Genomic DNA, 52494 nt, shown 5'->3' on the forward strand with positions numbered 1-52494 from the left:
CTTTTCCCTCCTTTCCCTCCTCCTCCCCTCCTTCCCTTCCTCCCCCTCTCCTCCCCCTCCTCCTCCTCCTCCTTCTTCTTTTGTGCAAGAATGTTTCTAACTGCACTGTTCATACTAGCCCCAAACTGGTATGAGTCCCAATGTCTCTCCAAGGTAGAGTGGATAAGATAAGCTGTGGTAAAGTCACAAAGTAGAATGCCAGCATATAGAAATGAGTACAAATGAACCTATTGCTCTACACAGCAACGTGGATAAATCTCACAGACCCGCTGTTGAGCAAAAGAAGTCAGAACGCACACACAAAGGTCATCGCTGTGGGATTCTGTTTCCATAAAAAGTACAGAGATTAGCAAAAATGATCCATGGCTTTGAAAGACTGGTTACCTTTGGGAGGGACAGGGAGGGACATTCTAGGGGGCAGCCCTACCTCCTGATGTAGAAGTACAGCATGATTCCTGAATATGTTCGGCTCGTGTCCAGACTCCCTGCTGGAGATACAAAAATAAACCAAGATCACCCACACGAGAACACACGGAGGCTGTGCATTCAAAGCTTGCAAAAGAGTCAGCCACTATCACTTGCATTTGGCAGGAAGGGACTCCAAGGCAGGAAGGCGGAAAGTGTTCTGGTGGAAAAGAAAGGGAGCTCCAGGTGTGTTATGATTGGAGGTTGTTTGCCCCGGATGCTGGAGGCTGGTTAACTAGAAGGGGCGCCTCGGTGATTGGCTAGGGAGCATATTTGGCTTTCTCTGGTTGGTCCTGAGTTGCAGAAATCGGGACCGGGAAGAAGCTGGCAGACACGGAGTCCTGATTGTTCTGAGCCCACCGCTGCAGACGTTATGGTTTGGCTTCCCAGGCTGGTTACTGCAGAAGTTTGGGGTAAGAATGCTAGCGTCGTATATGTGTTGGCCACTGTCTGTTTGCATATTCAGTCTCTCAGGGAAGAGTATGGGCTCTGAGAGGGGCCTCTGCTGCTGGAACAGGAGGAGAGTGGGCACATGCACATTTCCTTCAGCTCCCTATCCCTCCTTGGGATAGCTGCTATTGGAAGCCTTCTTTGGTTAGACCCCTCTCATTTACTAGGCTTCCTAAGTTCCCATGGCTTGCCTCAAACCCTGCATTTAATTCCCATTTCCTTGCCTGTATTTTATTTTATTAAGTTTATTTACCTTGAGAGAGAGAGAGAGAGAGAGAGATGAGGGGCAGAGAGACAGGCAGAGAGAGAATCCGAAGGAGGTTCCGCATCGTCAGCGCAGAGCCCGACGCGGGGTTTGAACTCACGAACCGTGAGTTCATGACCTGAGCTGAAATACGAGTCGGACACTTAACTGACCGAGCCACCAGTCTCCCCTACTTGCCTGTGTTTTAAAAGCCCATACCGAATATCTTTTTTCTATATACTCAATGCTGTATCTATAAAACAAAGCAAAACAAAATAAAAACAGGGACTCCCAGGGAGCTCAGTCAGTTAAGCCTCTGACTCTTGATCTCAAGCTCAGGTCTTGATCTCATGGTTATGAGTACAAGCCCCACATCAGGTTCCACGCGGGGCGTGAAGTCTACTTAAAAACAACAACAACAACAGCACCCAAAATGCCTGCTCCCACCAAACACAGCTTTCTATTGAAGTAAAATATACCTAGTGGAAAGTGCACTCAGCAAGGAGGTAGGGGTCTGCGGCAGGAAGGCGGAAGTAGGCAGAGAAAGCCGGTGGGGTGTGAACAGCGGAGAAGGCGAGGAAGCTCTGGCTTATAGTTCTGGGTCCACAGCCAACTCCTGTCATCCCTTATCATTCTGCACCCACAGACGTTGAGGCTGGACCAAGTGATGTCAAATCCTTCCTCCTCCAAGCCTCAGCCCCGTCCGCCCTTGACTGTCCTTGGCACGGATGGCTGTATGGGCTTCCTCCCCCTCCTGTTTTCTCTTCCCCCATCCCCAGGTGCCATTCCATGCCATCTGAATCACTGATTTCCTAGCAATCAGACACTGTCTTCTATTTAATCAATTCACTTGTATTTAACATAAGAAGAAAGAAAAATCCTCTCATTATCACATGCAGCTGGAAATCGGCTTCTTGCAGGAGGCTGATCCAAAGGAATGGGGAAAGAGAGAAACTGGTAATTGTGGAAAGAATGACTTCTTCTCCTACTGGCTGTCACGACGTCCTTAGAGTTGTGAGTCCACGGACACTCGTTTGCAGTCATTCGGCTGTCATCACTGCTAGAACTTCAGATCCTTGGACATTTCCTGCATTCAACTTGCAGTTATGAGGGTCTACTGGGGCCAGATGTCTGCTTGTAGCAAGCTTACGGCAGTGAGCAGAAACAGAACTTTCAAGCTGGGGCGCTTGTCCAGGACCTCTCCCCCTCTTCCCTCCTGCCCTCGTTCTCAGTTTTCCACCCAGAGAGCGGCACCTCGGCTCTCAGGGGATGTGGCAGCCTGTTACCTCCTGGACTGGCTCTGCGGACTCCTTCCCATCCAGTCCAGCAGGGGTCAGTCTCCTCCCTGAATTTTCACCTTCTTTATAATCTAGTCTCTTTAAAACCTCTTTTGATTACACAGGTAATACGTGAAAATGTGCTTGCTGCAAAACATCAAAGCTCCCAGCCAAACAGAGTTACGTAGGCCAGAGTTTCTCAAACTTCCGTGTAGACACAACTAGTCTGGAGATCTTATTAAAGGCAGGTGTGACTCATGGAGTCACTGCATTTCTTTTTTTTTAATTTTTTTTTAACGTTTATTTATTTTTGAGACAGAGAGAGACACAGCATGAACGGGGGAGGGGCCGAGAGAGAGGGAGACACAGAATCGGAAGCAGGCTCCAGGCTCTGAGCCATCAGCCCAGAGCCCGACGCGGGGCTCGAACTCGAGGACCGCGAGATCGTGACCTGAGCTGAAGTCGGACGCTTAACCGACTGAGCCACTCAGGCGCCCTGAGTCATTGCATTTCTAAGGAGGCTTTGAGTAAAGACAAGGAACAGTAATTGAAAATGTCCTTCACTCCCCTACAAGTTTGAGAGACATCGTTCTTTGTCTATGTGCTGTGCCATTTGGTAATCCTAACTTAATCCCATCCTTGGTTTGAAAGTGAGGACTCTCTGAGGTCCTGTTCAGAGCAGTAGGGGTGCGGGGTGTTCTAGCCTCTAGCTTCTTCTGTAGTTCCTCGTAGCACCCCACAAAGTATCATTGCCAAGCTTACTATGTCTTTGTTGAATTGAATTTAGTTCATACAACAATCCAAACGGTTTGGTCCTTGTTTCAGTTGGTTGAGGTTCCTCAGGTTGTGGATTTTTTTTCCTCTCCGTGTGCGGGATGAGGCAAATCGCTGATGAAATGGAGAACAGGGCAAAGCCAGAGCGAAAGACCCACACAGTGCTACTCAAGACCATTGGCCAACTGCTGTCATCAGATGACCTCACTGTTACTCACTAAATCACGACTCTACTCTCCCTACAGTCATCCAGCATTAAGAGTATGTACAACGCAGTTCCAGTAGAGGTGTATCTGCTAATGAATGCTGGGTATAAGAAACGATGCCAAAATTGAGTCGCTTAAAACTTAAAAGTAGCTTTAAAAAATTTAGTTATTTCGTGGTTTCTGCGGGTTAAGATTTCAGGTGCAGGCCCTGTGGGTCATCTGGCTGAGGGTCTCACAGGAAGCTGCCATTGAGGTGTTGGCTGGGGGCTGCAGCCATCTTAGGGCTCAACCTGGAGACGATTCACTTGCAAACTCACTCATGTGGCTGTTGTAGGATTCAGTTCCTCGCTGAATTGTTGCTCTGTGGGCCTCACTTCCTTGCTGGCTGTTAGCCCCGAGGCTGCCCTCCACTCCCTGCTGCACAGGCCTCTCCATAAAGCAGCTCCCAACGCAGTAGCTTGCTTCATTCCGGCAAGCGGGAGAAAAGAGCTAGAGAAGAGTGAGAACAAAACAGAAGTCACCGTCTTTCAGAACTTAACATTGGAAGTGATACCTCATAAATTTTGTAGTCGCACTCAAGGGGCAATTTGCCAACACGTGGCGGACACTGGGAGCATTAATGTAGAATGTACATCAATGTACATTAATGTGCATTAATGAGCATTAATGAGCATTAATGTACTATAGGATGGGAAGTTAGCTCTGACCGGCAGCAGAGCATAAATATTAATATTTATGCTTAATTCTTAGACCCAGCATAAATATTAATATTATTCTTAGGCCCAGCAATCCCATTTCTAGAAATCTAAGCCAAAGATACACTGGCAAAAATAAACAAAGATGTATGTACAAGGCTAATTATTGTGGTACACTTTGTAAATGGCAAAGGACTGGAAGTAACCTAGGTGTCCGTTAATGGGACATTGGCTGAACGAACCATGGTATCAGTGCTCTGCAGCTGTACGTAAGGATAAGAAGTATCCATATGCTGCTGTGGCGTGAACTACAGGTTTAGTTAAACGAAAAAAAATAGTGGAGGGATGCCTGGCTGGCTTAGTCGGTAGAGCATCTGACTCTTGATCTCAGGGTCGTGAGTTCAAGCCCCATGTTGGGCATGGAGCCTACTTAAAAAAAAAAAAAAAAAAAAGGGAGGGGGTGGCACCTGGGTGGCTCAGTCGGCTAAGCATCTGACTCTTGGTTTCAGCTCAGGTCATGATCTCATGGTTCATGAGATGGAGCCCCACATGGGGCTCTATACTGACTGTGCAGAGCCTGCTTGGGATTCCCTTCCTCTCTGCCTCTCCCCAAATAAATAAATAAATATTTTTTAAAAATGGGGCACCTGGGTGGCTCATTTGGTTGAGCATCTGACTCTTGATTTTGGCTCAGATCATGATCTCACAGTCGTGAGCTCTAGTCTTGAACTGGGCTCTGTGCTGCATGTGGAGCCTGCTTAATATTCTCTCTTTGCCTCTCCTCACCTCAAGAAAAGTGAAAAAAAAAGAAGTATAATCTTTTATTTAAGAAAAAAACAAAGTTTTTAGTTAAGAGTTGAGGCTTGATGCCCCATGTGACCCTACTGGGAGAGGACTTTAAAATCTTGGGTCTGGGGGCTCCTGGGTGGCTCAGTTGGTTAGGCAACCAACTTCAGCTCAGATCTCACAGTTTGTGGGTTCGAGCCCCGCGTCGGGCTCTCTGCTGACAGCTCAGAGCCTGGAGCCTGCTTCGGATTCTGTGTCTCGCCCTCTCTCTGCCCCCTCCCCTGCTCCCACTCTGTGTCTCTTTGTCTCTCAATAGTAAATAAACGTTTAAAAAATTTTATTAAAAAAAAATCTTGGGTCTGGTTTCCTCTGGACTCTTCTCCACACAGTTTTCCCTTTGCTGATTTTGCTTTGCATCCTTTCCCTATAATAAATCTTAGCCATGAGTATTACCCAAACAAAAAGAATTTGGACTGGAATCTCTTGTCTATTTTCATGAAAGGGTAAACAAAAACTAATTGAAAAACTGGTTATCTGAGGTGCCTGGATGGCTCAGTCCGTTAAGTGTCTGGCTTTGGCTCAGGTCATGATCTTGTGGTTCGTGAGTTTGAGCCTATACCAGGCTCTCTGCTGTTGGCATAAAGCCTGCTTTGGATCATTTGTCACCCTCTCTCTCTGCCCCTCCCCTGCTCATTTTCTCTCTCTCTCTCTCTCAAAATAAATAAATAAACTTAAAAAAAAGGTTACTTATACAGAAAGGGCAGGAACAGAGAAGAAGGTTCAAGGATAGAAGCTAGACTTTTCTGGATGTACCTTGTTTTGTAGATTAGACTTTGGAACTATGTTACTATTTTACATAATTATATAACAAAGTTAAATTTAAATTTTTTTGTATTTCTAAAAATTGAATCAAAATGGGGAAAAAAATAACCCAATTGTGCATGGAATTGATGCCGAACCATACAGAGAGGAATTATTTCAACTTTAAAGCACAACAATTTGATGTTTCATCCCCAGTGCAATATATTCTAAGGACAAAAAGAACTGCAAAGAAATCTTTTTTTTTTTTTTCAAAAAATTTTTTTTAATGTTTATTTATTTTTTTTTTTTGAGAGAGACAGAGACAGGATGCAAGTGGGTTAGGGGCAGAGAGAGAGGGAGACACAGAATCCGAAGCAGGCTCCAGGCTCTGAGCTGTCAGCACAGGGCCCGATGCGGGGCTCGAACTCACGAGCTGTGAGATCATGACCTGAGCCAAAGTCGGATGCTCAACCGACTGAGCCACACAGGCGCCCCCTGCAAAGAAATCTTAAATAGTATTTAGTAATCACATTTTTGGTAATAATGTTGATATTTTTATCCTGAAATTATTATCTCTAATGATAAAGCAAATAAGTAGTGAATGTTGTTAAGAATTTAGATTTTCAGGGTAAGATAAAACCGAAGAAATTAAGAACTCGATAACCTTAAAAATGAATGGAAAAATATTAGTATAGATTTATGATATACTTTTCTCTTTAAAAATACATTTTCTAGCTCTATCTGCCAAAAGGGACTAGAAACAACGAACAACCCAGTAGCAATGTGCATGCCTAGTGTCCAAATTGTGGCCTCTAAACAACATTTCCCACTGATAGAAATAATTACTCCTTGGAGAAATGTCTGATTCAAGATCTGGGCAGGAAATTTACAGGGCTGAGGCTGGAATCTCCTGTCATAGCAGAGAACAAAGAAGTTATTTAAGACTACTAGAGCAGGGGCACCTGGGTGGCTTGGGCGGTTGTGCATTCTACTCTTGATTTCAGCTCAGGTCATGATCTAATGGTTTGTGAGATTGAGCCCTGCATAAGGCTCTATGCTGACAGCATGGCGCCTGCTTGGGATTTTCTCTCTCCCTGCTCTCTGACCCTCCTCTCTCCCTCTATCTCACTTTCTCTCTCTCTCTCTCTGTCTCAAAATAAATAAACTTAAAAAAACAAACAAAAAAACTACTAGAGTCATGTTTAAATGACTACAGAATGAATCTGAGGGGCTTCCATTGGCCAAATGTGGGACAATTTGAACATCAAAAAGAAGAGTGACTCCAATGGATTGAAATTCATCAAATGTTTTAAAAATGCCTGAGTTCATAATAATACTACAAAGAAAAAAAAGATGCTAGAAGACCAATTCATTCTGAAAACCGGTCAATAAAGAGAAAAAAATCAATCCTGCCTTAAAAAAAGAATGGGGTGGGGTGTGCCTGGCTGGCTCAGTCAGTACAGGGTATGACTCTTGATCTGAGGGTCATGAGTTTGAGTCCCATGTTGGGTGTGGAGCCTACTTAAAATTTAAAAAAATTTTTTTAATTAAAAAAAAGAATCAATCTTGCTTTTTCTATACAAGTCGTACTTTAGGATACCAAAGACTTGAAGGTTCTTTATAAGAGAATTCCAGTTAATTAAGTGCAGAAGAGAGAAAAGAATTAGAATATCACAATTTTGCAGCCTCTAATAAAATAGTGACTATCACCATTAGGCGGTATCATCAATAGTTGCTAAAACCAGTCGGTAAAAAGCTGATGGAGAACTTCATAATGGATGGACCAATCTGATGATCCCTGACCAAATGACCAATCTTAAAAGTCTTAATGCAAATAATTAGTTAATGTTAAGAAATAGGATTTTCCTGTTCTCCTGATTAAATGAATAGGAAGTAAATAGCACCACCTATGAGGAGTTATTTTAAATAATGCAAACCTGAATCTCATCAAGCCTTTAACCTACAAGGATGGAATCATCAAAATCTGGAATGTAGGCGTTCTTCAGGACAAACAACCTGGCTTCTTCAATAAACAAATGGCAAGAAAAATAAATGGAGAAAGAACTTATAGGTTAAAAAAGATTTAAGAGACAACGCAATGAAGTGCAATATGTTGACCTTGTTTGGAAAAATGAATTTGCCACAACCATTATAAGAGCAAGATTGACAATCAGGGAGATTTAAATAATGTGATGGCTCATGATACTTGAGTTTTGTACATTTTTTATTTTTCATAATCAGAAGTTAAGCCCACATCTTTCTTTTGTGTCCTGATAGCATGAGACTTCCCTAGGTGTCTTGCTGAAACTACAGAGCCATGGCACCCCCATCATCTCTTTGAGCTACCAGCTAGTAACTGCATCAACAAAGGAATAATAATAGCTGATAATTTGTTAAGCACTTACTACGTGCCAGAAACAATTCTAACCGCTCCACATATCTTGTTTAACTTTAACCCAAAGCCCATTACGCTTTTTTTAAATCTTTCTGTTAAAATAGACAATATATATTTTTTTCAGTGTATACTGTGGGAATCACTCCATTGCATCTCAAGATGTTACAATTCCTTTTGATGGCCGCATAGTGTTCCATTGTGTGGACCTGCCATTGGTTATTCAACTGAGGTTAGCTAGGTTAAGCAGCTTGCCCCAAATCCCTCAGCTGGTGCCTGTAGAATTAGAACCAAGGTCTGGCTGGGGTGCCTGGGTGGCTCAGTCGTGAAGCGTCTATCTGACTTTGGTTCAGGTCGTGATTTCATGGTTCACGAGTTCGAGTCCCACATTGGTTGAGCTCAAGCCCTGCTTCTCTCTCTCTCTCTCTCTCTCTCTCTCTCTGCCCCTTGTTCTCTCATGCCTTCTCTCTCAAACAAAACAAAACAAAACAAAACCAAAACAAGGTCTGACTCACTCCAAAGCCTGTATTCTAAACTCGTGCTTCCCAAACTTTAATACATACATGAATCACCTGGGGCTTTTGCTAAAATTGCAGATTTTAGGTGGGTCTGGAGTGCGGCCAGAGATTCTGCATTTCCTACAAACTACTAATTATGCCAAAGCAAGGCCAGCCTAGAAAACTCAGCCAGGGAATGAAAAACTACTGATGCCTGAGTCCCACCCCCAGAGAGGCCAACTAACTTCATTTGTCCGGGATGTGGCCTGGCTTTCTTTCCCCCCCCACCCCTGGCAAAGTTCCCCAGGTGATTCTTGGGTGTAGTCTGGACTGAGAACTACTGTCTCAGAAGCCTGTTTGTTTTGAGGAATTCTTCCACCATGACTAATCTGCAGCTTATCAAGCTGGCTCCTGGGCAGTTAACTGGCATCAGGTGCTTTAGAGCAGCCTGGTGCCGTTTTACAGCCTACTTCAGTGACCTTATCAGGAGTTCTTTTACATTTGATGGCCTGCTGTTTGCCAGCTACATATCTATTGGGTAGGGGAGACTATAGAAAAATGATAAAGTCATGGCTCCTTCTCTCAAGGTGTTTACAACCCAGCTGTTTTTACCTCTGGGTAAGCCCCAGAAACAGTAGAAAGAACAGAGAGCGTTGAAGTTTACGGGCCCAAAGGACCATACCTATCTGTGCTTCTCTGAGAGACAGCTAGGAGTCAGTGATCAAAAAAAACTTCAGAAGTTTTTAAACTTTTGAAGCTGGTTGGAGAATATGGTTTTAAGTCTGTAGCTAAGTGCTTTAAGCCTTGAATTTGATGGTCTTGTCTACCTGTTCATGGTGGTTCTGGATACTGCAGGCCTCCCCCCAGTCCCCACAAGGGTAGGCCCTTACGCGGTGGCAGATGGCAGACCAGAAAGCACACGCCCCACAAGCCCCCTGACACCCACAGGGGCGGGAATTAGGGCCCAGCCAAGCACGCTCGGTTCCTTGTTTCAAATTTACCAATCAGATAATGCATTCCTCTTCCTACGGGGAGGGAAGTGTCCTTACCTTGAACCGAACAGGCAGCTGCCTTCTCTGGCCACACTTAGGGCCAGCCCCAGTGCCACATGATAGTTGTGCACATGACAGGAGCTCGGTGGCTCTTTGGGTCTGTCAGGTTGATTCATTGGCTTCCCAGAACCCCAGCTGCTCCAATCTCTTCAGTCTCCAAGAGAGTTAGGTCACTACGCATACCTTGTCATTCCGTACTGATAGGGTGTTTTAGATTCCTTCGGGCTTATAGTTAAGGTTTCATTCATTGGGAGCCCTTTGATTTGAAGACATTTCAGGCAGGGAACAATATGATTTCTATTTTATTCAGACATATACTCAATCAAATATATTCATGAAGAGCCCTGTGCTAGGCCCTTTGGGCACAGTGACAAACCAATGACCCAGGGTCCCTGCATCATGCAATTGCAGTCCAGTGGAGAGATGGGTGTGAGAGGAGAAAACAAACAAGTATACAATAAAAAAGGTTTTGGACTTTGGTTCAGGTCATGATCTCGCGGTTTTTGTGAGTTCGAGCCCCGCGTTGGGCTCTGTGCTGACAGTTCAGAGTCTGGAGCCTGCTCTGGATTCTGTGTCTCCCTCTCCCTCTGTCTCTCCCCTGCTCACACTCTGTCTCTCTCTCTCTCTCTCTCAAAAATAAAATAAACATTAAAAAAATAATAAAAAGGGTTTGCGTCCCTTGAAGGGAACTATGGCAAAGAAGAAATGAAGGAAATTTTCTTACAAAGTTCAGCAAACATTTACCATTTGACCCATTCCTACAGATGAGATCATATGTCCCCAGAGAGACATGAACACACATTTCAGAGCAGTTTTATTCAAGATAGCCAACAAGTGTAAGTGACCCAAATGTCCACCAGCTGGTGAATGCATAAACAAAATAAGGTATTTCCATATCATGGAGCAGGAGTAAAAAAGAACAAACTCCTGAGACACCAACAGCCTGGATGAATCTCAAAAATGTCACGCTGAAAGAAGCCAGATTCAAAAGAATATGTACTAAACGATTCCATGTATATAAAACCCTGAAAAAGACTGTAGAGAGAGAAATCAGGTCAGTGGTTGCTTGGGACCCAGGGGTGGGGAATGCTAGGGAAGGGGCACAAGGGAACCTTTGGGGTGATGGGGGAGCCTTGATGTGGTGATGGTGCCCACATTTACCAAAACTCACCAAACTGTGTGCTTAAAATAGATGCATTATATTATATATAGTAAATTGTGCATCAATAAAAGTTGATTAAAATGTAACTGGAGTAGAGACAAAGGAAATAAAAAATAGAAATGGGGACGAGCAGGAAGGAGAAGGCACATGTATTTAGAGAAGGTGGGGTAGTGGGGGGCTCTTGGAGGGAGAGGACATTAAGCTGAGGCCTATGCGTGAAGAGGGCCAGAGGAGGGAAGCACGAAGATGGGTGGTGGGCTGGAGCGGGAGAAGCTCTCCAGGCAGTAGGAATGGCAGATACAAAGGCCCTGAGGTAGGAAGAGCCAAGGAAAATTGCTCTTGCTATGATAATTAATTGGACTGAGAAGACTGACCTGGAGATTTTTGGCCTACCTAAAAGTAACAAAGTACCTTTGAAGAATTTGAGTATCACCCCCCCCCCCAACCTGCAAACATTAACAACTAATAACGAGGCATCCTCTTCTATTCATTGGTACAGGACCCATAGTGACCTCTTGATGACACTTTATAAGCCATTCATTTAAGTTGATGTTCAAAAGGGGTGCCTGGGCAGCTCAGTCGGTTAAGCGTCCGACTTCGGCTCAGGTCATGATCTCACGGTTCATGGGTTCGAGCCCCGCATCAGGCTCTGTGCTGACAGCTCAGAGCCTGGAGCCTGCTTTGGATTCTGTGTCTCCCTCTCTCTCTGCCCCTCCCCCACTCATGCTCTGTCTCCCTCTGTCTCAAAAATAAATAAACATTAAAAAAAATTGAAGTTGACGTATGAGGGTATTGGTGAGTCATGCAAACAGTATTTCACTGAAATGCCTAATTTCACTTTAATATATACTGGTGTTCTCTTTCAGTGAATTTCACCAGTGACAGGGATTCTGAAAGGACAGCACAATAAAGTTCTATGGTAGCCTCCATCTGCCACAACGAGGTAGATGATTCTTCCTGTGTACATTTGTCTCTCCAGTTGCCTGAAATCTAATGATCCTTGAGAAATGGGCTCTGAGCCCTTTGGTGGGAAAGTTATAATTCAGGATATTGGATCATGGGAGAGGACAGGATGAGAGGCCTTGATAATCAGGGCTTGGTTTCCATCATTATTGTTTTAAGACTCTGGTTCCAAGTAAGAGAAGACAATGTCAGCTAGATTAAGAAAAAAAGGAGTGTTTTTCAAAAACATTTTTTAAATGTTTATTTATTTTTGAGGGGGGGAGGGGCAGAGAGAGAGGGAGACACAGAATCCAAAGCAGGCTCCAGACTCTGAGCTGTCAGCACAGAGCCCAAAGCAGGGCTCAAACCCATGAACCGCGAAATCATGACCAGAACTGAAGTCAGACACTTAACAGACTGAGCCATCCAGGCGCCCCATAAAAGGTTTTTTAAAATTTAAATGTTTATTTATTTTGAAAGAGACAGTGTGAGTGGGGGAGGGGCAGAGAGAGGGGGAGAGAGAGAATCCCAACCAGGCTCTGTAACATCAGCACAGAGCCCACTATGGGGCTCGAACTCACAAACCACAAGATCATGACCTGAGCTAGAATCAAGCGTCAGATGCTGGGGTGTCTGGGTGGCTCATTCAGTTAAGCGTCTGACTTCAGCTCAGGTCATGATCTCGTGGTCTGTGAGTTCAAGCCCCACATTGGGCTCTATGCTGACAGCTTCGAGCCTGGAGCCTGCTTCACACTCCGTCTCTCTCTTTCAAAAATAAATGAACATTAAAAAAAGAAAAAGAGTTGGACGCTTAACTGACTGAGCCCCCCCAGGGACACCAAGAAATGTATTTTAATGTTACAGGAAGGGACCCAAAGACAGGAAAGTAATCAGCCCAGGAAAGGATGGAAATGGGCAGGCCTGGAAGAACTGGAAAAGCACTCTCGTTTTCCTGTTTCGCTCAGTGCATCTGTTCATTCTTGGGTCTCTCTGCAGACCAGCTTTCTCGGTTCTTTTGCCTGCATGGGGGATGTGGCATCACACTTGGAGAAGTGACTCCCCATTCCAAGCTGGTGGTGTTATGCAGTATGAACAGAGTCGTTGGGGCCTAATCTATAGGTGGGTAGGGGGATTTCTGGGAGAAGAAGGAGTGGTTGTGAGGTGGCAGGTACCAAACATTATCTACGGCAAAGATTTTAGTATTTTAAAGGATCCTGAAATTGTTATTGCCACTGTAATCATTTGTTAACACATTGCGTGTGTATGTGTGTGTGTGTGTGTGTGTGTGTGTGTGTGTGTGTATTACACTGTGAAAGGCACTGTGGGGAATATGAAGATGCAAACTCTTATTCTAAGAGCTTTCGTAATTTAGTTGATATTATAAAACATGTACACCAAGGATGTGAAAGAAGTATGTGATACATGTCATTAAAGGTGACATATTATAAAAGATTGGAAGGTTCCTACCTAACTGTGGTCGTTAGTGAAGACTTTAAGGAGGAGGTTATCTTTTGGGCTAAACCGTGGAAGTTGGGTTGGATTTTGATAAGCAGAAATGTCGCGGGAAGGAAGTTTGTGTAGGGATGAAGGATGAGGCTTATAGCTGGGTAAGAGTCAAGTCTGTCTGGAGAACTAGGAGATTCGTTTTGCTAGAACATGCTACATAAGCATATGGGAAGTAATGAGGAAAAGTGGAAAGATGCTAAATGTGGGGCTTCTTGGATTTTTTTTTTTAAGTTTATTTGTTTATTTTGATAGAGAAAAAGTGTGAGTGGGGGAGGGGTAGAGAGAGAATCCCAAGCAGGGATTTGAACCCATAAGCTGCGAAATCATGACCTGAACTGAAGTCAGATGCTTAACCAACTGAGCCACCCAGGAGTCTCAGATATTCAGTGTTGTGGACTTTGTTCTGTAGGCCAAGAAGCTATCAAACCCTTTCATTTATTTTTTTTTTATTTAAAAAAAAATTTTTTTTTTTTTTTTTACATTTTATTTATTTTTGAGACAGAGAGAGACAGAGCTGAACGGGGGAGGGTCAGAGAGAAAGGGAGACACAGAATCTGAAACAGGCTCCAGGCTCTGAGCTGTCAGCACAGAGCCCGATGCGGGGCTCGAACTCACAGACTGAGAGATCATGACCTGAGCCAAAGTCAGACGCCCAACCGACTGAGCCATCCAGGCGCCTCTATCAAACCCTTTTAAACAGAAAGGAGATTGTATGAGAACAGTGGTTTAGTACAATTAACCTGGGAGCAGTGGGCCTGGAAAGTAAACCAGAAGCAGAACAAATCTTTAGGAGGCAACTGAACTGTTACTGAGTAGGGCTTTTAATGGGTCTAATTTGATAGCCACTAGACATTTGTGGCAATTGACCACTTTTTTTTTTTTTAGTTTAGTATTTCTGGGGGGCATCTGGGTGGCTCAGTCTGTTAAGTGTCTGACTTCAGTTCCAGTCATGATCTCGCAGTTCGTGGGTTTGAGCCCCACGTTGGGCTCTGTGCTGACAGCTCAGAGCCTGGAGCCTGCTTCAGATTCTGTGTCTCCCTCTCTCTCTGCTCCTTCCCTGCTCATGCTCACTCTCTCTCTCTCTCTTTCAAAAATAAATAAACATTAAAAAAAGATCCTTAAAAAGACAGTTTATTTTTTTAGTAATCGCTATACCCAATGTGGGGCTCGAACTCATGACCTAGAGATCAAGCATTGCCTGTTCTTCCAACTAAGCCAGCCAGGTGCCCCTACTGATTTTTTATGTAGGGCCACATGTGGCCACATGAGAAAAGAATGTTTTAGATATATTGGGTTAAATAAAATATACTAATAAAATTAATTTTACCCATTTATTTTTCCTTTTAAAAATGTGGCCAAATCCTATATATACAATGTTTTTCCTGTACATACACACCTATGACAAAGTTTCATTAAAAAAAATTTTTTTTTTAACGTTTATTTATTTTTGAGACAGAGAGAGACAGAGCATGAACGGGGGAGGGGCAGAGAGAGGGAGACACAGAATCTGAAACAGGCTCCAGGCTCTGAGCCATCAGCCCAGAGCCCGACGCGGGGCTCGAACTCACGGACCGTGAGATCGTGACCTGAGCTGAAGTCGGATGCTTAACCGACTGAGCCACCCAGGCACCCCAAAGTTTCATTTTTATTTTTTTTTATTTTATTTTTTATTTTTTATTTTTTTCAACATTTTTTATTTATTTTTGGGACAGAGAGAGACAGAGCATGAACGGGGGAGGGGCAGAGAGAGAGGGAGACACAGAATCGGAAACAGGCTCCAGGCTCCGAGCCATCAGCCCAGAGCCTGACGCGGGGCTCGAACTCACGGACCGCGAGATCGTGACCTGGCTGAAGTCGGACGCTTAACCGACTGCGCCACCCAGGCGCCCCAAAGTTTCATTTTTAAATTAGGCTCCGTAAGAGATTAATAACAATAAAAACAAAATAGAGCAATTGTAATAGTCTATTTAAAAAAATTTTTTTTAATGTCTATTTATTTCTGAGACAGAGAGAGACAGAGCATGCATGGGGGAGGGGCAGAGAGCAACAGGGAGACACAGAATCTGAAGCAGGCTCCAGGTTCTGAGCTGTCAGCACAGAGCCCGACACAGGGTTCGAACTCACAAACCGTGAGATCATGACCTGAGCCAAAGTTGGTCTCTCAACCTACTGAGCCACCCAGGTGCCCCAATAGTCTATTGTGATAAAAGTTATATGAATGTGGTCTTTCTCTCAAAATATTCTTTTTTAAATTAATTAATTAACTTATAGAGAGCGAGTGCGGGAGAGGGGCACAGGGAGAGAGAGAGAGCGTCTTAGGCTCCATGCTCAGCACTGGAGCCCGATGTGGGTCTTAATCCCACAACCCTGGAATCATGACCTGAGCCAAAATCCAGAGTCACCGTTCCACCAACTGAACCATCTAGGTACCCCTCAAAATATCTTACTGTACTGTACTCCCCCTTCTTCCTGTGATGATGTGAAATAATACGATACCAACGTGATGCGACGAACTGTGGTGAATGACGTAGGTATTGTTGTCAATATGTATTGACATAGCAGTTCGCTACTATTGACCTTCTGACAGTATTTCAGAAGAAGGATCATCTACTTCAAGACCGTGGCTGACTGCGAGTAACTGAAGCCCTAGAAAGTGAAGCTATAGATAAGGGGGGGGGACCTACTGTAGGTTTATTTGGGAACAAAGATAGTAACAGCCGTCAAACTCTTAAAACGGAAAGAACTAGATCTCCATTGCCTTTAATATAACAGAGATGTGGGGGCACCTGGGTGGCTCAGTTGGTTAACTGTCCCAACTTCAGCTCAGATCATGATCTCGTGAGTTCGAGCCCTAAATCAGGCTCCTTTGCTGGCAGTGCAGAGCCTGCTTGGGATTCTCATTCTCTCCTCTCTCTCTGCCCCTCCTCTGCTCACGGTTTCTCTCTCTCCCTTTCAAAACACAACACAATACAATACAATACAACAGAGATGTGACTTTTATATCTAAAAATGAATTTCCCAGTGTGTCTAAGGAAAAAATTCTGTGAAAAAAGGGTTCCATGGTCAATTACATTTGGAAGATAGCTACATACCTTAGCCTCCTCTTGGAGATTTATCATGCCCTTCAGAATATTAAAGCTTTAAGAAAATGACTTGTTTATCTTATATTTCCCAAACTTACTTGGGCACAGTGCTAAGCCATTAGTTGTTATCTGGTAATAGTATCCAAATCAGGGATATTTAGTTGAAGATAAGATAGGCCTTGGGGTACCTGGATGGCTCAGTTGGTTAAGCTTCTGACTTCGGCTCAGGTCATGATCTCGAAGTTTGTGAGTTCGAGCCCCATGTCGGGCTCTGTGCTGACCGCTTGGAGCCTGGATCCTGCTTTGGATTCTGTGTCTCCCTCTCTCTCTGCTCCCCCCCCCCCCGCTCATGCTCTATCTCTCTCAAAAATAAATAATAAAAAAAGATTTTTAAAGAGAGATAAGATAGGCCTTGAGGTTGAAAACAGAAAAAGTTTTCAATCCTTTCAATACTTGGGAAAGGATAGAATCTTCCATGTCTAGGAAACTGAGTTGTTCTAAACTCATTACATTTCATCTTCGATTTTCTATCTTTATCCTCCTGAGACAAGTTGAGCTTTATTTCTGAAAGCAGGTAATATTCATATTGCCTGTGAGCTCTGGTGAGACCACTAGAATGCCACATGCTAGCTATTGTGTGTGTGTGAATGTGCACATGCACATATAACACACATCTCTATCCCTCTTCAGCGCATTCTGGGCCAGGGGCCAGGCCTTGGAAGAATGTCTAGGGGCTTAACAACTTCATGTTCTTCATATTTTTGTCCTTTGGGAGAGATAATAGCCAAGGTTTTCCCAAATTTTCACCATTATACTCTGGAAAAAAAGACCTTGGACTTGACAGGGGCCTAATTCTATGCTTTTCATTTTCCTGGCACTAATACAGCCCAATGAAAGGAGAGAGAACTTGATCCATAAACCTCTGTGGCTTGGTGCTCTGGTGATCATACTTCTGGTTTTTTTCACTCCCCAGTTGCTCTACTTTAGCTGCAAGAGACCTCAAGGGAAACTCAGAGAGGGGTCTGTCCCCTGGCTCTTAGGAAGCAGTAAGAGATGAGAATGAAGCTTCTCGCATCCCCTGGGATCCAGAGGGCAGACTGTGGGCCCTAAGATGGCCTCCAATGACTCTCTTCTTCCTGGTATTGGTGTCCTTGTGTAGTATGAACCCACTTTGAAGAGGGCTGATCTGTGTAATAACAGGATATTGGATATTGCAATAGGGTGTTGCAGAAACGATGGAAGTATGACTTCCCAGGCTAGATCTTAAAAGATATTGTGACTTCTGCATGTTTTTCTTTGAATCACTAGCTTTGGGAGAAGCCAGCTGTCATGTTGTGAGGACATTCAAGCAACCGTATGAAGAGGCCCATGTTGTGGGAGCTGAGGCCTCTTGCCAACAGCCAGTACCAGCTTGCCAGTCATGTAAATAACCCATCTTGGAAGGGCACCCTCCAGCCCATATGCCCTCAACTGACTGCAACTTCATGAAAGGCCCGGAGCCAGAACCACCCAGGTAAATCACTCCCAAATGCTTGACCTACAAAAACTGAGATAACATATATTCATTACTGTTCTCAGCCACTAAGTTTTGGGGTTATTTCTGACCTAGCAGTAGGCACCTAATATGGTAGATGTGTATTCTATATGATGTTTTGTCACTGAAATGGCTCTATCATTAATGGCTCTATCAATGGCAAATCACTACTTTAGAATTTGGTTAGTTCCTCTGAAGCACTATGCTTACTATGACCTCTGTGCTTATTCTGATGTATATACCAGAAAACTGGTTTCTCCCCAAGGGTAAAGTAACTGAGACAAATGGTAAAAAACTTAATGATTCTGTCCCTCTAAATGATGCTGTGTGTTATAATAACCACAGAGAAAGGAAACCTTTTTTTTTTTTTAATTTTAAATGTTTTTTAATTTTATTTTTTGAGAGACAGAGTGCGAGCATGGGAGGGGCAGAGACAGAGGGGGAGACACAGAATCCAAAGCAGGTTCCAGGCTCTCAGCTGGAGCCTGACTTGGTGCTCGAACCCACAGACGGTGAGATCATGGCCTGAGCTAAAGTTGGACGCTTAACCGACTCAGCCACCCAGGTGCCCCAAAAAGGAAACCTCTTGTTACTTTCATTTGACTTTTTTTGGGAAAAAAAAAAAAATGTAAGCTTAATCATGGGCTTCCTTGGTCCAGGACAAATCTTCAATTTTTTAAAAAAATAAATGCCATATTTAAGTATAACACACATAAAGTGCACAAGTGAACATCTTGATGAAATATTGCAAAGTGAACACACCCACGTAACCATCACCTAGACCAAAGAAATTGAACCTTACCAGCCTTACAGAAGTCTAATCTGTTGCCCTCTCATGCCTACTCTCTTCCCTTCCCCCCCCCCCCAAACACCATTATCCTGACTTCTCACATCATTTATTAACGTTGAACTTCATGTAAATCATATGGTATGCATTCTTTAGTGTCTGGTTTCTTTTGTTCAGTTTATTTGCATTTTTACTTTTAGGATTATAAACATCTTGCCTAATTGTCATTAGTATATGCTTCACCTGTTATTTTGGATAAACTTTAATGATAGCCACACACTGTAAGCTTACACCAGGGAATGAAGAAACATATTTATTTAAGATGACAAAAAGCCTTCCACTAATTTATTGGAATTTTACTGAATCTGTGCCTTTTGGTAACTGTAACGCAGAGGGTAGCTGAACTTCTCAGGAATCCAGGCTCTATCATTTAAGCTGTGTGCCTCTGGTTAATTTGCCTCATTATCCAAGTGTTGCTAGATGAAATGACATGTAAGGGCATTACGTGCACTGCAAAACACACACACACACAACCCCCCCAAAAAACCTCTACACCTATTTTCGGTGTCATTTTGATATTGGGGTTCATCTTGGCAGCCTTAGGTGATGATTCTTGATTCTTCAGGATGATCTATCACAGCTCAACAGGCTTGGAGGAAAGCTCCCTCAGGTCAAGGAGGACCAGATTGGTGAGGTGTAGGCAGAAAGATAAGCAATACTGGGGACTGGGATTTTGAAGGCTAGCTACAGGTGTTCTTAGTTCTTGTAGGATCCATCTGGGATGGGTTCTTGCAGGAGCCGGGATTTCCAGAGTTTGGATACAGGGTTTCCAAGGTTATTCCTACAATGAGGGGGAACTAGTTTGGAGTGAGCCTGGGTAATTCTACTCAACAAGCAAGAGAGAAGCTTATCTTTCTCGTTCTGTGGGCTACTAGCAGTTATTACGGCAAAGGTAAAAAAAAAAAAATGAGGTCTATCACCCAAGGGACATTACAGTGTCCCGGGAGAGGCACTTAGGAATAATTAGTAAGAAAAACTAATAGTCCTGTTAAACTTGACGGACGGAGGGAGTGCCTTGAGGGTACAGAGCAAGGTGGGGTCATTCCAGGCTTGGATAATCTTTGGAGAAGGGATGGGTGGCAGGGCCTTAGATAGGTGTGAATGGTCAGTATCTCAGGGCTGGAGGTGACTGTGGTCTCGCCCCCCCAAAAAGGAATAAGATGATTAACGCTCGCGCGCGCGCACACACACACCCCTTACAACCCAGGTTCCAAGGCAGCCACCAAATCCTTCTATGTCCCCCTAGTGCACCGCACGGAAAGGAATCCACACTGTCCTTCAAAACGCAAACCCTACTCCCCGGCTCCCACACCCCCTCCTTCAGCACTGAAGGGTGGCGTAGGATTTATAACCCACCTCTTTCTTCCAGTTGCCATGGAGACCAGCCCCAGACCTTTCTTTCCTTCTGGTACCGGGTACGTTTCTCCAACGCAGGCGGAATGGAGGGGGCTTAGCCCAACCACGCCAGTGGCAGTGCTGGGGGAGAGGGTAAAAAAGAGCGCGGAGGGGCTGGTGGTCTCGACGGCAGTGGCGGAACCAGGCCAAGGGACAAAGGCTAAATCAGCCGCGGTTCAAGCCCTTCGGTCTGCCAAAGACTAGCGGCCAGACGCCGGGGGGCACACTGCTGGGCTGGCGGAGGGCGCGGGCAGGGGGAGAGGGATGCAGCAGCGAGGCGGGACTCAGGGGCAGGGCCCCCCTGACCTGTCCGCCAGTGCGGGCGGGTGAGCCAGCCCCTCCACCCACACGTCCATTGGGCGGCGCCGCCATCACTCTCCCCTCGGCAACACCGCCTTCTTCGCGGCTAAGCTTCGATCCCCTCCCCCGCCACTCTCCGCCCCGCCCCGTCCTGGGAGCCTTTCATTGGACGGACGCGCAGTCGATCCGCCTCGAGTGAGGGAGGCGATTGGACGCGAGGCCTTCGGGCCGCCCCCACCCTATTTGGATTGGCTTGCTGCGCGTTGGCGCAACGGAAGAGGCGGACGGTGGAGGGGGCGCCTCTGCTTGGGCTGGACTGCCGCGGAGGAGGCGACGAGGGTTTCGGCGCTGGGGGGCTGGCTTGGGCGGCAGCGGCGGCTGCTGCGGATGGGAGCGGGCCGGCTCGGCGTGCCCATGGAGCGCCACGGCAGAGCGGCCGACACCTCCGCCTCGGCGGGGGAGCCGGCGCCCGAAGGGCCTGATGGGCGGCGGCGGGAGCTGCTGCGGCGCCGGGCGAGTAGCGCGTCGGAGCCCCCAGTCGGGTCCTCTGCCTCGGCTTCGGTAGAGGGCATTAGGCGAAACCGGCCCGGCTCCTACAGCGGCGCTCCCTCGGCCTCCCGCCAGCGCGTGGAAAGCCTCAGGAAGAAGCGGCAGCGTAAGTGCCCGGGGGGTCGTCCTCGCGGCTCGCCCTGCCCCCTTCCGGCGCGGCCGCCGTTTTTCCCGCGCGCTCGTGTGGGGACAGTGCCCCCTCACGGTGGTCCTAGGTTGGTGCATGGGCTGACTCCCGGCTGGAGGCCTCAGGTCCAAGTTTGGGGCATTAGGGTCCGGCCCCCGCCCAGACCTCGGGCGCAGTGGTCCGCCCTTGACGGTGGTGGAAGTGGAGCGTCTTTACTCAGGACCCTTTCTTCCTCTCCTTAGCTCCTTGGGCATTCTTTGCCCGAGAGTCACATGATTTTATCGTCGAGAAGGCTTCTTTTGACTCATTTCCACCTCCTCCTTTCCCCCTAAATCCTTTGAATCCCCCGTGTCTGTTTTCCGTGGGTCCCAAAGAGCGGTGTCCAAGACGTTAAATCCCTTTAATCTGGAGATTTCGGCCTTCCTAAAAATGGTTAACTAGCCCTTGAGTTGCTGCAGGCCTAAAACTGGATTCCGTGTTCTGTGCACTTAAGCTTTGGCTGCTTTTCTTCCCGTGAGAATTCGGGTCATCTCTCACCCAGATATCTCTGTTTTCTTTGCATCTATTTGCTGATACTCACGATTCAGGTCTGTAGCATTCTGGGCATTAAGGCTTTTTATTTTGCGGGAATCTCGCCTTGGCAGTTGCACATGCTCTTTCTGGAGAATCGGTTTCTCCATTTTCTTATCAGGCTTCTTTTCCTGCGTTGTGTTCTAGTCCATACATTTTCACCCCTTTAAAGGTCTTCAGTTAGCATCCTCAGTCTAGTAGCTATTGCTACTGTTGAAAGTATCCACTGTCTTAATACTCTAATATAAGCTTTATCATTTAGTGACGTTTTACATATGGTTAGATTTTTGTCTTGTTGCCAAATTCCTCTTTCAGGAAATCAGTCTGTTTTAAATGCAGGTTACAAGAGTGAGGTCTTTATTGGATGGTCTTGTACCTCAGCCAGCCACCAGGTTGCTGTACTTTTACATGATTTGGATGATTAAATGTTAAATGTAGCCCTGTTTTGCTGTGAAAAATTTGGGAGTCTGAATTACTTTGTCTTTTCCTGTCTTGAAAGAAATTTGGAAAACAGATTAACTGCTCTCAATCGATACCATGTTTAGAACCAGTTACCTGGTTTGTGTTTTATTTGAAAAGCACCTGATTTTTTTTTTTTTAAATTTTTTTTTTTTAAGTTTATTTATTTTTGAGACAGAGAGAGACAGAGCATGAACGGGGGAGGGTCAGAGAGAGAGGGAGACACAGAATCGGAAGCAGGCTCCAGGCTCTGAGCCATCAGCCCAGAGCCCGACGCGGGGCTCGAACTCACGGACCGCAAGATCGTGACCTGAGCCGAAGTGGGACGCTTAACCGACTGAGCCACCCAGGTGCCCCGAGAAGCACCTGATTTTTAAGCAATGCAAAACGTTAATGGTTTTGTACTACATCATCAGAGATGGTTGTAAATTTCAGAGATTCACAGCCCTCTAGCCAGCTGTCTTTTAGCCATTGACCATAAGAATTCTAAATAAGTACTTTTTTTTTATATTAAATATAATTTATTGTCACATTGGTTTCCGTACAACACCCAGGGCTCATCCCAACAGATGCCCTCCTCAATGCCCATCACCCACTTTCTAAATAAGGATTGTGTTTTGGGTGTTTGCGGAGGTCAGGCACTCTACTGAGAGCTTTAATAACTCATTAGTATTCATAACTTGTTTATTCCATTTTACAGATGAGAAAACGGGGGTACATTTGCCCCCTGTCAAATGACTTGTGAGTAGTGGGATAGAAATGTAAATTCAGGAAGTCCAGCTCCATACGTCCTCTCAACCACTGTGCTTTATTGAATTGTGTATATTCTATTAGCTGTTTCTTCATTGCTCTAAAGCTAAGCATAATCACTATCTTTTGTGTTCAAGACTTACTTGGGGTGAAAATTTCTAGCTACTGTGGAAGTACTTCCAAATTTTGAGCATAAAAATGACCTTGGGAGTTAAAAATGCAGATTCCTTGGGTCCAACTCCATCTTTTTGAATCAGAATCTGGGGAGGGTTCTAAGAAGCTGCATTTTAACAAATTCCTCATATCATTTAGATACAGCTGCTCAGAGACACCTGTGGAAAACTCTGGTTTAGATTGTATTGGGGGGTGGGGGTGGTATGTAAGGTGGTTTTGAGATGTCTTTTTATTTATTTTTTTGTTTTTAGAGAGAGTGCACCTGCAAGCAGGAGAGAGAATCTCAAGCAGGCTCCATGCTAAGACCGTGGAGATCATGAACTGAGCTGAAATCAAGAATTGGATGCTAGGGGCACCTGGGTGGTTCAGTCGGTTAAATGTCTGATTTTGGCTCAGGTCATGATCTCATGGCCTGTGGGTTCGAGCCCGCGTGGAATGTGGTGCTAACAACTCCGAGCCTGGAGCGTGCTTCATATCCTGTGTCTTCCTCTCTCTCTGCATTTCTACCACTCTCTCTCTCTCTTTCAAAAATAAACAAACAAACAAAAAAAACTAAAAAAAAAAAAAAAGAATTAGATGCTTAACCGACTGAGCCACCCAGGCGTCCCTGAGATATCTTTTAAGGAACCAAGACAGATATTCATGTCGGATTTATTTATTTATTTACATATTTATTTTTGTTTTTATGTCTGATGTTTGTCATGGTTGCCTTTATTGCTTTCTCTGATAAATCATGAAAAGCCATCTCTCAGGTAATGAGACCTGCCAAAAAGGTTATTTCTTTCTTCCATTTGTTTTTTCTGTTACTGTCCAGGGGTGCACCTGTTAGATGGAGAGGCAGCCTCTTGATTTCTGAACCCTCCAAGAATGGTTTCACCTCTGAGAGAATTCAGTAAAGACTAAATAAATCTCCGTATTTATTTTTGGTAAAGTTGGGTATAGGGTGGTGCCATCTTTCTTTGGAGGTTAGAGAGCTTCATTCTGATGTCCTTAAACTACTTGTCTAAAGGTAGGAGACTAGATGTCATTTGAAACTAGAAGGAGCTATTCAGTTTATCTTAGGAATTCTTGTGGGCCCTGGTCATAGTCATGTTCTGCCACACATGTTCCCCAGAACAGTGTAATTCTCAAACCTGTTCCCATCCCATTAGGGATGAGGCTAGGCATGTCTGTGTGTAAGAAGTTCTTTAAAAGTTTTAGATTAGGTAGAGTATGTCTCACAGGACAGAGAAATACCAAGTAAAGATTGATTTAAAGTGATGGAAACCAGGGGTGACTGGGCGGCTCAGTCAGTTAAGTGTCCGACTTCGGCTCAGGTCATGATCTCACGGTTTGTGGGTTTGAGCCCCGCATCAGGCTCTGTGCTGACAGCTCGGAGCCTGGAGCCTGCTTCGGATTCTGTGTCTCCCTCTCTCTCTCTCTGCCCCTCTCCCACTCCTGGTCTGTCTCTCAAAAATAAATAAACGTCAAAAAAAAAAAAAAAAAGGAAACAAAGATGCTAATGATGGTAATGTACTGCTTGTGTTAGACACTGTGTCAAATATGTTAAAAACCTATCATTGAAGTCTCACAGTTACCCTATGTGGTAGGTATTTTTTATCTCTAGTTTCCAGAAGAGGAAACTGTCAGTGAAATTTTTCCTTTGTCCAAGGGCATGTAGTGAGTTAATAATGGATCTGTGTGATTAGGTGTCTGACTTTCAGACCCAGTGTTCTTGACTTTCCCTATTTTTGAGTAGGGGAAGGTACATGCAGCATAACCCAGAGCAGTGGTTCTTACATGGAATTACTTAGAAGCCTAAAAAAAAAAAAACCAAAAACCCATTCAGGTCTGCAAACAAGTCTAAGAACATGCACCTGTTAATTTTTTTTTAATGTTTATTTCTATTTGAGACAGAGCATGAGTGGGGGAGGGGCAGAGAGAAGGGGACAGAGGATCTGAAGCAGGCTCCATGCTGACAGCAGAGATCCCAGTGCGAAGCTCTAACTCACCGTGAGATCAAGACCTCAGCCGAAGTTGATTGCTTAACCAACTGAGCCACCCAGGCGCGCCCCCCTGCTTTTTTAATGCATCTGTTAATTTTTTAAAAAATTTTACTGAGGCATAATTACATACAGCAAAATGTATACTTTGACAAATGTATACAGGCATGTCACAAGAGAACATGCATTTTAATCAAGGGTCCCAGATGTGCAGCAGATGTGTTAGAGGTGTGGAACCTGGGATGGGAGTATCCCATGTGGCTGGTGGATGAGCTGGATTTTTGAAGGTGACTTCAAAGCATGAAGCATGTTGTAGCACTCCAGGGAGATCTTTGGGACACGTTGATTTTCGACTCCTGTTAGTCGTGGAATATCCTTAATTTCCATTGATCTAGAAAAAGCTTTTAGGGGTGCCTGGCTGGCTCAGTTGGTAGAACATGCGACTCTTATCTTGGGGTTGTGAGTTTGAGACCCACATTGGGTGTTGAGATTACTAAAAAAATAAACTTAAAACTCTTTAAAAAAAAAAAAAAGTTTCTGTAGCTTGATAATGCCAGCCTAGCAAATGGTTGCTTTTCCTTGGCTTTTGGGGAGCATCAGTGTTGGCAGAAAGGAATTGGTGCTGGGGCCCTGGGAGACTGCCCCTTATTAGGTGCAGTGTTTCATCTTCAGTTAGGGAATTAGGGAAGACTGCCCATTAGGAGCTCAGTGAAAAGATTTCTGTTGCTTCGTAGCCTATGTTTGAGGTACAGAATGGGAGAGGATGCTTTTTAACCTTTTTATCAACTTTAAATCTAAATGAAATCAAAGTAAACATGGTCCTTCACTTTGGTTGTTCAAAGAATGTGAAGCATTAAGCAGGGCCTAAAAATAATCCAAAGTATGCAGCTGTGTAAAATGGTACAGTATGTTATTTTAGGGGCCATGTGTATTTAGGTAATATGATTGTTCAAACAGTGTTAGCATCCCTACCCTTTTTTATCTAGGGGGTACCATAAAGGAGAAGTGATGTATGCTATTAAAAATCTTTTGGGGCACCTGCGTGGCTCAATCACCCGACTCTTTTTTTTTTTTTTTAATTGTTTTTTATTTTTGAGAGAGAGAGAGAGACAGAGATAGAGTGTGAGTGGGGAAGGGGCAGAGAGAGATGGAGAGACAGAATGTGAAGCAGGCTCCAGGCTGTGAGCTGTCAGCACAGAGTCTAATGTGGGGCTCAAACCCACGAACTGTGAGATCATGGTCTGAGCTGAAGTTGGACGTTTAACCAACTGAGCCACCCAGGAGCCCCAATTGCCTGACTCTTGATTTCAGCTCAGGTCATGATCTCACGGTTTGGTTCGTGAGTTTGAGCCCTGCATTGGGCTCTGTACTCATAGTGCCCCTCTCTCGCTAGTGATCTCTTTCTTTCAAAAGAAATAAGTAAACTTAAAAAGTCTTTTAGGGGCTCCTAGGTGGCTCAGTTGGTTAAGTGTCCAGCTTTGGTTCAGATCATGATCTCGTGGTTCCTGAGTTTGAGCCCCCCATCAGTGCAGAGCCTGCTTGGGATCCTCTGTCCCTCCCTCCCCCTCCCCTGCATGTGCGCAAATGATTTCTCTCTCTCCCTCTCCCCCTCTCCCCCTCTCCCTCTCCCTCTCCCTCTCCCTCTCCCTCTCCCTCTCCCTCTCCCTCTCCCTCTCCCTCTCTCTCCCTCTCTCCCTCTCTCCCTCTCTCCCTCTCTCCCTCTCTCCCTCTCTCCCTCTCTCCCCCTCCCTCCCCCTCCCTCTCCCTCCCTCTCTCTCCCTCCCTCCCTCTCCCCCTCTCTCTCCCTCCCTCCCTCTCTCTCCCTCCCTCCCTCCTTCTCCCCCCCTCCCTCCTTCTCTCCCTCCCTCCCTCCCCCCCCCCCTCCCCCCCCCTCAAAATACTAAAAAAAATCTTTTGCTTAAACACATGTTAAAAGGAGAGAGAAGGAACAAGACAATAGACTGTAGGCTGTTAGGACCTTATCAAGCAGAAAAGAATAGTTATTTTGGTCATTTAGAAGAAGAGTGATGTTTCTTAGGCTTAAATTTATAACCTGGTGAATGTTTTTTCAGGTTCATACCTTGGGATATTTTTATCTTCAGGCACGGTTCTTAGTTTATTATGTTCTTTCTCAGTGTATGTCAGTGAGACTGACCAGCATGTGAAAACTTCTCTTGTAAATAACAGCTTAAAGTTTGCTTTCTAAAAGTGGAAGCCATCTTTAGTTTTCTAGTAGTTTATTAGGTTTTGTGGGTTTATATTTCCAAAATGTAGAATTTATTATTGAGTCTACTGGTTTGATAATATATATTATATAGGAATCTAGTCCCCAAGTTAAAACTATTTTGAGAATAATAGTTTTTATTTAATTAAAAAAAATTTTTTTTTACGTTTATTTTTGAGACAGAGAGAGACAGAGCATGAACGGGGGAGGGTCAGAGAGGGAGGGAGACACAGAATCTGAAACAGGCTCCATCCAGGCTCTGAGCTGTCAGCACAGAGCCTGATGCAGGGCTCGAACTCACGGACTGCGAGATCATGACCTGAGCCGAAGCCGGACGCCCAACCGACTGAGCCACCCAGATGCCCCAAGAATATTTATTAAAGTAGGCCTTTTAATTGGTGCCAAAGATTGCTGCCTAGATCGGCCCAGAGATTTGGGTTTGCAATATCTTAACCACATCGGTCTGGTAAAGATGTGGTTCATAGTATTGGAAAACAGCACATTCTTATACACCATTTATTTCCCATTTGAAAGCCTTTCAGTTGTTGAGACCTATTATGAGACAGACGTGGTGCTACAGATGGTTTTACATAAATAACCTGTGAGGCAGAGTTTAAATTCTAAGTCAAGTGTAGATTGTCTAGACTGAGTGCCTTGGAGGCCTTAATACCAGGATATATGTGAAGGGTTGCAGACAGACTAAAATATCTGTGAAAATTAATGGAATAATTCAGTAATTGGAAGTGATGAATAAGTATTCTGTTGGTGAGATATGAAGACTGATGGTATAGCAGAAGTTCCTTTTCCCACCAGAAACAGTGTTTTGAACAAGGATTAGAAAGCTTATTCCAGTATTCATTCTGTTATAGTATATGAGGCAGTCTGCAGTCAGTGATGGGAATCTAATCCCTTTGGGCAGTTGAATGTTTTGAAATAACAATTATATGGCCTGGCATAATTCTCTCAGCCATTATCAGAGAACATGTGTCTAATGGACCTCCTGTGCTTCTCAGTGTTTCTCAGTTCTTGGGTACGTAAATCGTTTGATGAGTAGTACAGAGAAAAATCCAGAAACCGTTAAAGTCTGTAACAAGCATATGAACTGAGCTCTGCCCAAGACTCCTTATTTTTCTTTATATATTGTTGATCCTCCTAATTTTTTAAAGTATGTGATTTTTATTAAACTCCTAATTTTATTTTCTTATTAACTCAAGGGTGTGTGTTTTGTGCTCTTAGGTTTGTATAGACACTTGTTGAAAATGCTTGTGAAAGGATTTAGGAAATCTGGGTTTGAGTCCCTACCTCTGCCTTTTCTTGATTGTGACCTTGGACTCTTGTGCACTTCAGTTTCTTAATCTGTAAAGTGGGATGATTATAGTACTTGCCTTATATGATCGTTGCAAACATTAAATAAATTTATGCAGTCAAGTGCCTAATAGAGTGCTTGACTGTTAATAATCATTTAATACATAATAGCTATATGTTAATGTTTAAATTTTTTAATCTAAGGAAATGGGAGTAAAACTTAAGCTTTACTCATTTTAAGCATTTAAGCATTTAAGCTTTAAGCATTATAAAATCTTCCATTGGTCTTAGGTTTGTCCAGACCTTCAGATTCCAGTCCTATTAAAAAAAAAAAATGTTTATTTATTTTGAGAGAGAGAGGGAGAGCAGGGGAGGGGCAGAGAGAGGGAGAGAGAGAATCCCAAGCAGGCGCTCCACGCTCCCAGCACAGAGCCTTATGCCGGGCTCGAACCCATGAACTGTGAGATCATGACCTAAGCTGAAATCAAGAATCTGACTCATAACCACTGAGCCACCCAGACTCCAAGATTCTAATCCTATTGATGTGATATGTTTGTTGGTGGAGTGCTGTGTCTGTGGTAATTACAGGTTGGTGGCCTCCTAAAGTTGATGGTTAAAAGAATGGCACAGGGTGCCTGGGTGGCTCAGTTGGTTAAGCCTACGGCTCTTGATTTTGGCTCAGATCATGATCTCACCGTTCATGAGCTCGAGTTGGGCTCTGCGCTGACAGTGCGGGGCCTGCTTGGAATTCTCTTTCTCTCTTTTCTTTCTCTGCCCCTCCCCTGCTTGCTTGCCTGAGCATATGCCCACTCTCGTTCTTGCTCTCTCTCAAAATACACATTTAAAAAAAAATGGCACTACAGGTCGGAAAATAGGAATCTAATCTCCTTGCTTCAATCCTATTTAGCACTATTGCTTTCTTGAGTGAAGAAACTTTTCTTATAGGTGCCAGGGACAGACTTTTCATGACCTGTGCCAGTTTGGGTCAGGCCTGTCATTGAGAATGGAATTTTTGTAGGTGTAAAAAAAATTCAGGACTGTCCCTGCCTGGGACTGAGGTGGAATGGCTTCTGGGGAGTCAGCCATAGTGTTCTCATTAGAATTGCATTGACATTGTTAGGTTAACTTGGAGAATTGACATTTTAATAATACTCAGTGTTTTGTCCTGGAACAGGAATCTTTCCGCTGCTCTGATTTTCAGTACACTATTTTAATAATAGCTATTGTACATATTTAGTACTAAGATTTGTCTCTAAGTATTGTTGTTATTTTTTGGAATCTAACGTGAAAACCATCTTTTTGCATTCCTGAGAAGAATATCTGTTGACTATGGTTAATTACTCTTACTGCACAACTGGACATTGTTTAGTAATTTAATGCATTTTGTTGTGAGAGGTTTCTTTTCTAGTTTATTTTTTTCCAGAGAGAATGTGGGGAGTGGGGGGGGGGAGAGAAAGAGAGAAAGAGAAAGAAAATCTTAAGCAGACTCCACACTCATTGCAGAGTCCAACATGGGGCTCAATCCCACGAACTGTGAGATCATGACCTGAGCCAAAATCAAGAGTGGGATGCTCACCTGACTGAGTCACCCAGGTGCCCCTCTTTTCTAGTTTTGATATGAGGTTAGAATGACTTAGGAATCTTTTTAGATTTTTCTGTAACCTAGAAGCTCTTAAAGGTTTGCCTGGAAACCATTAAGGCCTGGTGCTTTTTTGTTCTTGTTTGGTTGAAAGATCTTTCACATCTTTTTAAAATTTTTCAGTGCTTTTGATTTGTGTTTTTGATCTTATTTTGAGCCACTTTTTGTACTCTATTTTTTCTTGCTAATTTTCTGGTGTACATTTTAAACTTAATATGAAATTGTACACTCATGTAGTCTCTGGTTACATACTCTTATCTTTGATTTTTCTTTTTTTTTTTTTAAAGAAAAGCTATATCTTCTTTCTTTTTCTTGGATATACTTACCAGAAATTTGTCTGTATTAATGGCTTTTTCAAAGCTTGATGTTATTGGTCAGCTCTCCTGTGGTGTTGTTCATGATGATCATGTTTTTCTAATTTCATTTACATCTCTTTAAAACATTTTTTTCTTTTTTTAATGTTTATTTCTGAGAGAGTGTGAGTGGGGAAGGGGCAGAGAGAGAGGGAGACATAGAATCTGAAGCAGGCTCTAGCCTCTGAGCTGTCAGCACAGAAGTTGGACATCCAACCAACTGAGCCACGCAGGCACCCCTACATCTTGCTTTTGTTCTTAATAATTCCTTTCTGCTTATTTTGGATCTAATTTATTCTTTTTCTAGCATTTCAAATTGTGTGAATTGTGTGTGACATTTCCCTTTTTATTCAGGTTTTCTTTTTTGCATCCATTTGATAAACTTTTAAGGCCAGAAATTTCCCTTCGGGTACCATGGAGGGTGTATCTTACTGATTTTGATACATAATGTTCTTATTGTCATTCATCCAAAAATAAATTTTGTTTTGATTTCTCCTTTTATTTCAGAGTTAAAAGAAGTGGGTTTAAAAATTTTCAGGTGGAGAGATTTATTTCTTTGTGTTTGTTGGATTAATTCATAATGTTGAGTTATTGTGGAAAGTGAATGTGGTTTGTTTTTGTTCTTTGGAGTTTGAGGTTCTTTAAGCTTGTGCAGTTAATTTGTATGGTTTATAGGTATTTGAAAGGAAGGTGTATTTGTGGTTTTTTTTGATAGGGTTATTTATGTTTCATAGATTGACCTTACTAGCTTTATATTCAAATCCTCTATACCTTTATTTTGTGTGTGTGTGTGTGTGTGTGTGTGTGTGAGAGAGAGAGAGTACAAATTTCTGATACCTGTGTCATTCTCACATTGTTGTGTAGATTTGTCAGTTTCTCCTTGTTTTTAATATTTTTGAAGCATTTGTTAGGATCACATCAGTTCTACTTCTTTTATGCTCATGATACAGTTTCTTTTTATTCCCTTTTAATCCTTTTTGTTTTGAATTTTATTTAGTCTGCTAGTATTGTACTTAATTTCTGTTAACATTTGCTTAATACGTGGAGTAGCATTATTCAGGAATTCATTTTGCTTACCCAGATTCAAGTATATATATATTTCAAGTCTGTTAAATAAATGGTGCCAGTGATTCTACCCACCAAATTGGTCAGTGAATGTATAATGGCAAGTGAGTGTAAGATGGGAGTTGTGAATCCTATTTCCTTGGTAGATAGCTGTTTGGAGGGGCACCTCTCGTGAGCAAAGTAGTCCCTGTTAAGTGCGGTGCTGGTCTTGATACATAAGGTTTGACTTTAACTTATCATGGTTCCTAAATATGTCACCTGTTCTATCTGGTATATCAGTCTCCAGTGAGGTGCTTAAGATTTTGATTTGAGTATTTTTGACTGAATGCTGTTTTCATCTTAAAGCATCCAACTCTTTATGATAGGACTCTCTCTGTGTTTTGCCATATATTTACCTCAGTCTACTTGTATTATCTTAAATGTATATATAATATATAAGCATATAATCAAATTTCTTCTGTAGAAGGGTAATTTGACCTATTAGTGATTACTGATGTATTTGTGTTCATTCCTGTCTTTTTTTGTTTTGTGTTTGCCATATTTTTTTTCTTTGTTTTTGAACTGATTTGTTTCCATAGTTGTTTGGAGGTCATATGTTCATTTTCTTTTTTTCTAGAGTTACCTGTACATTTTTGATGTATTTAAACTATCACTTTTTTCTCCTTATTTAGAATTAATCAGAATTTGTATCTTCTTTTCCCTATCAAGACAGAGCTACTGTTTGCTTCACTTGTCTCTCACTTCCCTTTTCAGCTTCCTATGTTGAAATCATATATTTTAGTTCCAGATTGCTGATTTTTCAGAAAGTCACATGTATTGTTTCCTTTGCTGATCATTGTTTCTTAAAGCTCATATTTGGATGCTTTTAAAATTATATTGGAAGGCATTTACTAATTATTTCAGAGAAGGTCCTTTTTTTTTTTTTTTCTTTCTTTTCAGAGAAGGTCTTTGAGTAGTAAACATTGAGCTCTTTCATGTGTGAAAATTTCTTTTGCACTCCTCCTTGAAAGCTGATTTGGCTGGATATGTTTCAAAGTCTTTTTCCTTATAACTTTGAAGCTAGTGCTCCATTATCTTCTAGCATCTATGTCGCTGATGAAAAATCCATTTCCACCTTTATGTGATTTATGTATCTTTGTAGGAATATGCTTTTGTCTTTGGAAGTGTTTAGGATTTCTTGACATTTCAATAGAATGTGTCTAAGTCTGTCTGTCTGTTTGCCACTAATTGGTTCTGCTTGACACTTAGTGAACCTGATGATTTATGTCTTTTCCTCCTCTGCCTTCCCCAGGAAGTTTCTGGGACTCACAGAAGTTATGGTTCTGTATTTCTATATATATCTACTTTTCCTTCATACCTGAGAGGATTTGGGGAGAATTTCTTAGTTTTGTTTTCCATTTTTTTCTTTGCCTATTTTGCTGTTAAATACATCTTTTGAGCTTTATTTTGGAAATAGATTTTTTCCTTTTTCTTATTTTATAAAACTCTTTATTGAGGAACAATTTACATACAAGCAACTGCATCTATTTAAAGTGTATAGTTCCATGCATTTTGACAGATATATAGACACACCCATGGAGCTCTCCCTTCACCTCCAACAATCAAGATTTGGGTTACTACCAAATGTCTATCAACTGATGAAGGGATAAAGATGTGCCCCCCCTTTCCCCCCCGCAATGGAATACTACTCCACAGTGAAAAGGAATGAAACCTTGCCATTTGCAACAATGTGGATGGAACTGGAGGACATTTTGCTAAGTGAAATAAGTCAGAGAAAGACAAATATCATGTTTTCACTCATTCGTGGAAGTTCAGAAACTTAACAGAAGGCCATGGGGGAAGGGAAAGAAAAAAATACATGAATAGTTACAAACAGAGGGAGGCAAACCATAAGAGACTTTTAAATACAGAGAACAAACTGAGGCTGGAAGGGTGTGGGGAGGCTGGGGGGTGGGGAAAATGGGTGATGGGCATTGAGGAGGACACTTGTTGGTATGAGCACTGGGTGTTGTATGTAAGTGATAAATCATGGGAATCTACTCCCGAAGCCAAGAGCACACCGTATACACTGTATGTTAGCTAACTAACTTGACAATAAATTACATCTATATTTTAAAAAAAGGTTTGGGTTAATACAGAAAGTTTTCTTCTGCTCCTATAGTCCTTCCCTCCACTTCCTCCCCCAGCCTACAGTCTACTTCCTATCAAATGCAGAAATGATTGCTTTGCATTTCCTGGAGTTTCATATGCGTGGAATCATATAGCATGTAGCCTTTGTGTGAGGCTTCTTTTACTCAGCCTGTTTTTGAGACTGATCTCTGTCAAGTGTATACTAGTTTGTCCCCTTCCCTCTTTTTTTGGTTTCCAAAGCTTCACAACACCCAACTAAGAAATTAACACTGATACAGTTCACAGACTTGACTTAGGCCTAACCAATTATACAAAAACTCTTTTGTGTGTACGTATTTAGTTCTGTATAATTTTATGTGTGGATTCGTGCAGTTACAACCACAGATGGCAATCATTTCTTAGTTTCTTCTTATTTTACCCCTGAGGATAATTATGATTCTTTTTAAGTCTCCTGTTTGTTTCTGAAACTCTTTCTAAAGATGTTTAGTTTCTCGTTTTTGTGGTGTAGATATCCCTTTTGGTGATTCTAATTTGTGAAGTGATCATCTCTATTTTGAGGATTGCTTTTCTGTCAGTGGATGCAGTATCTCTTTACCAGTTTCTGAAGGTGGATTGTAGGGATGTATGTCCAGATACATGTCTCCTCATTTCTTCTGGGGTGATAGTAGCTACTTGGGTGGGTGCCATTCTGAGTCTTTGGCTGAAGTGCTTGTGTTTAATGAAGACTTTGCCTCTGGAGGGGTGGAGGTGTGGGGAGTGGTTCTCAGTAGAGGGAAGTGGTTGGTCTGTTCAGTTGCACCAGATGCATTCCCCACCAGATCACCCATGACCACCAGAGCCTGTCCCTGTTTCTCCATGGCAGCCACTCCTATGTACAGCTTGATGGAGCACCCGTGTACTCTCCCAGCCTTCATAGCTGCTCCCAATTTTTATTTTATTTATTTATTTATTTTAGAGAGAAATTGAGAGCTTGAGTGGGAGAGAGGGGCAGAGGGAAAGAGAGAGAGAATCTCAAGCAGGCTCCCTCCTCAGTGCAGACCCAAAGAGGGGCTTAATCCCTGGGATCATGAGTTGGATGCCCAGCTAACGAAGCCACCCAGGCACTGTTTGTTTATTCCCAGTTTTTTTTTTTTTTTTTTTTTTTATAGCATTCTTCTTTTTAGGGTTCTGGACAGTTACTGCCCTTATCAACTTAGTTTTGCTGATCCTATCGTTTCTTGTTTCCCGGAATTATTTTGGAAAATAATACATCAATAAATCTGTATCTTTAGTCATTTCTGCCATCTAAGCTAGGAGGGCAAGGCAGTCTGTGCAGTCCATTTTGATCTGATCTCCTGAAGCTATTTTTTGGGAAGGATTTTTTTGGGAACAGATATTAACTCTAAAATATGTTACCATAAAGTCCTTTGAAACCTTTTATTTTAGGGACATCAGGTTTTGAGAAATTGACCACTGGAGCTTACATGTTACATAAGGTTGGGAATTTCCTCTATTTCTAGTTTGCATACTAAACCAGAGCTCTGAAAAGTTTCAACATTTCTTCTTTGAGCCAAGAGGAAGGATGTAGATTTTCATTCTCAATCTTTTTTTTTCTTTTTTTCAAAGTTGAGATTCATGGGTAGTCATTTTGTTGTTTTTTAATATTTCATTGTGTAGTTTGGGCTTATTTGTGCAAGAGGGCTGGGTTGACTCAATATTTTGATGTTTTTCTTCCTGATCTTTGTGACTTTTTTTGAAATAATACATTTTTAAAAATATGTTTTTTATTTTTATTTTTTTAAATTTACATCCAAGTTAGCATACAGTGCAACAATGTTTTCAGGAGTAGATTCCTTAATGCCCCTTACTCATTTTGCCCACTCCCCCCCCATACCCTTCAGTAACCCTCTGTTCTCCATATTTAAGAGTCTCTTAATGTTTTGTCCCCTTCCCTGTTTTTATATTATTTTTGCTTCCCTTCCCTTATGTTCATCAGTTTTGTATCTTAAATTCTTTGTATGAGTGAAGCCATATGATACTTGTCTTTCTCTGACTGATTAATTTCACTTAGCGTAATACCCTCTAGTTCCATCCACGTAGTTGCAAATGGCAGGATTTCATTCTTTTTGATTGCTGAGTAATACTCCAGTGTGTGTGTGTGTGTGTGTGTGTGTGTGTGTGTATACACACACACATAAAGATATGTGTATATATACATATATATACACATTTATATACATAAAAGATAAAGAAGATTGTGTGTGTGTGTGTGTATACATATACATGTATGTGTATACACACACACACACACACACACACACACACACCACATCTTCTTTATCCATTCATCCATCGATGGACATTTGGGCTCTTTCCATACTTTGGCTATTGTTGATAGTGCTGCTATAAACATTGGGGTGCATGTGCCCCTTTGAAACAGCACACCTGTATCCCTTGGATAAATGCCTAGTAGTGCAATTGCTGGGCCATAGGGTAGTTCTATTTTTAATTTTTTGAGGAACCTCCATACTGTTTTCCAGAGTGGCTGCACCAGTTTGCATTCCCACCAGCAGTACAAAAGAGATCCTCTTTCTCTGCATCCTCGCCAACATCTATTGTTGCCTGAGTTGTTAATGTTAGCCATTCTGACAGGTGTAAGGTGGTATCTCATTGTGGTTTTGATTTGTTATTTCCCTGATGATGAGTGATGTTGTGAGCATGTTTTCATGTGTCTGTTGCCATCTGGATGTCTTCTTTGGAGAAGTGTCTATTCATGTCTTTTGCCCATTTCTTCACTGGATTATTTGTTTTTTGGGTGTTGAGTTTGTGTGATAAGTTCTTTATAGATTTTGGATATTAACCCTTTATCTGATATGTTGTTTGCAAATATCTTCTCCCATTCTGTTGGTTGCCTTTTAGTTTTGCTGATTGTTTCCTTCCTTGTGTAGAAGCTTTTTAAAAAAAAAAAAAAATTTTTTTTTAATGTTTATTTTTATTTTCGAGCATTTTGAGAGAGCATGAGCAGGGGAGGGGCAGAGAGAGAGAGGGAGACACAGAATCAGAAACAGGCTCCAGGCTCTGAGCTGTCAGCACAGAGCCCGACATGGGGCTCGAACTCGCAGACCACGAGATCATGACCTGAGCCGAAGTTGGATGCTCAACCGACTGAGCCACCCAGGTGCCCATTGTGCAGAAGCTTTTTATTTTGATGAGGTCCCAATAGTGCATTTTTGCTTTTGTTTCCCTTGCCTCCGGAGACGTGTTGAGTAAGAAAGTTGCTGTGGCCAAGGTCAAAGAGGTTTTTGCCTGTTTTCTCCTCGAGGATTTTGATGGCTTCCTGTCTTACATTTAGGTCTTTCATCCATTTTGAGTTTATTTTTGTGTATGGTGTAAGAAAATGGTCCAGGCTCATTTTTCTGCATGTTGCTGTCCAGTTTTCCCAGCAGTATTTGCTGAAGAGACTGTCTTTTTTTTTTTTTTTAATTTTTTTTTTTCAACGTTTTTTATTTATTTTTGGGACAGAGAGAGACAGAGCATGAACGGGGGAGGGGCAGAGAGAGAGGGAGACACAGAATCGGAAACAGGCTCCAGGCTCCGAGCCATCAGCCCAGAGCCTGACGCGGGGCTCGAACTCACAGACCGCGAGATCGTGACCTGGCTGAAGTCGGACGCTTAACCGACTGCGCCACCCAGGCGCCCCTGAAGAGACTGTCTTTATTCCGTTGGATACTCTTTCCTGCTTTGTCAGAGATTAGTTGGCCATACGTTTGTGGGTCCATTTTTGGGTTCTCTGTTCTGTTCCACTGATCTGAGTGTCTGTTTTTGTGTCAGTGACTTTTTTTTTTAAAGATATTTTCCAGATCAGACAGAATCCTGTTTCTTTTCCCAACGCCCTTTTTGTTTCTCTAGTCCTTGGAAACCTCAGGGTATGAATAAATTGCTAATCTAGTACGTATGTGTTTAGTTTTCAGAAAAAAAAAAAGTTGTTCTGACTTTTTTTTTTCTTTTCCCATTTAGTTTTTCCATGGTTTGGCTTGGATATTGGTGGAACCCTGGTTAAGCTGGTTTATTTTGAACCCAAAGACATCACTGCTGAAGAAGAAGAAGAAGAGGTGGAAAGTCTTAAAAGCATTCGGAAGTACCTGACCTCCAATGTGGCTTATGGGTCCACAGGTATTCGGGATGTGCACCTGGAGCTGAAGGACCTGACTCTGTGTGGACGCAAGGGCAATCTGCACTTTATACGCTTTCCCACTCATGACATGCCTGCTTTTATTCAGATGGGCAGAGATAAAAACTTCTCGAGTCTTCACACTGTCTTTTGTGCCACTGGAGGTGGAGCGTACAAATTTGAGCAGGATTTTCTCACAGTATGTATTTTTTTTAGCTTACATACAATTTATGGTAATCTGATCGTTAAAAATAATACCAGTAGCAAGTGGTGGAATCATTTCCATTTCTAATGGAACTTGAGTTTTCACCCGATTAAGATTAGAGAGATGTAAATCGAGTCGTAGTCTGGAGTTGCCATCTAGAGATTATAATAAGCTGTGATAAGCAGTCTGAGGAACTACCTACGAGGAACAGGTCATTAGGTCTGAAACTATGAGGGGCGTCTGGCTGGCTCATTTGGAAGAGTGTGTGACTCTTGATCTTGGGGTCATGAGTTTGAGCCCCATGTTGGGTATAGAAATTACTATTAAAAAAAATCTTGGGGCACCTGAGTGGCTCAGTTGGTTGAGCTTTTCACCATTGATTTAGGCTCAGATCACAATCCCAGCATCGTGGGATCAAGTCCTGTGTCAGGCTCTGTGCTGAGTGTGGAGCCTGTTTGGGATTCTCGTTCTCTCTGTCTCTCTCCCCCTCCCCCTCTTGCCTTCTGCCCTTCTCCCCCGGTCACTCACACTCTCTTTTTCTAAAATAAAAAATGTTAAAAATCTTCAATGAGATTGGAAAAATAATTTTGGGGCACCTGGCTGGCTCAGTTGGTGTAATATGTGACTCTTGATTTCAGGGTCGTGAGTTCAAGCCCCACATTGGTCATGGAGCCTCCTTTAAAAAAAAAAAAAATTAAAAAAAAATGTCATTTAATGTCATAAAATTTTTTCCAGGGGCGCCTGGGTGACTCAGTCGTTAAGCATCTGATTTGGGCTAAGGTCATGATCTTACGGTTCATGAGTTCAAGTCCCACATTGGGTGAGCTTGAGTCTTACTTCTGGTGAGTTTGTGCCCTGCATCGAGTGAACATGAGCCCTGCTTTGGGTGAGCCCTGTTTCTCTCTCTCTCTCTTCCCCTTACTCACTTGTGCCCTCTCTCTCTCTCTCTCTCTCTCAAAAAAAAATTGTTTCCAATTTTGTCTACCACATAATTTCTCTTGTCCCCCTCAATTGTTTCCTGGCAAGGTTACTATTAAAAAAACAAGGAACGCTGGTCCAAAGCAGTGGCCTCTTGGTCTCAGGGCTAGTCTGAAATGGTTAACAGCAGAGCCTTCTCTCCCCAAATGCCTTCTGATGTGTACTGTTCTGCACTCTTGTTATATGTGTCTCTGAATCATGTCTGGATGCTGGGGGAGTGCCAGTGGGTGCCTGACTTTGTTTTCATTTAGTAACACTGTCTGCAAGGCCTTGAGGCTAGGTCCATTGAGGGTGGATGTGGTTGTGGGGTTAGGTGGGAGAGTAGACAAGTGAATTGGCCAAAACTCTGACTTTCAGGGTCAGAATAGATTGAAAATATCTTCAGTGTCTATGGTTTTTAAAAAAAAAATTTTTGTGTGTTTATTTACTTTTTGAGAGAGAGAAAGAGACAGGGGTGAGCAGGGGAGGGGCAGAGAGAGGGAGACACAAAATCCAAAGCAGGCTCTAGGTTCTGAGCTGTCAGCACAGAGCCTGATGAGGGGCTCGAACTCATGGACTATGACATCATGACCTGAGCTGAAAGACACTTAACTGAGCCACCCAGGCATTCCCAGTGATTATGTGTTTAATGCCACTAATGAGAATGTTATTCTAGAGATTCTGCCTTTGCCTTTGTTGTTTTACCTTTCTTTTTTTCTCCATGTGTCAATGTGTGGTTTGTGACATCCTCTTTCTTTGTCTTCTTTCTCCTGACTTTCTCCTGTTACTGACCATAATCCTAATATAGAATTGACATGAATTTTTATCAAGTTTTAATATTCTTTGCCTGAATTTCTTTTGGTGGTTGGTTTTTAGTGGTTTCTCTTCCAGCAGTGAGGAAAGAGGAAGTTTAGTTGGAGTAGAGACGGTTCCCTTCCTTTGTGGAAACCTCATAGTGGACTCTGGATCATAACTGATGGGTAAAGGAGAAAACTTTTTGCAGGACCCTGTATAGATGCCCTTTGGAACATATTTGAAAACCATTCAGGCTGTTTCCAGAGGTTCAGCATTGTATGGTAATTCAAGGGGACGGTGCAAAGTGAATTTTAGACCTTAGAAATCAGTTCTTAGGCTTTCGGGTTTCTCATTTGAATGCAGCAGTGCTGTCCTTGAAAATTATAGGAAAATGAAATGCCTATCAAATGCTCTTTGTGCATTAAGAGTAACTAGTATTTAATAAACCACAGTGGAATGTTTTTTTAAAATACTGAGTTTATTTTGTTGCCTTTTTTTTTTTTTTTAAATTTGAGAGAGAGAGAGTGCAAGCCGGGGAGAGGGGCAGAGGGAGAGAATCTTAAGCAGGCTCCACGCTCAGTGTGGAGCCCGATATGGGCCTCTATCTCACAACCAATCTCATGACTGAAATCATGACCTGAGCTGAAATCAAGAGTTGGACGCTTAACTGACTGAGCCACCTAGGTGTCCCTACTTTGTTGACTTTTAATGTGAATCAAATTTCTTAACATACTGGGTTTGCTTGTTGGTGTAACACATTATGTTATGAATACCTTGCATTAGTGAAATTAGCTATGCATTTATTCGTCTAACTATCACTTAGGGGCTGGGATTCATTAGGAATTAGCAGGACACTCAGGATGACAGGAATTCTAGAAAGGAAAAGGAAAAAAAAACTGTAGAAGGAAAAAGGAGACCAACTGTTTGGGCTCCACTAGGCCACCAGTGTAAAATGATGAAATGAAATGAAAATACAGAAAAGGAGATACAGAAGAGGAAATTCAGATTCACATGCAGGAAGTTGGTTTTGAATTCATCTCAGTAGAGAGGGCATGAGCAGGTGCCATAGGGACAGTGATGAATACTTCAAGGGCTTGGGTTTGGTCAGAGGAGTAATTTAATATTCTTACTTAGGGATTAAGGATTAAGATGAAGTTACCTGTTAATTTCCCTCTTTGCTGTGGATCAGAATAAATTGAGTAGAAATGTAATCAAGTGAGAGTTGACTTAAATGGGGAGGACTTGCAGGGCTGGACCCACTTGTAAACAGAAATAGGTGCTGTAAGGGGTTTAGGAGGCAGTTTTTACCTTTGTCACTCAAATATGTGGAGTGTACGTGCTTGCAAACATTCACGTGGGTTAGAAGTTCAGGAAGTAAAGTGGGGAGTTTTTTTTAATGTTTATTTTTGAGAGAGAGAGAGAGAGAGAGAGAGATCAAGCAGGGGAGGGGCAGAGAGAGAGGGAGATACAGAATCAGAAGCAGGCTCCAGGCTCTGAGCTGTCAGCACAGAGCCTGACACAGAGCTCGAACTCATGAACCTGGAGATCATGACCTGAGTGAAAGTCAGATGCTTAACTGACTGAACCACGCAGGTGCCCCAAGTGGAGATGTTTCTTTATGCCATCTCTCCAGAGTCACCACTGTTAGAAGTTTATGTATCTTTTTAGTGTTCTCTGCATGACTGTATGACACACACAGGTGCATGTAAACTTGGCTTTACACATAGGCAAGTTAGTTAGGGTCACGTATTATGAAGTGTTTCTCAACTTGCTTTTTTGACTGACAGCATGTCTTGGAGTTCTTCCCACCTCAGTTCTTAATTACTGAAGATCCTTTTCGTTCTTAATTGATCCTGTACATTGCTTTCTAATATGAATAATAATCGTTCTGTTATTTAAGTGGATTACATTGGTAACACTTGGGAATTTTGATACTGCTAAAATCTTCTCATCCTCCAGGGACTATAGTTGGTTTATTTTTTATTTATTTAAAAATTAAAAAAAAAAAAAGTTTATTTTTGAGAGAGAGACAGAGTGTGAGTGGGGAAGGGCAGAGAGAGGGAGAATCCAAAGCAGGCTCCAGGCTCTCAGCTGTCAGCCCAGAGCCTGATGAGGGGCTTGAACTCAGGAACTGTGAGATCATGACCTGAGCTGAAGTCAGACACGTGTCCGACTGAGCCACCCAGGTGCCCTGTAATTGGTTTTAGATAGTGAAAAACCTTATTACCTTCTAATTATATACTTTGCAGCCCTTTGACGTCTGTTTATTAATAACAAAGTGAGGCCTAGTTTGATACTGTTCTACAGCTTCGAAGATGGTTGTTCAGAGGGTAGATGTCTGAGTCCTTGTGGCTCCTGCCTTGTGTCACCAGGTGTTTGAGTCACTTGAATTTCTTGGAGTTGGCTTTCTAATAGGGCGGTGATCTCACCTGTGCTCCTGACTCATGGTCCCTGTGAGTAGATATCTTGTTTTCTGCTTGGGTTTTGGGCACATTTCTCTAGCTGCTGCAGTGGTTTGTAGGTGGAGTGTATTTGGGTCTGTCTAATCAGATCGTCCCTATGTTTTTTGTCTCCAGCTTTGTTCTGTAAATCATATGTATGAATAGTACACATCTGTGAGCACTTCTATGGTTTGTTTAATGTAGAGGGGTGCCTTATTAAGCAGAGTTTTTATTTTTGGCTTGTTAGAAAGTCTGAATGTATTTTTATTTCATTACAGATAGGTGACCTTCAGCTTTGCAAACTTGATGAACTAGATTGTTTAATAAAAGGAATTTTATACATTGACTCAGTTGGATTCAATGGACGGTCACAGTGCTATTACTTTGAAAACCCTGCTGATGCTGAGAAATGTCAGAAGTTACCATTTGATTTGAAAAATCCATACCCTCTGCTTCTGGTGAACATTGGCTCTGGGGTTAGCATTTTAGCAGTATATTCCAAAGATAATTACAAGCGGGTCACGGGTACCAGGTAGGTCTTTTATATAAAGGTCATTGTTCTTGATATTGTGATGAGCTAAAACTGAGTTTTCAGGTATTGCATATAAGTACACCTTTAAGAATGTGTTAAAATTATGTGAAAAGTAAAAAAAAAAAAAAAAAAATGTGAAAAGTGTTTTTTTTCTGGAATTATGCAAACAAATATCATTTCTCTTTGAAAATTCTGATTTCTTGACTTTAATCTGTATTGTTCAATATTTCATTATCATAGTTCGGTAAAATATTTCATTGGCAGATTCGTTGAAGCCCACAGTCCCTGCCCTCAGATAGTATATTATGTGCATATACCATAAAGTTACCAAAGCTACTAGTTAGCATCTATAAGGAGAAGACAAGGCAAGACCCCAGCTTTGAAACTTGGCCTGGATTTTATACATACATGTGAACGTGCACACACTCACACACCCACGGGATGGTCTGAGATCTAGAAGGTGAGGTACTGAGCAACAGAAACATGATTGGAGGAGGGTAAGCCGAAAGGGGTGGAGAAGTGAGTGGCAGGCAAGAGTGAATATGCTGTGGTTTAAGGATTAGAGATCGTTAGATGCAAAACAAGGAGCTGGGGTTTGGGATAAACAAGGTTTTTTAACAGGTGTGAATTAAAGAATGAGAGGAGTAATTTGGGGGGAGAAAACCGTTAATGGAGGAGTTCTTTGCGGGGTGGGGGACTGATGAGCCAGGATGACAGGGGGCTTAGAGAGACAAAGAGAGGAGGTGTTAGCGTGGCCTGGGTGTGTGGCGGGCAGATCTGCGCCCAAAGCTCCTGACACTCAGCAGATGCCCATACTGCACTGGGGGTGCAGGCAGGGAGGTGAGCCCAGTGTTTTGCCTCACTGTTTTTGGCTCACGTGAGTATGTACCTTCAAGGTATGTATCAGGCGCCCTGAGTTTATCTTTCTGAAGTCTTGTCTGCCAGTGGCATCTGCAGGATTGGGTTAGGGCAAGAGTGAGTTGATGTACGGATACAATTTTCAGTTCATAAATAATTACCTTCCCGTTCTTATTTTTAAAATGTTCTAATACTGTGTTGTTTGTTTTTAATCAGTCTTGGAGGAGGAACTTTTTTTGGTCTCTGCTGTCTTCTCACCGGCTGCAGCACTTTTGAAGAGGCTCTGGAAATGGCATCTCGTGGAGATAGCACCAAAGTGGATAAACTAGTTCGAGACATTTATGGAGGGGACTATGAGAGGTTTGGACTGCCGGGCTGGGCTGTGGCATCCAGGTAAGGGGGCGTGTGTGTTCTGAGAAAGACAGGAATAAGATATTAAATATTGGATGTATCTTTTTCCTTTTAAACGGTTTTATCCAGCTATAATTTACATACTGTAATGTCACCTGTTTCAAGTGTAAAATTTAGTGGTTTCAAGTATATTTACAGAATTTTGCAGTCATCACCATAGTCTAATTTCAGTACATTTTCATCATCCCAGAAAGAAACCTTCTATCCATTAGCTGTCACTTCCCATTTCCTCTACCTCAGTCCTTGGTAAACACTCATATATTTTCTGTCTGTAGATTTGCTTGTTCTGGACACTTCATATAAATGGTGTCCTATTATGAGATTTTTGTGACTGGCTTCTTTTCACGTAGCATGTTTTCAGGGTTCATCCATGTGGTAGCATGAATCAGTAGTTTGAATTTCCATGTGAATTAAAAAAAATTTTAATGTTTTTATTTAGAGAGAGAGAAAGAGAGCATGAGCAGGGGAGGGGCAGAGAGAGAGAGAGAGGGAGACACAGAATCCGAAGCAGGCTCTAGGCTCTAGGCTCTGAGTTGTCAGCACAGAGCCGGATGTGGGGTTTGAACTGGTGAACTGCAAGATCATGACGTGAGCTGAAGTTGGATGCTCAACCAACTAAACCACCCAGGAGCCCCTCCATGTGAATTTTACCATCACCTTGTCAGTGGCTGCAAAAAAGGCATTTAGGATTTTGATAGGGATCCTGTTGAATTTGTAGGTCATGTTGGAGGGTATTGCCATCTTAACATTATCAAGTCTTCTGATCCAAGATAAAATGTCTTTCCATTTATTTAGAATTTTACTTTCTTTTTTTTTTTTTCGTTTTAATGTTTATTTTGTTTTGAGGGGAGGGGCAGAGAGAGGGGGAGAGAGAATCCCACTGTGAGTGCAGAGCCAGATGCAAGGCTTGATCTCACAAAGTGTGAGATCATGACCTGAGCTGAAATCAAGAGTTAGATGCCTAACTGACTGAGCCACCCAGGCGTCCCCTGGAGTTTTGCTTTCTTTCGCCAAAGTTATATTTGTAGTTTTCAGTGTACGGTTGTTACACTTCTTTTGTTAAATAGATTTCGAAGCATTTTATTCTCTTTGATGCCATGGTAAATGGAATTCTGTAAAAATTTTATTTTCAGCTGTTTAGAACACTTGTTTTTTTGTATTGGGACACATTAAAATTTTTTTTTAATGTTTATTGTATTTTGAGAGAGAGTGAGAGTGTGAGTGGGGGAGGGGCAGAGAGAGAAGGAGACACAGGATCCGAAGCAGGCTCTAGGCTCTGAGCTGTCAGCATAGAGCCCAACGTGGGGCTTGAACTCACGAACCGCACTTAACTGACTGAGCCACCCAGGCGCCCACACGTGATTTTTTAAAATGATAGTAAAGGACCACATATATATGTGCTTATGTGCTAATTTCAGGGACTTTGTAAATGCTGCACATTTTATGTTTGAGTTTGCAGCTTTTGTGCACTGTTAATCACTTCCTTTTCTGATTGGGTTTGTGTTTTGATCGGTTATAAATGTAGCAGTGCTGCTCTACAAGTACTTTGAAGTACTTGGTCTTCTAGGGAAATCTGACACTCTTCCGTAGTTGACTCTGGGACGCCACTTTGCTTTACTCTGATAAAGCAGTTTCCGAGCTGTGAACGTGACCATTCAGCTGATCGGTATGTCTGCGCAGCTGGGACCGAATCGCCAATAGAGGTGTCTCCCTGGAGCTGTCCTCTGGCTGTGGAAGGCACAGTGGCGCCTTAGAGTGGATCTGATGAGGTCCTAACTGGACGTACAAAGATCTGTTATCAGTGCTAGATGTCACTGGGAGCTGTGGGGAAAGGCATTTACTTACTCAGAATGCTTGAGCGGTTTCTTCCAAGTTGCATTTCTCTTTGAACAGATGCTCTGTTATTTTGTAATAAATGGTTTGAAGATTTGAACAGTGTCGCCCTAAAAGTCGCATTTATCTTAGTAGAGTAACATTCAAGTTCCGTTGGGCTGTGTTGCGTTTTGGTTCAGTGGCCGCATGTTTTTTTTCTTCCTTCACAGCTTTGGAAACATGATAAGCAAGGAGAAGCGAGAGGCTGTCAGTAAAGAGGACCTCGCCAGAGCAACGTTGATCACCATCACCAACAACATTGGCTCAATAGCAAGAATGTGTGCCCTTAATGAAGTAAGGGGACCTGGATTTCTTTAGATGCTCTGAGGAGAATACAGAACTTATTAAGTGGGCCTCAGCCCTGTGTACAACGTCTGTCTTGTCCGCACAGTACCTGAGTATAGTTGTATGGGGTGGAGTTTCATTGGCCATGTTAAAGCTCTTCAAGTGTAGACTGCTCTTAACTGATGTTTTTTCCTCAGTGAAGATAAATATTGCCACTATGTAAAAGTAAAATCACATCTTTTGAGGGGAAAGTAGGAAGGTAGGAAGGCAGTGAGAAGTCCTGGTGATGGGGCAGCAGGGGGCGGGGGGGGGTGGGTGGGTTGTAGGCAGGGTGGACAGCAGCCCCATCGAGCCTGGAGTCCCCGGGAAGGCATCCGGAGGAGTCGCCGAGGCCGGGAGAAGAGAGCGGGCAGCCGAGGAGCGCTCGCCCCATGCGCCGCCACGAGCTGTCTTTGTGCTTTCAGCTTCTTTACAGTGCTGCCTTGTAGCATTCGGGTCAAGCAGCATTGTACAGGGCTATGAAAGAACCGAGAGCGGCCTTCCCCGGGGTCCCGATGCTGCGGCTCCGCCACTTCTCCCTGCTCACGCGGTTTTGCTTACATTTACTCTGCTCAGTGGATCGTGTAGGCATGCGGCTTAAAAAAGAAACTTCGAAAGGCACAAAAGGGGATTGTCTCGTTTTTAATTAAAAAGCTACTGTATCAGCATCAAGTAATTAAAAACATTCTTCATTTGAATATGTTAGTTACTGTTTTCTTTATCGCTTGTTCCTTTTCCTGTGCTTTTATAAGATATATTAGTTGGTGTCGGTGTACATGCCAATTGACATTTTTTACTCAAGTATTTAAAATTACACAGCTGTGTTCTTGGTTTGTTTCTGTGTCATAAGTCACTCCCGTAGAGCTGGGTGTGGGTTGCTCGCCAGTGATCGTTCTGCAGTAAGGCATTTTTAAGCGTGAAGCTTTTCTTTTGAATTTTACTCTTTTTTTTTTTTTTTTTTAAATGTTTATTTATTTTTGAGACAGAGAGACAGAGCATGAACGGGGGAGGGTCAGAGAGAGAAGGAGACATAAAATCTGAAGCAGGCTCCAGGCTCCAGGCTCCGAGCTGTCAGCACGGAGCCTGACGTGGGGCTCGAACTAACGGACCGAGTGATCATGACCTGAGCCGAAGTCCGACGCTCGACTGACTGTGCCACCCAGGTGCCCTGGTTGAATTTTACTCTTGATGAGGGACTTACTCAGGAGCGAGGTCTCTCATGTAGAGTATATGACTGTACTTACGCGTTTTGGTAGGAATTGCCAAGATGCTTTGCACCAGGGCCGCATTAACTTAGATCTGTTTAGGCAGTGAACGAATGGGTTGGTGTTACCACAACTTTACTCACACTGGGGTAGAATTCCAGTTAGTTGTTCTGCTGCTAGCTTTTAGTAGGTTTAAAATATTACTCTCTCGGATTACTGGTGAGGTTGAATTTTTGCCCCTTATATTTCTTGTATAATTTGCTTATTTGTGTCGCTTTCCTTCGTTTGAATTGGGGGTCTTACTTTTTTTTCTTTCCTTTTTTTTTTTTTTTTAACTTTTCTGTATAAAACTTTTACCAGAAGTTATTGTTTGTCATACTTAATACAGATGTTTTTCCTAATTTGTATTCTCTTGTGACATTTTCTGGCATGGCTTGAGGTGGGTCCAGAGTTGTCTGGGTTCAAATTTAAGTAGCCTTGGACCAACTAGATTAAATGTAAATACTTTTTAAATTTTTTGCTCAGCAGTCAAGTTGCTGCTAAAAACTATGCACGTGGTGCTCTGTTTGGGGTAGCTTTTACGAGAGAACAGAAATTAAGATGAAAACTAATTACCTTTTTTTAATGTGCTCAGAACATTAACCAGGTGGTATTTGTTGGAAATTTCTTGAGAATTAATACGATCGCCATGCGACTTTTGGCATATGCTTTGGATTATTGGTCCAAGGGGCAGTTGAAAGCACTTTTTTCGGAACACGAGGTAAGCGGACTTATTTCTCGCGATGTGTTACGAGTGTAAAGGGCATGCAGTTCCCACCGCTTGGAACTTGAAGTAGATGTGAAATGGACTGCACTGCAGTTCTTACTTAATTTTTTGTAGACGTATGATATAGGGTTTAACTTTGTAATGTTCAAAAGCAATTTCTTACCTGATTTACTGCAAGGGAAATTTTTGGTTAACTGTGAATGTCAGCAATTTAAGATTAAAACAAATTTATTTCTTTATTTTGAGAGAGAGAGCACGAGCACACACAAGTCGGGGAGGGACAGAGACGGGGAGAGGGAATCCCAAACCGGCTCTGTGCTGATAGCACAGAGGGGCTCAGTCTCGTGAACTGTGGGATCATGACCTGAGCTGAAATCAAGAGTAGGACACTTAACCAACTGAGCTACCCAGGCACCCCTGAACGTTAGCAATTCTAAAGAAAAAAAACCTTGATAAACATTCACCTCTATTTCTAGTGTTACTTTTTTCCAAACCATCCATTATGTTTTTCCCATTACATTTTGTAAATGCACTTGGGGTTCTGCTTTTTTCATTTTGATGTTGGCTTTTGTGTATTGATACAGTTCATGGGCCACTTATATAAGATGTGTGTTCTGAAAACAGAGAAATACATTCCAAGATTAGAACCACATAAGAACCTCATACCTAGACAGGCTAGAAATGACAGAATGGAAGAAAATCATTGAATTGCTCCACTTGAAATTCTGTATGGGAAAGTGCCTTTCTATTTTTCCAGTTTGGGGAAAAAAATAGGACCATAGCTATGGAGGGGAACCTCTCTTCTGTCCCCTTGCTTGTGGGGCATTTGAACTATTTATTTCCAGTGTTGCTGGATCTTAGTGCTATCACAAACATTTTTCAGAATTGTTTGTGTATATTTACTTAATAGTATTTATAGGAATCGGCAGAATAAGATTTGAAGTGCTACAGGGATTGCTTTTTCCGTTAAAGTTGCTCTGAGTTTTTCCTGTTTAAGTGCCCTTATTAAGTTCATTGTTAAAATTCAAGGTGCACAGATTCCCCTTATCAAAGCTTAAAGGTTAGTCACCTAATTGTTTATTTTATTAAAAAAAAATTAATTGAATAAATTTGACATGTAACATTGTGTAAGTTTAAGGTTTACAGCTGGTCACTTTGATACATTTATGTGCTGGGAGGTGGTCGCTGGTGCGGCCACCTGGCCTGATGTGATGGTGCTGCATTATTACTGGCTTTGCTTGTCCTGCTGTGCATGAGATCTCTCTGGCTTATTTACTGCCCGTCAATTTGTACGCTTAAACATTTTTTGCTTTTAATGTTATTAATAAATCGGTACCAAATTATCTTTCAGTTTCTTACATCTTTTATATATATCTTGCTTTTTGTGATTTTTGACCTGTTCTATTTTGCTTTATGTTAGAATAAAAAGAAACTCTCTTTAATGTTACATTGCAGTAGAACTTTCCTCCTGCTCCATTTCTACCTCTTGAAACTTTCCTAGGCAGAATGTGGAGATTCATTTCTTAGGTTAACTTTTCTTTTTTTTAATCTTCACACCGTAACAGTTATAATTTGAACACTTTGTGGAGTCTTGGTTTTACGTTTTGTCATTCTTACTGCCTGCTGACTTCATGTTCCTCTCTGGTTATGCTTGCTGGCCCCGCTGTCTCTTTTCCAGTTGCATCTAGGCTTCTGGCTCCAGTGTTGATCGCCGCACTTGTGGAAATTTGATATGTTAGGCTCTGACATATGAAGCCTTTTCCCCTGTGAAGTCGGGAAGTGAGAGTTTTGTATAGATTCCTCTCTGCCCTCTGTCTGCCTTTGCTGTTCTCATCTTAGCATTTTGTAGCTTGTAACGACTTACACCTTCTGCTCGGTGGTGGGTTTTGGGTCTTCAGTGGAGTGCATTACATTGGTTAACTTCATCTCTTCTTTTGTTGCAAAATAAAAGATCCAGAAGGCCACGGGAAACAGAGTGCGTAGCCAGCTACTAAAACGAGTGCCCGCCGGTGAGCCCACCTGAGCCCACCCTCCGCCAGCTGGTGCACTTGTGGGTGTCCTCTCAGGATGCTCATCGTGTAGCTGGCTGTTTTTAAAACAAAGAAACAGAGTGAGAGGAGAGGCTTCAGCTTCTCTCTTGTGTGGCCACGTTTCTTGGAGAAGCTTTCCTTGGAAAACGGAGTGGACTTCAGTTGTTTATGATATTTAGAGACCGTTAGCACGTTCTTTGCAATCCGTCAGCATGTCTTTCAGGATCTTCCCACTTTCCTTTTTCAGTCGTTTTTGTCTTTCTTAAAGGACTTTGCTAACTGCCCGGCTAGCTCAGTCAGTAGAGCATGAGACTCTTAAAGGACTTTGCTGTGGCATCTTATCCCTTGGAGACCTTGACGGATCCTGTATCCGGGTAGGACTGTTCTCTGAGGCCCGCAGGCACTGTCTTTTTACCAGTGTGGGTTTTGTCTCATTTTTCTGTTACAGTCCTTTTCTTTTTGTCTGTTTTTGGTTTTCATGTCTTGGTTCTTGGTTGTATTTGACCTTGGCTACTTACTTCTGGAGATGGGCTTGCATTGTCCTCCTTCAGCTGCTGCTTCTCGCTCTCATGCCTCTGCTCTCTCTCCAGGCTCTTCTGTTGCTCTTTCACATGGTGCTTTTCTGTCTGTGTCCCCTTCTTCATGTCCCATTAGGGCACGGTTGTCTACTCCTCTGCTGCCCGCCTCTGCCAGTGCTGCCCCGACCACTGCCTTGCTCCAAATGCAGACATCCAGTTACTTCCTGGGTGCGGCTGCTTGGCTGCCTGGGGCACTCCGGCCTTGCACGTGCTGTATGGAAGCCGTTCTTGCTCCTATACCCTCGTGGCTGTCACCAGATGTATGGGGGACACCTAAGCCTCCCTGCTGCCCTCTTCCTCTTCTTCAGGCAGGTCTTGAGTCAGTCCCAATCTCTTCTTGCTCCTTTCCATCCCCAGCCCAGTCAGGCCCTCCCCCTCCATAACCTGCCCCTGCCACCCCCACCCCTACCCCCCCAGCTTTTCCTGCCCCATCAATCTTCAGGTCCCGTCTTCCCTTCATTCCTTAGTTGTCTGGAAATGCTCTGGGCCTCTGCTGCTTCTCACATCCTCCTTCTGCAGGAGGCAGCCCAGGTACGGGCTCTTTCCAGAGGGAACTGAGCTGCCATGGGCTTCATAGCTCCTGCAGCCCTCACCGTGGGTTTTGGTCTCACATGCTGGCATGCCCGGGTGTTTTATACATCCAGCTCTCCTCCTCAGCCTGGGAGCTCCTTGGAGCTCAGCAAAATAGGTGCTCAGTATCGGGAATTAAGGGCACTGTTGGCTTTAACACTAGTAATCATATTTAGGTAATTTAAATAAGTCTAAGGAAAATTGCTCTCATTTGTGGTGTACTTTTTTTTCAGGGTTATTTTGGAGCCGTTGGAGCACTCCTTGAGCTGTTGAAGATCCCCTGATCACCTGGGGAGGGTTCCTGGAACATTGCACAATGGGATCTGTGAACTTTTGTTTTTTAAGAGACTCAATTTTATGATGGTGTACTACCCAAATCAAAGCAAGGAAGGATGAGTGTATTTTTCTAAGTCATCAAGATAAATCCTTAAAAATTTAGTTGAAACTAGTAACCACTAAGGAAAGATACATATAAAAAAAAGTGGACATGTCCACGGCAGTGAGGATTTGCTGTAGTTAAGTTGCTCTTCAGTATAGCTTTGTTAAACCTGCCATGTGTTTTTGAAATTCCCCGTGTCACTTACTGGGAGCCACTTCAGGGGAGAGCTGTTCAGTGTTCAGCTGGCTGGTTTTGTGTCTTGTTGAACTTGCTAAATGTAAGGCAAGTACTATATCTTGTAATCTCATCACAATGTAGTCAGTATAGCCTTGGAGATCATTATCTGTGAATTAACTCTGGTGTTCATTTAGCCTCTGTGTGAACATATTGAAAAACATGTTTTATTTAAGGTTCTGCAAACTTAAGAGTAATTCTGTACTTGTAATTTTGGCAATTGAGCAACTTTGGGGAAGGGCAGTTCCAGGTTACACTGCAGATCCTGGGAAGGTGTGTCTGGAAAGATGGGACTTAGTCCACCCTGGGAAGAATGCCCTTGGGGCGGCGTGGGGGGGTGGGAGGTAGGGAGTTAAGCGGAGTTAAGCTAGTAGAAAAAGTGCACCTGGAAGACTAAAACCAGATTTCTCGAATCGACATTTTCAGGGAATCGGGGAGAATCTGATTGTTTC

The 52494-nt window shown here is 42.9% G+C and overlaps 1 protein-coding gene across 5 annotated transcripts; it reads left to right on the top strand.

Moving 5' to 3' along the window:
• Nucleotides 1-20706: 20706 nt before the first annotated feature.
• PANK2 (pantothenate kinase 2) lies at nucleotides 20707-52222 on the top strand. Of its 5 annotated transcripts, none has more exons than XM_049651066.1 (6): nucleotides 20707-21063; nucleotides 37732-38084; nucleotides 42562-42815; nucleotides 43890-44066; nucleotides 46127-46250; nucleotides 48120-48464. In XM_049651066.1, exons 1-6 carry the CDS (start codon nucleotides 20796-20798, stop codon nucleotides 48282-48284), a joined length of 1341 nt encoding a protein of 446 aa, XP_049507023.1. In that variant the 5' UTR covers nucleotides 20707-20795; the 3' UTR covers nucleotides 48285-48464. The 5 variants fall into 5 exon arrangements, with proteins under 5 accessions (XP_049507023.1, XP_049507027.1, XP_049507025.1 ...); XM_049651067.1 differs by lacking the exons at nucleotides 20707-21063; nucleotides 37732-38084 and adding exons at nucleotides 42215-42295; nucleotides 51663-52222 and having other exon boundaries at nucleotides 48120-48245; XM_049651071.1 differs by lacking the exons at nucleotides 20707-21063; nucleotides 42562-42815 and adding an exon at nucleotides 51663-52222 and having other exon boundaries at nucleotides 37884-38084; nucleotides 48120-48245.
• The last annotated feature ends 272 nt before the right edge of the window (nucleotides 52223-52494 follow it).

This window comes from Panthera uncia (assembly GCF_023721935.1).
Source record: "Panthera uncia isolate 11264 chromosome A3 unlocalized genomic scaffold, Puncia_PCG_1.0 HiC_scaffold_11, whole genome shotgun sequence".
Lineage (NCBI taxonomy): Eukaryota > Metazoa > Chordata > Mammalia > Carnivora > Felidae > Panthera > Panthera uncia.

What these genes read in the sequence shown, in the direction of transcription:
- PANK2 (XM_049651066.1), top strand. Translation starts at nt 20,796, where the DNA reads ATGGGAGCGGGCCGGCTCGGCGTGCCCATGGAGCGCCACGGCAGAGCG. An exon ending in AAGCGGGTCACGGGTACCAG is followed by an intron (nt 42,816 to 43,889) that starts GTAGGTCTTTTA and finishes GTTTTTAATCAG; the next exon opens with TCTTGGAGGAGGAACTTTTT. An exon ending in GGCTGGGCTGTGGCATCCAG is followed by an intron (nt 44,067 to 46,126) that starts GTAAGGGGGCGT and finishes CTTCCTTCACAG; the next exon opens with CTTTGGAAACATGATAAGCA.